Source organism: Macaca fascicularis, chromosome 6 (genome assembly GCF_037993035.2).
Source record: "Macaca fascicularis isolate 582-1 chromosome 6, T2T-MFA8v1.1".
NCBI classification, from domain to species: domain Eukaryota; kingdom Metazoa; phylum Chordata; class Mammalia; order Primates; family Cercopithecidae; genus Macaca; species Macaca fascicularis.
Window position 1 is genome coordinate 26,908,484 of NC_088380.1, and position 72,089 is coordinate 26,980,572.

The 72,089-nt window shown below is 37.0% G+C and overlaps 2 long non-coding RNA genes across 9 annotated transcripts; one reads left to right on the top strand and one right to left on the bottom strand.

The window, feature by feature from the left end:
* Window positions 1–17,510: 17,510 nt before the first annotated feature.
* On the bottom strand, window positions 17,511–28,831 carry LOC123573934 (uncharacterized). 8 transcript variants are annotated; one of them, XR_010587311.1, is made up of 5 exons: window positions 28,610–28,831; window positions 26,076–26,135; window positions 25,933–25,971; window positions 25,299–25,398; window positions 17,511–17,753 (listed from the first exon to the last, which is right to left on the bottom strand). It is a non-coding gene; the product is annotated as an uncharacterized lncRNA (long non-coding RNA). The 8 variants fall into 8 exon arrangements; XR_010587310.1 differs by having other exon boundaries at window positions 25,299–25,401; XR_010587312.1 differs by lacking the exon at window positions 26,076–26,135.
* LOC135971246 (uncharacterized) lies at window positions 22,909–49,294 on the top strand. The gene is made up of 2 exons (XR_010587314.2): window positions 22,909–24,564; window positions 49,091–49,294. It is a non-coding gene; the product is annotated as an uncharacterized lncRNA (long non-coding RNA).
* The last annotated feature ends 22,795 nt before the right edge of the window (window positions 49,295–72,089 follow it).

The following is a 72,089-nucleotide window of genomic DNA, read 5'->3' on the forward strand; positions in this document are numbered from 1 at the left end:
GTCTGTTTTTTTACCATTACCGTGCTGTGTTGGTTACTGTTGCCTTGTAATATAGTTTGAAGTCAGGTAGTGTGACACCTCCATCTTCGTTCTTTCTGCTTAGGATTGTCCGGCTATACTGGCTCTTTTTTGGTTTCGTATGAATTTTAAAGTAGTTTTTTTTTCTAATTCTGTGAAGAATGCCAATGCAGTTTAATGGGAATAGCATTGAATCTATAAATAACTTTGGGCAGTATGACCATTTTCATGATATTGATTCTTCCTATCCACAAGTATGGAATAGTTTTTTTTGTTTTTTTTTTGTTGTTGTTGTTGTTGTTGTTGTCTGTGTCCTTTCTTATTTCCTTGAGCAGTGATTTGTAATTCTCTTTGAAGAGGTCCTGTCCTGCACATCCCTTGTTAGCTGTTTTCTGAGTATTTTATTCTCTCTGTAGCAATAGTGAATGGGAGTTCATTCATAATTTACCTCTCTGCTTGTCTATTGTTGGTTTATAGAAATGCATGTAATGTTTGAACATTGATTTTGTATCCTAATACTTGGTTGAAGTAACTTATCAGCTTAAGGAGCTTTTGGGCTGAAAATATGGGGTGTTCCGGATATAGGATCATATTCTCTGCAAACAGAGACAGTTTGACTTCCTCTCTTTCTATTTAAATATGCTTTATTTCTTTTTCTTGCTTGATCGCCCTGGACAGAACTTCCAATACTATGTTGAATAGAATTGTCTTGTGCCAGTTTTCGAGCAGAATGTTCCCAGCTTTTCCCATTCACTATGATATTGACTGTGGGTTTGTCATGACAGGCTCTTATTATTTTGAGATATGTTCCATCAATATCTAGTTTATTGAGAGTTTTTAACATGAAGGGATATTGAATTTTGTTGAAGACCATTTCTGTATCCACTGAGATAAACATATGGTTTTTGCCTTTAGTTATGTTTATGTGCTGAACTATATTTATTGATTGTGTATGTTAAACCAGCCTTGCGTTCTAGGAATGAAGCCAACTTGATGGTGGTGGATAAGTTTTCTGATATGCTGCTGGATAAGCTTTCTGATATGCTGCTGGATATCATTTGCATATATTTTATTGAAGATTTTTACATTGATGTTCATTGGGTATATTGGTCTCGATAATCTGTCTTATACTGACACTGGCGTGTTAAAGTCTCCCACTATTATTTTGTGAGGTTATAAGTTTCTTTGTAGGTCTCTAAGAGCTTGTTTTATGAATCTCAGTGCTCCTGTATTGGGTGTATATATATTTAGGATTGTTAACTCTTCTTGTTGAATTTATCCCTTTACCATTTTATAATGCCCTTCTTTTTCTTTTCTAATCTTTGTTGGTTTACAGTCTGTTTTATCAAAAACTGGGATTGCAATCCCTGCTTTTGTCTGCTTTCTATTTTCTTGGTAAATTTTCCTCAATCCCTTTATTTCGAGCCTGTGTGTCTTTGCATGTCATATGGGTCTCCTGAATACAGCACACCAATGGGTCTTGACTCCATCAAATTTACCAGTCTGTGTATTTTAATTGGGACATTTAGCTCATTTACATTTAAGGTTGATATTATTATGTGTGAATTAGATCCTGTCATCATGATGCTAGCTGGTTATTTTGCAGACTAGTTGATGCAGTTTCTCCATAGTGTCATTGGTCTTTATACTTCAGTGTGTTTTTGCTGTGACCGTTACATCTTTTTTCATATTTAGTACTTCCTTCAGGAGCTTTTGCAAGGGCTCTTGCAAGGCAGGCCTGTTGGTGATAAGTTCCCTTAACATTTGGTGGTTGAAAAGGGTTTTATTTCTCCTTTGCTTATAAAGCTTAGTTTGGTTGTACATAAAATTGTGGGTTGGAAATTCTTTTCTTTTCTTTTTTTTTTTTTTTTTTTTTTTGAAACGGAGTCTCACTCTGTTTCCCAGGCTGGAGTGCAGTGGCGCAATCTTGGCTCACTGCAAGCTCTGCCTCCCAAGGTCATGCCGTTTTCCTGCCTCAGCCTCCAGAGTTGTGAGACTATAGGCGTCTGCCACCACTCCCGCCTTTTTTTTTTTTTTTTTTTTTTTTTTAGCAGAGATGGGGTTTCACCATGTTAGCCAGGATGATCTCTATCTCTTAACCTCGTGATCTGCCTGCCTCGTCCTCCCAAAGTGCTGGGATTAGAGATGTGAGCCTCCACTCCCGGCCAGAAATTCTTTAAGAATGTTGAATATTGGCCCTCACTTTCTTTTGGCTTCTAGGGTTTCTGCTGAGAATTTGCTGTCAGTCTGATGGGCTTCCCTGTGTAGGTAACCTGGCCTTTCTTTCTGGTTGCCCCTAACGTTTTTTCTCTCATTTCAATTTTGGAGAATTTGATCATTATGTGTCTTGGGATTGATCTTCTCATAGAGTATCTTATTTGGGTTGTCTAGATTTCCTGAAATTGAATGTTGGCCTGTCTTTCTAGGTTGGGGAAGTTCTCCTGGATCATATCCTGAAGTGTGTTTTCCAACTTGGTTCCATTCTCCCTGTCTCTTTCAGGTATTACAGTTAGTCATAGGTTCAGTCTTTTTACATAGTCCCATAGTTCTTGGAGGTTTTGTTTGTTCCTTTTCATTCTTTTTTCCCTAATCTTGTCTATCTGCCTTACTTCAGCAAGGTAGTCTTCAAACTCTTATATTCTTTCTTCCACTTGATTGATTCAGCTATTGATACTTGTGTTTGCATCAAAAAGTTCTTGTGCTGTGTTTTTCAGTTCCATCAGGTCATTTGTTTTCCTCTCTAAACAGATTATTCTAGTTAACAGCTTCTGTAACCTTTTATTATTGTCCTATGCTTCTTTGCATTGGGTTAGAACATGCCTCTTTAACTCAGTGAAGTTTGTTTTTAACCACCTTCTGAAGTCTACTTCTGTCAATACATCAATCTCAGCCTCCCCTCAGTTCTGTGCCCTTGCTGGAGAGGTGTTGTGATCATCTGGAGAAGAAAAGGGATTGGTCTGCTTTTTGTTTGTTTGTTTTGTTTTGTTTGTTTGTTTGTTTTTTGAGACAGAGTCTCAGTCTGTCGCCAGGCTGTAGTGCAGTGGCGTGATCTCAGCTCACTGCAACCTCTGCCTCCTGGACTCAAATGATTCTCCTGCCTCAGCCTCCCGAGTAGCTGGGACTACAGGCACACACTAGTGTTGTTCTACTTTTTATCTTTGAGGATGCTGACCTTTAGATGAGGTTTTTGTGGGAACTCTTGTTGATGCTGTTTTAGTTGCTTTCTGTTTTTTGTTTATTTGTTTGTTTGTTTTTCTTTTAACAGTCAGGTGCCTCTTCTGTAGGGTTGCTGCAGTATTCTGGGGGTTCACTTCAGGCCCTATTTACCTGGGTCCCTTATGCACCTGGAAATGTCACCTGAGGAGGCTGGAGAACAGTAAAGATGTGTGCCTGCTCCTTCCTTTGTGATCTCTGTCCTTGGGAAGTACCAACCTGATGCCAGCAGAAACACTCCTGTATAAGGTGTCTGTTGATTCTTGTTAGGGAGGTCTCACCCAGTCGGAGGCACAAGACTTACGACCCAGTTTACAAAGCACTCTGGTTGCCCCTTGGTGAAGGGGGTGTGCTGTGTTGGTGTGAAACTCACTTGTTTAGACTGCCTGGATTTCTCAGACCCAGCAAGGGGAAAGAACAAGTCTGCTGGTCCCCGATAACCCATGACCACCCCTACCCCTAGGAGCTCAGTCCCAAGGATATCAGAGTTTTGTCTCTAAATCCATGGTTGGAGTTGCTTCAGGGAGGCTCTGCCAAGTGAGGAGGGATAGGTCAGGGTTCAGCCTAAAGAGGCAGTCAGCCAGTGGACTGGTGTGGGGAATATCTCTTGGGTCCAAACTATTCAGTCTCCCCAGAACCATCAGGGGAAAAACTGTGGACTGAAGCTGCAGTGATGGCTGCCACCCTTTCCCTCTGGGAGCTCAGTCATCTTAGGCAGGAGGCAGCTTCAGTGATAATGGCTGCCGGTCCCCTGGGCAGCTCAGTCATCTTAGGCTGCAGGCAGCCACAGTGATGATGACCGCCCTCCACCCCCTTGGAACTCGGTAGTCTTTGGCAGTCTTCAGCTTAGTGACTGTTGAGAATCTGTTCAGATCTCTGGTTGAGACTCTAGGCCCTGTTGGCATGGGCTCATGAGTGGGATCTCCTGATCCGTGGGTTGCACAGATCCATGGAAAAACCATGGTTTCCCAAGCTGGGTAGCACAGTCACTCATCACCTCCTTTGGCTGGGTGGTCATACCTTTAGAGGCTCCCCATGCCCCGTGTGACTCTCAGGTGGGCCAATGCCCCCATGTTGCTTTTCCTTGTGCTCTGTTGGTGACACCAACTGCCTGGTCAGTCTTGATGATTGATAGAAACTTGATACCTCAGTTGCCAGTGCAGGACTCACGCAGTGTTTTGGTTCTTCTTGGTGGGAGTCTCCGCCTGTAGCCGTTTCTAGTCGGCCATCTTGGCCCCACCTAATTGGGTCATTTTTAGAACACATTTAACCAGTCTATATATTTGTAGTGAATAAATTGATCTCTTCACATGCAACGTTATTATTGATACATGATATGATTAGGTTCTGTGTCCCCATCCAACTCTCATCTCAGATTATAATCCTCACAAGTTGAGGGAAGAACATGGCAAGAGGTAACTCGATCATGGGGAAGGTTCCCCCATGCTGTTCTCATGATAGTGAGAGAGTTCTCACAATATCTGATGGTTTTTACAGTAGCAGATTTCCCTGAGCTCCATCTCTCTCTCTCCTGCCAACTTGTGAAGAAGGTCCTTGTTTCCCCTTTACCTTCTGCTATAATTATAAGTTTCTTGAGGCCTCCCCAGCCATGCAGAACTATGAATCAATTAAACCTCTTTTTTAAAAATAAATTAACAAGTCTTATGTGGTATCTATAACATTGTGATAACAGACTATTACAGAAGATTGATACCACAGAGAGTGGGGCACTGCTATAATGATAACCTGTGGAAGCAACTTTGGAACTGTGTAACAGGCACAGGTTGGAATAGTTTGGAAGACTCAGAAGATGGCAGGAAGATGTGGAAAAGTTTGAAACTTCCTAGAAACCTGGTCAACGGTTGTGACCAACATGCTGATAGTGATAAGGGTAATGAAGTTCAGTTTGAGGTTGCCTTAAATGGAGATGAGGAACTCATTGGGAACTGGAGCAAATGTCACTTTGTGCTTTAACAAAGAGACTGGCAGCATTTTGCCCCTGCTCTAGAAATCTGTGGAACTTTGAACTTCAGAGAGATGATTTGGTTTATCTGGCAGAAAAAAATTTCTAAGCAGCAAAGCATTCAAGAGATGACCTGGTTTTATCTGAAATAGTACAGTTACATGTGTTCAAAGTTAGTCTTAAACTGGATCTTATGTATAAAAGGGGAGCAGAGCATAAATGTTTGGAAAATTTGCAGATGACCATATGGTAGAAAAGAAAACTCATTTTCTGGGAAAAAAATTCAAGCCTGCTGCAGAAATTTGCAAAAGTAACAATTAGCGAAATGTTAGTAACCCAGACAATGGGGAAATTATCACCAGGGCTTGTCAAAGATGTTTATGGCAGACCCTGCCATCATAGATTTGGGGGCCTATAAGAAAAAAGTACCTTCATGGATTGAGCCCAGAGATCCACCATTCTGAGGGTCGAGGTATAGCTTGGGCTGTTGCTTCAGAGCATGCAAGCCCCAAGCCTGGGTGGTTTTGCATAGTGTTGGGTTTGCTGGTGCAAAAAGAGACAGGAGTTGAGGTTTGCGAACCTCCACCTAGATTTCAGAGGATGTATGGAAATGCCTGGATGTCCAATCAGAAGTCAGCTGCAGGGGAGGAGCCCTCATAATTAACCTCTACTAGTTCAATGGAGAAGGGGAAATGTGGCCACTTTGCATCAGCATAACCTGGATATGAAACATGTGGTCAAAGGAGATCATTTTGGAGTTTTAAGATTTAATGACTACTCCACTCAATTTTGGGCTTACATGGGCCTGTAGTCCCTAATTTTTGTTGTTGTTGTTGTTGTTTGTTTGTTTATTATTTTTTCTTTTGAGACAGAGCCTCGGTGTGTCACCAGGCTGGAGTCCAATGGTGCAATCGCAGCTGACTGCAAACTCTGCCTCCTGGGTTCAAGTGATTCTTCTGCCTCAGCCACCCAAGTAGCTGGGACTACAGGCATGTGCCACCATGCCCAGTTAATTTTTGTATTTTTAATAGAGATAGGGTTTCACCATGTTGGCCAGGATTGTTTTGATCTCTTGACCTCATGATATGCCCACTTCTGCCTCCCACAGTGCAGGGATTACAGGCGTGAGCCACTGTGCCCAGCATATAGTCCCTTTATTTAGGCCAATTTGTCCCATTTGGAATTGGAATATTTACCCAGTGCCTGTACCCCCAGTGTATTAATTTGTTGATTTTACAGGCTTGTAGGTGGAAGGGACTTACCCTGTCTCAGATGATATTTTGGGCTTGGACTTTTGTGTTAATACTTGAGTGAGTTAAGACTTTGGGGAACTCTTGAGAAGGCATAATAGTGTTTTGAAATGTGAGAGTGACATGAGATTTGAGAGGTGTCTGGGGTAGAATAATATAGTTTGGTCCTGTGTTCCCACCCAAGTGTCATCTACAATTGTAATCTCCATGTGTTAAAGGATCCGTCTGGTGGGTAGTGATTGGATCATGGTGGCTGTTCCCCAATGTATTCGTGAAGGAGTTCCCATGAGATTTAATGGTTTTAATAGTGGCAGTGAGCATTCTCTACACACTCTCTCTCTCCTACCACCTTTGGAAGAAAATCATGCTTCCTCTTTGCCTTTGGCTATGATTGTAAGTTTCCTGAGGCTTCCCCTTCATGCAGAACTGAGTCAATTAAATCTCTTTTCTTTACAAATTCCCCAGTCTCAGGTAGTATATTTATAGCAGTGTGAAAATGAACTAATAAAATATGTGAGGATTTATTTGGGCAATTTTATTAATTAATTTCTGGTTATTTTGTATGTCCTTTATTCTTTTCTTTCTCTCCAATTATTTATCATTGTGATTTGGTAGTTTCCTGTAATGGCAACATTTGAGCTCTTTATCTTCCTTATTTGTTTGTTTGCTATACCAGTGGGTTTTATAATTTCATGTGTTTTCATGATGGTACATATCATCCTTTTACTTCCATATTTAGGACTTGTTTAAATACTTTTTATGTCTGATCTAATGGTGATTAATTTCCTCATATTTTGCTTGTTGGAAAAGTTTTTTTGTCTTTATTTATAGAAGGTAACTGCTACATGTAGTATCCTTGGTGGGTATTCTTTTATTTTTTTCTTCAACACTTTGATATATCATCCCGTTCTCTCCTGACCTGTAAGATTTCTGTTGAGAGATCTGCTCTTAAGTCTGATTAGGGTATCCTTTTATATAACTAGACAATATTCTCTTGTTTTTCTTAGAATTCTATCTTTGTTTTTGACTTTTTGACAATTTAACTATAATGTGTTATGGATAAGCCATATTTTTGAATTTTATCTATTTGAGTATATCTGAGCTTCCTATATCTGGATATCTATGTCTCATTGTAGACTTGTAAAGTTTTCCTTTTATTTCATTAAATTGTTTTTGTAATTCCTTTTGTATTATTTTCAACTTTTGGGACATCAGACATTCAAACATTTGGTCACTTTCTGGTGTCCTATATCTCAAATATGCTTTATTCTTTCTTATTTCTTTTTAAATTTATGTCTTATTAGCTTATTTTTAAATACCTGTCTTTTAGTTCTCAAGTATTTTCTTCTGTGTAATCTAGTCTATTGGTGAAGGTTTTCCATATATTTTGTATTTCATTCAGTGAATTATTTAGTTTGAGAATTTAAGATCTGTTAATTTTACATCTGTCTCTTTCATATTTTATTCATATCCTGTTTTTTTCTGATTTATTTGTCTTTTTATATGTAGTGCATATCTCAATTAACTTCTTTAATATCTGTTTTGAGATTCCTAAAAATTATTTTCTTGGGATTTTATAAATTTATTTTCATCAGAATATATTCCTTTAGATTTATTATATTTCTCTTGCTTTTGCATGTTTCTGCATCTCTACATTGATATCTAACCATCTGGTGTAACATTGGCTTCTTGTAGTTTGTTGGATTTGCCCTCATAGGGCAGGAATTTTCCCCAAAGTTGTATCTACAGTGTTGATTGGATAGGTCACTTTGGCTTCCATGTTGCCTGCATACAGAAGTTTATTCACCACATGATTTCTTTAGCTGTAAACACATCCCATGGTGTCTGCAATTTCCCCAGTGGTTTAGGCTGTGATGATTAGTGGAGTCTGTGGTAAAGTTATGTTGAGAACTATGACACCAGACGACCCAGACCTTGGGCCTTCATGTCGGCAGCAGTAAGGTAAGTATGGACGATTGGGCAGTAGTCATGGACTGGGCATGACAATTCCTAAGTCCTTGGATGGTGTGCTCATGGACTGGGGCAGAGCAGAGCTGGGATTCAGGAATTATCCTCAGGCCCTCTGGTATTATATGTAGGCACTAATTGTAGTGGGAAGAGGAGGAATGATCTCTAGGCCCCACAGGGAAATGATCAGGTGGAGGCATCTGTGGTGGTGATGGATGGGAATAGCCTGTCCTCAGGGTATGTGCCGTGCACTGTGATCCTGCCACTAGGCCACTAGGGGTATAGGGTTACTGTTAGTGGAAGAAGCTGCAGATAGGTGATTCTCAAGCTCCACAAAATATGCAATTTGTACCCCAGCAGTGGTCACAAAGGCAGCAGCACTGTCTGCACCCTGCAAATCAATCTTTAGGACATGTGAATGTACATGGCCACCCTGCCTCGGAAGGAAGTGGGGGTCACTGAAAATGGGTCATGCTTTGGCTTCTGGTGTCAACAACAGCAATAGCTCTAGTAGGCAGCATTAGTGTCTGTCCTTAAGGTCTGTGACGTAGCACTGCTGCTTAGAGAGCAGGGTTGATGCCTGTAGATGACATCCAAGACAGACACTTCTCAGGCTCTAAGTTGTGTACAGGTGCAACTTTGCCTCTTTTTATTTCGGGAAAAGCCTCTCTTGTACACTGTACTACCTATTCCCCAGAGTACTAGACACCATGTGTGCTAGAGCCCGGAAGACCTTGCCATTCCACTGGATACAGCAGGTTCACACTGCTGCAGCCTGCTCCATCTGCCACTGTTGTTTCGACCAGGGGTCAAAGTGTGAGACACTGTCAGTGTCCCCACCCCATTCAATGGCAGGGTGGCCAGGTATTTGCACACTCCCTGGGAAGTGGCTTTACTGGGTAAAGCCACTGTTGTCCTTTTGCCATCATGGCCAAGGACCAAAGTATACACACCTTGAAGCTGGAGAAGTGCCTACCTGCAACTGCTGCCACTCACAGCAACCCCATACCCCTAGCTGCAGGGCCATAGGACATAGTGGGAAATGTCAGTGGAGCTCTAAGGATGACGATATGCAGGGGCAGTTGGGCCCTAAGACAGGTTGCAGTTTGGTGGGGCATGGACTCTAAAGATACTGCTGTCCTGCAGCTTTTAGGACTCAGACTGCATCATGAGCTCCCTCTCTGGAGCAGGGCTACTGCATAGTCTCTAGGCAGCTACCTATGCTAGTCTCAGGTACTGTGAGGGTCAAAGAGTTCTCTCATGAGTAGGGGTGCATGAGTCAGCTGTGGGAATGTGGATCACTGGAGGTGTATCACTTATGCTTTCCCCACACTGGGGAACTTCCCCAGGTTTCCAGCTCGTCTTAGCAGAGCAGGTGATATGGTTTGTCTGTGTCTCCACTCAAATCTCATCTTGAATTTTTCTCACGTGTCACGGGGAGGGAGCAGGTGAGAAACAATCATGGGTCTTTCCTGTGCTGTTCTCATAATAGTGAATAAGGCTCACAAGATGTGTTGGCTTTATGAAGGGGAGTTTACCTGCACAACTCTTAAACAATTTGAGATTTCTTGACTCTTTACCAATATCTGACTGTGATAGATCTTCTCTTTCTTTTTCCTCTTTGATCTTTCCTGCTTGGTTTGCTTCTATTACAGTTCTCCTTGAGGTGGGAGAGGTTTCTAGTCCATCTACTGCTCCTTCTGTGACCTCTGACACACGTTCTTGAGGCTGCTCATGGCTTATTTCCATCCAGCCATAATTTTAGATTGATGAGGACCTCTTATCCCAGAAGATTGCAGATATTTTCTATGGAATTGTTAGTGTTACCCTGGTTCTTTGTTATATTTTCATTGGTCATTTTATATCATCTGAAACTACACCAAAGCTGCCATTTTCTCAGAATGCATTATGGTATTTATGTATTCAACATGTATTTTTTGAGTGCCCTTTAATTGCCACGTACTAAGAATAGGTCATAGAAAGAACAATCAAATATTTTGTGGTTTTTTTTTTTGCAACTTATATTTAAGAGAAGAGAGAAAAAATATATAAAATATAATAAATATTGTTTATTAGAGATTAATAAGTACAAAAAAAGAGAAAAAGAGGCTAGGATAAAAAGATCATGAGTGAGCAATGAGACTTGGCTTGAAATTTTAATAAACATGATCAGGATTTAGTTCATTCTATCTCAGTCTGAGAAAACAATCATCTCTATGTATTTACATAGTAGATAATGCACAGAATTCACTTGAAGATATTGTAGGATAGCAACTTGCTTGCACATGTGTTTGTTTTCTCCATAGATTTGTGTATATATATATATATATGAATGGTGTTATTAATTTTATGAGTTTTATTATATTATTTATTTTTATATATTAGTACAGATAATTACATTGCATAAAGATTAATGTAATGACAATAACTTAAATATTAAGACTTGATTCTTCGTTTGACTTCTGCAGAAAATTACAGCTATATATTTTTTTTTAATAAAGAGTCATTTAGTTTACTTTTGTGGAGGCTTTCAATTATACATGCAGAATAATATTTTAAAATTTAGAACATAATTCACAAAAAGAACATGTTTAATGACCAAACTATGCTACTTGGAAATTCATTAACAGAGAAAATCAGAAACAATCAGAAAACTATAGGTTTTCTTTGTGAACGGTAATTTTTTTTCAATTTTATATTGTTACTCCGGAATAAGATACAAGTATACAATGAAAATTTGCTGCACTTTATGTTGAAACATTGCTGATTTTTAATAGTGAAAATAGTTTCAGTCAATTAATTAGAAAATCTACACATATAAGTGATAAATATGCTTTATAAAATAAAAAATTTGACCGGCACAGTGGCTCACACCTATAATCCTAGCACTTTGGGAGGCCGAGGCAGGATGACTGCTTGAGCCCAGGAGTTCAAGACCAGCCTGAGCAACATGGCCAAACCGTGTCTTTTAAAAACAAACAAACAAACAAACAAAAAGCAGTTACCCAAATTAGGCAGGCATGATGGCATGATGGCCTGCACCTGTGGTCTCCGTTACTCAGGAGACTGAGGCAGGAGGATCACTTAAGCCCAGGAGGTTGAGGATACAGTGAGATGTGATCTCACTAAGCCTGGGCAACAGAGTGAGAACCTGTCTCAAAAATACATTAACAAATAAAATGAAAATAAAGAGTACAAATTTTAAAAAATCATATATTGATGAGATTAAATATATTACAGTTATGCAAATGCTGATAATTGTTAAACAGAAGAATCACCACCTTTTATTCCTAGTAACAAAATTTCTTTTTCATGAAAAGTCTGAAAACACTGGTTACCCATTTTCCAGCTTTGCTTGAACAATTCTAGTCAATGAGACATAGAAACAGAACTCTTGACATCAAGTTTTGGAGAATATTTTTCTCTTTGATTAATAGAGAGAGATGTGAGGTGAATTAATGAACAGTCAGACACTTCCCTCAGTTGACCAAAGATGAAACGTGTGGGGAATGCACAGGTACCATGTGACAAGGTTGAAACCAACATGAGGAAGAAAACAGATAGTCTCTGGAGGGCCAAGTGTAGAGATGGAAAGTGGTCCCAGATGGTACCACAGAGTCATGTATTGGAGTCCTGCAACAGACTACTTCAGACTTCTCATTACCTGAATCAAAAAGTGTATTTATTCCATAAACCATTGATAGTAAGATATTCAGTTTTTGTACCAAAAACGTCTTAACTAATACAGAAAAATCATTGGTTTTAAAATATATATTTTTGAATTTTAAAACTTATGATTGAACTATTCCATAATGTAAAATAAGATAAGCAACAAGTGGTATGTGGATATATCACAATTAAATGTCTCTTTGACCATTACTTTACCCAGACATAGGAGAATAATTTAGTTCTATGAAATTATTTAGTAAGTATGAAATATGTCACAAAATATTTTTAAGAGCACAGACATATTTTTTATGTAAAATTTTCATTTTTAATTTTACCCCTATTTCAGAAGAATTTGACTTCCAAGTCAACTTCAAAGAATTAAATGTATGTAAATGAGAGAAAACAAGTCACTTTACTTTGGTTTGTGTAGTGCTTCTAAGTATATTTTACTATGGACAATATTCATTAAATATTTGACCATAAAGGAAAGCATGATCCTGCACAGTAATTTAAATAATTGTCTGTGGCGTTGCCTAAAATTCTGCTCCAACTCTTACAAGTTGCTGACAGTATGCTTTTAGCCTCTGAATCAAATCATTTCTTATAAAATAAATGTATCTGCTTACCCTATGTCCTTCTCTTTTGCATATTTTCCAAATTTCTGCCATCATGTTTATTTGTAAATAATATTTTATTTGCTTTTTCTCACGAACTCCTTAAAATATCTGCTTTACTGACATCACACCTTTCTGCATTAAGTATATTATGTATTTCTTAACACGCGTACATACTGTGAATTGGATTTTGAGGTTAAAGGGAAGTATATTCCCACCAGTCAAACTTATTGAATAGATATATCTGTAAAAAGTTTTCTGTGGCTTTTGGAAATGATGACAAATTTCAAGATGTGAGAATGATAAAATTGACTCTAGATCCATAGATATTATTGATAAATATTTTATAGTAGTGAATAGTAGCTTACTATCATCGGTGTGTTTTGTTTTATATTTGAATTCTTTTAACCAAATCATAATTATCTATCTTAGTGGACATCTTTCTATTCTCTCTATGACATTTGGACAGATGGAGTTATGTATTCAGTTGTATTATGTTGTTATATTTGTGCTCCTAAAGGTCATATATTTCCACTATGCAAAATTGTGCATAGGTAAAATAAGGCAAGGGAAAATTTTTGGTGGCACACACAAAATAGACAGTTATCTAATAATAATGAGAGCACATATTTACACATTGCTATGATTTGGATGTGTTCCCCAGAATCTATGCACTGGGAACTTAATCCTCAAAGCAACAGTTTTAGAAGGTGGGACCTAATGAGAGGCATTTAAAATTGGATTAATACCTTTAAAAAGGGACTTTGGGTAGAAAATTTACTCTCCTGTGCCCTTGCCCTCGCGTCTTTCCCCATCTAATGACACAGGAAGGAGGGCCTCGCAAGATGCCGGCACTCTGATCATGAACTTCCCAGGCACCAGAACCGTAAGTCAATAAACTTCTGTTTAATATAAATTATTCAGTCTCAGGCATTCTGTTACAGCAGCATAAAGTGTATTAAGACAGAAGTTAATACCAGAGAAGTGCGGCATTGCTATATCGAATATCTGAAAATGTGAAAGTGTCTTTGGAACCAGATTATGGGTAGAAGCTGGAAGAATTTGAAGGAGCAGAGCAGGAAAAACCTTTATTGCTGAGAATGGAGAATTAAGAGTAATTTTGTTGAGGGCTCAGAAGGGGAAAGCTGTAAAGAAAGTCTGAAAAGTTTTAGAAATAGCTCAGTTGGTCATGAACAAACTATTGGTAGAAATATGGACATTAAAGGCTATTCTGATGAGGGCTCAGATGGAAAGGAAGATTGAGGTTTTGAATACTGAAGTAAAGACCACCCTAGTTATAAAGCAGCAAAGAGAAGACCACTTTCGTTATAAAGCAGCAAAGAACGTGGCTGAATTGTGTCCATGCCCTAGGGCTTTATGGATGGCTTTAAGAGTGATGAACTAAGTATGTGGCAGAAGATATTTGTAAACAGCAAAACATTGAGAGGCTGTGTGGCGGCTTCTTCTTCTTCTTCTTCTTCTTCTTCATTTATTTATTTTATTTTTATTTTTATTTTTGATGGAGTTTCACTCTTTTTGCCCAGGCTGGAGGGCAATGGTGCAATCTCAGTCCACTGCAACTTCTGCCTTCCGGGTTCAAGTGATTCTCCTCGTGGAACCTCAGCCTCCGTGGTAGCTGGGATTACAGGTGTGCACCACCATGCCTTGCTTATTTTCTGTATTTTTAGTAGAGAAGGCATTTTACCATGTTGGTCAGGCTGGCCTCAAACTCCTGAGGTCAAATGATCCCCCCGCCTCAGCCTCCCAAAGTGCTGGGATGACAGGTATGGGCCACCTGTGTGGCTTAACTGCATATAGTAAAATCCAAAAAGAGAGAAGTGATTTAAAGACAGAATTTATAATGAAAAGGAAGCAGATGTAGAGATTTGGGAAATTCCCAGCCTGGGGATGTAAAGAATGAAAAAGCACACTTAGCAGAGAAAACCAAAGGTGCGTCCAAGTTACCCTTAGATAAACAGGTTAGCGTGGATAGATGGAAACCAGATACTATTCATCAACATAATGAGATAAAGACCCCAGTGGTATTTCAGAAATCCATTTGAGGTTTCCACTCCCATCACAGGCCCAGAATGCTAGAACACTGGGGGCATACAGGTTTTGAGGAAGAGACCCAGGGCACCTACAGAACTTTTGGACTTTCTGTCCAGGGCTGTCTCAGGCCTCTGCTCTGTGCATTGTGGTGCTGCACTGCTTGGCCTTTCTGGCTGTGGTTCAAGTGTGCCCAGGCGCGTATGTACCTGCCACACAGAAGGTACAAGCTTATACATAAATAAAACTCTATTGTGTCCATATGGTGCTAATTCTCAGGTTTGCAGAATATATGAGCTGTGGAGGCATGGCTGGCTGCACTTAGATTTAAAAGGATGCTGCAGAGACCTACTACAGGGATTGAGCTACCACATAAAATTCCTACTAGATCAATGTCAGGTGGAGCTATGTCGTCAGGGCTGCTCCAAAGATACCAGGACTCTAGAACCACCAGCATGGGATACCACTCTGAGAAAGCTGCAAGCACAAGACTCCAGTGTGAAAGCTGACACATGGACTGAACTGAGCAAAGTCATAGAGACAGGGCTGCCTGAGGTTTTGAGGCCTAATTCCCACCCCAGTGTGTCTGGAAGGTGAGTCATGGAGTCAATGAAGATTATTCTCAAAGCAGGTTTGACTGTTGTTTGCCTTGCTGTGTTTTGGGCTTCCTTGGTAACTATTACTTCTTTTTTTTTTTTAATTTTTTTTGACAATTACTTCTTTTTGAAATGGTAATGTCTGTCCTTTGCTTGCCCCACAATTGCATTTTGGAAGCAAATAACTTGTTTTGACAGTTTAGGCTCACAGTTGGAGAGAACTTTGCCTGAGAATGAATTGCACCTTGAGTCTCACTCATATGATGTTTTGATGAGATTTTGAAATTAGACTTTAAAATTGGTGCCGGAATGAGTTGAGAATTATGGGGCTTGGAGCATAGAGGAAGTGTATTTTGTGAGAAGGATATAAATTTTGAAAGTTTGCATGATACGGTTTCATTGTGTTCCCCAGAATTTATGTGTTGCAAACTTAATCCTCAATGCAACAGTGTTGGGCAGTGGCACCTAAATGGGAAGTGTTTAGGTCATGAGTAGATTAATGCCATCATTAAAAGGGCTCACTGGAGTGAATTTGCTTTCTTGAACTTTTGCGCTTCTGCCCTCCACCATGTGACAAAGGAGAAAGAAACCCCCTCCACGTACAAGCACCTTTATTTTGGATTTTTCAGCCTCCAGAACTGTGAGCCAAAACATTTATGTTCACTACAAATTAACCATTCTTGGGTATTCTGTTATAGCAGCGCAAAAGGGACTAAGACACATAGTAAATGGTTTAGAAATGCATAAATAGTACAGTATATATGGCACTCCACCTTGAAAAGGACCTGAAATTTGTTTGTAAGTGGATGTCAGAAGAGATGCCGCTGGTTAGCTTTTATGAAGCGCTGTTGTAAGCATTATCTGAAATAACAGGAAAAGTTATAGCATCAAATAGGAAAGAACATGGCTTATAGTATTGAGAAAACTGGTAGATCTCTGAGTGTCTCTGTGTGTGTGTGTGTGTACATGTTTGTGTATTTTTAGAAGACTTAATTCTGCTGAGTGCAATTTTCTCTGTTCAGCTTGTGATTCTTAAAGATGAAATTACACACAAGCAAAAGTGAAATTTACCTTATGCTCAAAATGTTAACTAATATATCAATTGTGTTGAGGCAAATTCCTACGTTCAATAAAATGTACAACAGAAGAAAAGACTGTATATAGAAAATCCTTCATTTTTCAACATTAAATAATCTAATAAAATGTGTGTGTGCGTGTGTGTGTGTTTTATAGAAAGTCTCCATGAAAACAAGATGCTAAGCAAAAGGTATCTATTTAGGTTAGGGGTTCGAAAATATGAAATAAAAGGAAACAACTCATCTAAACATGCCTGTGTACTCTAATTATTTCATATGTATCGTTGATTTTTTGTTTCAGTTTAAAGATATCGAATTTTAAGTTTCCGTTTTGCATTATGGATATAATTGATGCAAAAAAGAAAAAAATTCTGATTTAAAGATTAGTTTTCCAAGAAAAGAATTTGCACCCACAACTTAAAATAAAGAGATATGTATAAGTTTTGGTTAATGTAAAATGCTTTAAATATAGTTCTTTTATGATTTTTCTCTTTAAATATTTTGGGAAATACTGATCAATACTAGTTCTCATATTGGTTTAGACAGATCGATATTGTTTAGTGTATATAACAATTCTTTTTTTAAAAAAACTTTTACTTTGAGTTCTGGGATACATGTGCAGAACATGGAGGTTTGTGACATAGGTATACATTTGCCATGGTAGTTGGCTGCACCTATGAACCCATTATCTAGGTTTTAAGCCCAGCATGCATTAGGTAATTGTCCTAATGTTCTCCATCCGCTTGTCCCCCAACCCCTGACAGGCCCCGGTGTGTGATGTTCCCCGCCCTGTGTCCATGTATTCTCATTGTTCAACTCCCACTTATGAGTGAGAATATGTGATGTTTGGTTTTCTGTTCCTGTGTTAGTTTGCTGAGAATGATGACTTCCAGCTTCATCCTTGTCCCTGCAATAGATGTGAATTCATTCTTTTTTATGACTGCATGGTATTACATGGTGAATATGTGCCACATTTTCATTATCCAGTTTATTACTGTTGGACATTTGGGTTGGTTCCAAGTTTTCGCTATTGTAAATAGTGCTGCAATATATATATATTTTTTGATAGCAAATACCACACAATCTCCATAACATTATCTCAACAAAATTTTATTTCTCATTGACACACCTTTCCAGGTTAAGTTGGAACACTGTCTTTGGAGACTCTCTCCAAGTCAGAATGCCTATATTTTCCAAAATCAGTCTGTATGGAGACGTCTTTCCTTTTGTGATGCCTTGCCTCCATAGTCACTGCAGAATCCGGGAAGAGTGTGAAATGTGAAAATATTTTCATGGCATGAAAGTGCTCTACAGCTCTTCCACTCCAATCCCATTAACTAGAATTCAATCAGAAAATTATTCTTACTGGCCTCACAAAAATTTTTAAAAGGCAGATTTACATCATTTTTGACTCAGAAATTTATAAATTCTAAAGAAACAAATACATAATTTGAAACTTAAAATATAGATATCATATGTTGGGTAACTATGATGATAATAAATATAATAAGAATGATAATATTAGCATATTATGCTTATCACTATTATATAATAATATAACAACTTATTAATAATGATAATGCTAGCATATATTATGCTAATCATTATTATACAGTAATGATAATATTAGTATATATGTATTACCACTTGAAATATTACTGTTTCACATAATAATTAAGTATTGGGAAAATCATATGAAGTTGATTACATAATTACTACTTTTTAGATAAAAATACTATCAGTAAGAATAAATAATATGTTTGAGCTTCTGAAGCTTAAAATCATTTACTCAACATAAATTATAGCCTTGACTTTTTTATTCTCAATTATCAACACTGAAATTTTAACTAGAAATTATAATTTCTTCTGGGATGTCTAATTGTTGTCATAGACTTACTTAACAATTATTCACAAATTTTTTTCTTTTTTCTTAATGTAAAATACACAAGAGATACAACAAAATTGATCCTAGTCATACTAAAAGTAGATTTAAACATCTCTAAATGCAAGAAAAGTGAGATGTCAGAAATACATGGATATAAACAATCTAAATGCTAATGTAAAAATATATCTAACATATAATATAGATTATATATGTATTTTGTATATACTTTTATACATTTGTATATATACTTTAATTCTTTAATTTATTTTTTCTGTTTTAAGGCAGAGTCCTGCTCTGTTGCCCAGGGTGGAGTGCAGTGGCATGATCTCAGCTCCTTGCAACCTTCACCTCCCAGGTCCAAGTGTTTCCCCTGCCTCAGCTTCCAGAGTAGCTGAGATCACAGGTGTGTGCCACCATACCTGGCTAATTTTTGTATTTTTACTAGAGACAGGGTTTCGCTATGATGGCCCGACTGGTCTCGAATGCCTGAGCTCAACCGATACACCTGCCTCGGCCTCCCAAAGTGCTGAGATTACAGGCGTGAGCCACCACACCCGACTGCCTTAATTCTTATAAAATAATATATATACCTTATTTGCATGCAGCCATGGTATAGATTTTACTGTATTTCATTTTCCCTTTTATAAATTCATACTCACATTGTACATTCTTACTATAAAATCTTTTTTATACCCAAACATAAGGAGTTAGTTACCTGGATTTCTCATAAAAAGCTTTCTATCAACTTTTGATGCTAATTTTATGACTAATAATCTCTTTAACCATTTTGAAGAATATGACAAGACCAAATTACTAAATTCAAAGCATACAAAGATTTTGTCAAGATAATTGTCTTTTTCCCAAGATATTTCTATTTAAGAAGTTATAAAGCTTGGGGAATATAAATCCTTTTTGACACTGACTACAAATGAATGATTAATTTGGGAATTCATGTTGATGTTTTGTGAAATTATAGCTCACTTAAATATCCAAAAGTATGTACGTACTCAGTGAAGCATTGTTATTCAGGAATATTGAAAATTAATGGGTTCTTCAGTTTATCATTTGAAAAAATAATATCTAATATAGTGGTAAGTGATTTTTCTTTACTTTGTGCAAATGTGTGTTTTGTGCAACTAATATAAAGAGTAAAAAGTTGCTTTAATTACTTAGTGGATGACAATGAGAATTGTTCTGTTTACTCAAAAAAATATTTTGTGTTTCATATACAAACCACCTCATTAACAATCTGTTTTCCTGTACCTTTGTGAATTTAGATTTCCTTTTCCAGTGTTAAATTGCATTGCTTCATGAATATAAAATGACAATGAACATTCCTTTCAAAAGGACAGCCAAAGGAAACTTTGTGAGTTGGCTTATTCAGATTTAAATTTCAATCTGGGTAAACATGTTTCAACAAGTTTCTGTTCAGTTTTTTTTCTCCCAAGCTGAAAATAGATGACCATTCCAGGAAAAAAAGTAAAAATAATTAAACTTATTTTTTGGACAATTATATGATATAAATAGTTTAAATATTCACAATATTAACACAGTCTTCATCTTTTGCAAGCATCACTCAAATATCACTTCTTTGTGACTGAATACAAACACCTTTGTTAGTAATAACAGTAAGCAGTACAGAAATATGCTACACTTAGGGAAAATAATGGCTTAACAATTTCTTAATGTCAAACATCACCCCCTTATTTGCACATAAATTGAATATATTTAAGAGAAATAACATATATTTAATACAACACTCAGAACAAAATGTTGTAAATATGTTACTACTTAATATTTGTACAATGGTCCTGCAGGTTATACATTATTAGCACTGTTTTGAAAATGATAAAATTAAGATAAAGAAACTACCCTGGAAATACATGTAACAAATGAACAAGATAATTTGAGTTTAAATCTGTAATATTTCAGCATTCATTTCTCTATCCAGCATGGTGGTATACCCCAATTTGTACACCACACAAAAGATTTCCTTAGAATAATTTATTTAAATCTGAATGACTCTGACAAGACAAATACTCAAAATGACTTTTAAAACCTTTATCTATTAGTTTTTATTCTATCTATATTTTATTAATTTTTACACAATAGTCTACAAAACTATTCCTGTTACAGCTATATTTATTCGAAGTAATTCTGGATCAAATGACACAATCTGGCACAATAAATATTTTACAATACTGTTTATTCTACCAAGTTAATATAGGAAAAACCAATTAAGAAAATTTATAAAGTGTATGGTCATATATGTGTTGTGATTATTTCATTCTGTGATTGCCTTTTCTCATCATAAAACTCACATATTTAGTGAGAAAAATTGTAATTTCGACTTAAAATATTGTATGTATAAACAAATTAAAACTTTTAGTAGACATTTGTAGTGTTAAGTGAAGCACATTTACTTTTATTTTATTTTATTTTGAGACGGAGTCTTGCTCTGTTGCCCAGGTTGGAGTGCATTGGCGCCATCTTGACTCACTGCAAGCCCCACCTCCCGGGTTCACGCCATTCTCCTGCCTCAGCCTGCTGAGTAGCTGGGATTACAGGCGCCCACAACCACGCCCCGCTAACTTTTTGTATTTTTAGTAGAGACGGGGTTTCACCGTGTTAGCCAGGATGGTCTGCATCTCCTGACCTCGTGATCCACCCGCCTCAGCTTCCCAAAGTGCTGGGATTACAGGCGTGAGCCACCGTGCCTGGCCGTGAAGCCGCATTTTTAAAGTCAAATAAACATGGCAGATTACACATATCATTTCCTTAGCTTTTGCTTTTTATTTACCATATTAATTCCAAAATGATTTTTTTATAAACATGCACATAATTAGTTTTAATACTTTGCTTTATTGATAAATGTTTATTGCTAGAAACATTAGTCTGCTTTATTAAGCAAGAAATAAATATCAATTTTAAATATAAGTTTAATTATAATTATGCTTTATAAATCCTAAATCAGTTTCGCAATCCTAATTGCATTTTCTTTTTTTTCCAGAACTTCTGTGATTTCTTACGCTTCCCATGAAATAGGTCACTATTAATAAAACTTTTCCTTCATGTTGTTTTTAATTTCACTTATTTATATGTGTGTATTTGTGTGTCCAAACACACGGACACATAGATACCTATGTCTTTGCATCTAGATGCTTATATGTGATTAATAAAATTTTACATCTTTTTTCTCTTTTTAGTTTATCTTTTTCCTACACATTCACTTCATTCCCAAAAAGTTATTATTTTAACAATGTGAAAATTTCATCCTAATATAAAGTAGACCTTCAAGGGAAAAAAATTGAGGGGTGCAAAAAAATGAAGAAGGTGAGTAAATATCAGGGGAATTTGGCATTCACAGGCAGTAGTCGGTTAATTCTATATCGAATATTAAAGGAAGGAGAGATAGTCAATATTATATATTGAAGAAAGAAATGTATAAAGCCCATATGGAAATAAAACACTACCAATATAATAAAAAGGAACAAAAGTCTCTAGGAATAAAGCAATTTTGTCTAACAAGAGGTACATAAAGCATTCTCAAGGCCTCTTATCTTAAAAGCGAGTAGCATATACCTCAGTGCCTCTCAAAACTATTTTTACCAACCAATAGTTTAAAGAAAAAAGATAAGTCAGTCTCTACTGCGGCAATGTTTTTAAAGGGTAGAAAGAAAATGTGTGTTTCTTTACAATGTTCACTCTCTTCTCTTCCTGTAATAACACTATTTTAATTTAGCAATATTAATCACCCTTAACTTTTCCTTGAAATGCTTTTGTACGTCTGTCTTAACAAGCTGGGAGGAAGAATAAAACAGGCTAAAAACTTCTTGTTTCAATATTTATTTATTTTAATATATTTTTTCTTTCTTTCTTTTTTTTTTTCTTTTTGAGATGGAGTCTTGCTCTGTCATCCAGGCAGGAGTGCAGAGACACGAACTTATCTCACTGCAAACTCCACCTGCTGGGTTCAAGCGATTCTCCTGTCTCAGCCTCCTGAGTAGCCAAGATTACAGTCATGCACCACCATGCCTAGCTAACTTTTGTATTTTCAATAGAGACATGGTTTCACCATGATGGCCAGGCTGGTCTTGAACTCCTGGCCTCAAGTGATCTGCCCGCCTTGGCCTCCCAAAGCACTGGGATTACAGGCTTGAGCCACTGCGCAGGCCTTGTTTAGATATTTAAATACTACCTGCTTAAATCCTGCTCTTTACATATCTCTCAATTGTATAACAGTAATACTTAATATAAAAATATTAGTGAGTGTGAACATTTTCAAGATTAAAATGGAATCGCTTTTGTTGAAACACTGAAAAATTGAGCTAAGAAAAGCGCTTTTAGGGAGCCTGTTCATGTAGGACATCTGATAACAAGAACTATCACAAAAGACTGCAGAAAAAACTTGCCCAAGGGCCATTGCAACTTTACATACCCACACACACACAAATACTTCTAAGAGGACATCTGCCAAGCAACTGCCAGTTCAGTCTTGATCTGGTGTCACCCTTGTTCTTGATTCTTATAGCCAAGAATAAGTATCTAAAACCTATTAGGCAATCCTCTAAAAAAGTAATGTTTTTCCTTTAAAAACCTTCGTCTTCCTTTATCTCCCATAATAGGCACATAGTTTACTGCAGTATGCAAATTCTCATTACAATGCCTATTATTAATAAACATCATTTTTTTAAAGAGAGTTTTCCTTTCTGTTTATTATTTAGGTTAACCTGAACAAGCACAGATTTTTCTTGAAGTGATACCAACCCATAAAAATGATAAACACCTGAGGCGACAAATACCCCAAATTACCCTGACTTGTTCATTACATATTCTATTCATGTCACAAACACTCACAGACATACTGTATATACATAAATTATTATATCAATAAATAATAAAGGAAGCCATGTGCTAGTTAATACAATGGAACCACAACCTTATAGGAATCTGGAGATCTTCAAGGCTGCCATGTCCATCACAGGTCCAGAGTGCTAGAGCCTTGAGCGGAGAACACTACCAAGGGAGGGCCCACAGTATCCATGGGACCTTGGGGCTTGCTGTCCAGGGAAGTCGCAAGTCTCTGCTTCCCACATCTGGTGCAATACTCCTGGGTTGCCCCAATTATGGCTAAAGCGGGTCGAGGTGTGGGATGGGGCCATGGCTCCAAAGTATGCAGGCATTGAGGTTTGCTTTCATCCACACTCTGTAGGCATGCAGATTGCAAGAGAGCTGTGGAGGCATGACTACCTCCACCTAGATTTTAAAGGATTCCCTGTAGAACATCAGGGCCCAGGCACAGAACTGCTGCCAGTATGGGGCCACCTCAGAGAGCCTTTGCTAAGGCAATGTTTAGTAGTGCTGTGGGTGCAAGGACACTTGCAAAAACCCAAACCTACAGAGTCACCAATGTTCAAGGCCAGCCTGGGAGAGCCACAGGCATCTGACTCCTACTTCCAGGAGCTGCAACTTGGGCTGTGCCAAGCAAAATCATGAGGGCATGATCCCCTGGAGACCTGAGTGTTCAACCCCTACTCCAGTGTGTCTGGAGGGTGAGACATAGAATAAAGAAGATTATTCTCAAAGTTTAAGATATAATGCTGTTTGCCCTGTTGGATTTTTGGACTTACTGGAAGCCTGTTACTTCTATCTTCTTGCCTATTTCTTCTACAATAGAAATGTCTACCCTATGGCTGTCCCACCATTGTATTCTGGAAGCACATAACTTGTTTGATTTCACAGGCTAACACCCGGAAGGGAATTTGCCTCAGGACGAACTGTGCCTTGAATTTCACCCATGTCTGATTCAGATAATACTTAAATAAGACATTTGACTTAGACTTTCAAGTTAAGCCCAGAATAAATTGAGACTTTTGGTGGCTATTGGATTGGAATGAATGTGTTTTCTGTGTAAGAAAGATGTAATTTTTGGAGGAGGGAGAGGGCCAGAAGGCTTTGGTTTGAATGATGTTGTTTCCTGCAAAATTCACATTGAAAGCTAATCACCAAGGCAGCGGTATCAAGAGGTTTGGTCTTTAGGAGGACCTTGAGACGTGAAGGTTATGTTCTTATTAATGGGATTAGATTATAAAAGGATTTGACTGAGGAAGTTTGCCCCTTTTTACCCCTTCCTCCCTTATGCCACGTGAGGACACAGCATTCTTCTCCTCTAGAGTTTGTAGAAACAAGGCACCATCTTGGAAGCAGAGAGACCGGGCTTTCACTGGCAAGATCTTAATCTTGGACTTCCCAACTTCATAAATGTAAGAAAAAAAAATCTGTACTTTATAAATTACCCGGTCTCAGATTTTTTTTTTTTTTTAATAATAACTAAGATAATGGGCAATGGGAATAAGGTGTGATTTAAACAAAGTTCATCATCACTTTTAAGAGCTCTGTATTAGTCTCTTAAGATTTAAGACAGGTCTTAATTATTTGAGCAAGGAACTTAATTTTAGCACTTATTTACTTACGAGTATTAAACATACTAAAATTTTATACATAAATGGCATTCTTCATGAAAATTTACTTAGGTTTTAAGAAAAATGCATAAAGAAAATTGTTAACAAATATTTTTCTCATTCAAGCTATAAGATTATTTTAAATATTTTGCCCCTATGTATTAGCTGTAAAGCACAGTCCAGGTATATTTTGGACATGGTATAAATTCTGGCTTCTTCACATATAAACCGGAAAAGTTTGACTGGAATTGTCTAGCTTTCGCAGGTGCAAGTGTGTTTAATAGTTAGATCTTACAATGAATCTATTGAGCCCTAGAGCTATGACTTCAAATTAAAGAACAGCTGCTTGGCAACATTTTCTTCCATGAACAGGAATCAAAATATAGGCACTATAGAGAATTATGAATAATGAAAAATGTCTTTTAAAAGTAAAAGTTTACCTTAACAATATTGTACCATCCTGGATGTTAGTTAAATTCTGTACTATTTAATAATATTTTGTGTTTTATTGTGTGGTTTATCCACAACGGAGTTACCTTTATTCCCTTATTTCTTCATGACTCCTCTTCATAACCATCCTTATTCTTCTGTCTTCGCTTTTCAATCTCTAGCGTCGTCTAAAACTAATGTGATCTTCTGCTAAAAACAAATGCATGTTAATTCACACTTCTTCATTTTAGTTAATTAACACTATCATGTTAGTAGCAATATTAATTTACACTTGTCAGATAGTCTTAAATCTCCTTTTATAAATATATATTATATATCAATCTTAATACAATGAATAAATATATTTTAATACTATATATAGTATTTTATATATATTCTGTACATACAATAGTATGTAGATACATATATCTTTAGTGTTATATATAGTATTATATGATATACAATTTTATATAATAAAATACTATGTAGATGCATAGTATTGTATATAGTTATATACTATAATTATATTTATAAAAATTATATATAATATAATTACATAGAATATATTTATATATCATATAATATGTAATTATACACTATAATAGTTATATGTATAATAATTATATATAATAATATATATCAAAGTAGTATATATAATTATATAATTATGTAATACAACATATCTATATAATACTATATATCTACTATATATAGTAATTATATCTCTAAACATTAGAATACCTGTAGTTTAGCAGAGAATCCTTTATCTTAATTATCCTCCTTACAGAAAAATTGGACCAAAAAATGTAAGGTAAATGCAAACTATAATTTCATAACAAATTATCAATATTCAAATACATTTAAGTTGAATGAAAATAACAAACCCTCATGTGATGAGATGACTTTGTATATTTTCATCCTTTCTTACTGATCTGTCTCTATGCCTAAGAATTAGAAAGAATGAATTCAGCCAAATAGTAGCCAACATAAGGGAGCTATGTTATATACATTTTACGGACCTGTCTTTTAACTGGCTTTATACCCTATTATATTAATTTATCTTCCCTCTTGATTACCTCAATTAAATGCCATTTATTTTTTGGTATTGCATTTACTTTGTGGGGTTTTTTGGGTCAACTATAATTCTTTGGGAAATATACAATGCTTAAATATATCCATTCATAATAACTCACTTCGATTAATATGAATTGTGATTATCAACCAACATTTTTTATTCCTCTTTTATTCCTCACTTTACCACACTAAATTTTATATATCTAAACATGGAAAGTAATCTGAGTTTTAATAATTGTCATGTACAGCACAATAGAACAGATACAATTTTCAAAAAGCATACACCCCAAAACAGAATTTCAAATTTGGTTAATGACATAAAGAAGAAAACAGGTGCTTAAGATCTCTTAAAGTCTCTATAAAGAGGCAGAGATGTGTGGCTTTCAAAAGTTCAGGGAGTTTCTAAATGAAGGAAAGCAAAAATAACTGTCTATAATGGTGGTTCCTAAACTGCTATCACCAGATCAGTGGCACCAACAGTTTTAGAAATGCAGTTCCTGGGCCCCACCCCAGAACAAATGGATCAGAAAGTTTGGGGCGAGGTTCAGTAATTTTGTTATTAGGAAGCCATATTGGTGATTCCAATGCTGGCCAAAGTGAGATTAGGATTGCCTCAGGCCCACGAATGAAGGGCAGACAAGTGAAGAGAGGAATCTAAAATGAGTACATTCCTTGTAATTCCTGTAATCATGGCTCAGGTTTTCCAGGTGGAATAAAGTAAATATGGCCAAAGGAGAAAGGTTTCATTTGTTCCTACAAAGTTATTCAAAATGTTTAGGAGAAGTGGTCAGGAACTATTAGTCAGAGATCTTTCGCTCTAGTATCCTGATAGATCATAAATGAGAGAGAGAGAGAAAGAGAAAGAGAGAGAGAGATGAAAAAAAAAAAAAGTAGTTTATCGACTCAGAGTAAAAGACCCAAGAGCTAGCTAGCTAGATTCCAGGACAATTCCAAACAATGTTGCTTTCTCTTGTTTCTCTTTTCTTTTGTGTCTTGGTTTCAATCGTTAGTAGGCTTCTTCCAATGTGAGAAAATCAGTCACTGCTTCTCTGTGCTTTAAGTCGTTAAAATTTATCAGAACTATATCAGTTCTCCAAATGTTTCTGATTTGTGCCACTCGTGACATGTACTTCACCTTGTCGAATCCCCTGCTCTGGAGACTAGAATTTGAGAAGATGTATCTGAGTTGTAGAGCCGTTTCTGAATTGGGTATGGGTGACTATGTGACTATCTTTCCATAATGACATGTTCTGGGAGAAAGAATAGCCATGTGTATTAGTCCATTCCTGCACTGCTATAAAGAAATACCTGGAACTGGGTAATATATGAAGTAAAAAGGTTTAATTGGCTCATGCTTCCACAGACTATACAGAAAACAGGGCTAGTGAGGCCTCAGGAAACTTACAATCATGGCGGAAGGTGAAGGGGAAGCAGGCATGTCTTACACAGCCAGAGCAGGAGGAAGAGAGTGAAGCGAGAGGTGCTACACACTTTTAAACAACCAGGTCTCGTGAGAGTTCACTGTCATGAGAACAGCAAGGGGGAAATCCAAACCCCTTATCTAATCACCTTCCAACAGGCCCCTCTTCCAACACTGAGGTTACAATTTGACATGAGATTTGGGCGTCCACACAAACCCAAACCATAACATCATGAAAAAGATAATGAGCACAAAATAATGTTACAGATGGTTATTTCATAAGAATTGAGCACATATACTTGCACCTTTGGTGAAGTTTTGGGGTAAACTAGCTAGTGAGGCAAAATAGACTGAGTCTTAATTCTTTCTTGGCACACGGAGTTGACTGGGTTTAGTCCCAAAGGCTTAAGCAATGAGTTGGAAGCAGTCTGACTCAGCAGCTTTTATTAACTTCCCGAAGTGATAGGGCAGGATTCTGAAGTACGGCAGATAATTTAAGTAAGATAGACTGAATAGTGTCCATTCGAATTAGTGACAAAGAAAAAAATATCATTTGTGGCCATGACAACAGAAGCTACAAGGGATTGACAGGAAAGGAGCCAGATGGCAGTGCATTGAGATGTGTGAATGAGAAATGAAGGAGCAATGGTTGGGGAAGAAAACACTTTTAAAAAAAGCTGCATGGTAAAGCAAAGTTAATGAAAATAGCAGTTTTCCCAACTTAGAAGAAATATGATAACAGTCATTATCACTATGTTGTAGAATTACAAGTAACTATAATTTGTTCATATTTTTCATACATTCTAAATTATCCCCATTGAATCTGTATCACTTTATAGTCAGAAAAAATAAACATACTTTTAAAAATAAGTGTTTGAACTAAAATCCCAAAATGCTATAAGGTCAATGATGCATCAAACTCACAATACGATTCCTGGTACACATCCAAATAAGGTGAACATCTGGATCTCCTGAAGCAAATGGCGAGTTGTGTGCTTGGCCCTGTGGCTGCAAAATAGATCCAGTAAATTCACAGAGGAATTCAGGTTTATACCCTGGAGCTGTTATGGCAAACTGTACATCTAATTGACAGCTTTTCTGCTGAAAACATCAATAATCTTTCATTGTGAGCTCCAGATCCTGAGCAAGACTCTGAGGGCTCATTTCAGTAAGTTATAGCTTTGTAGGTCACCTTTGCAGCAGATTTATATAAGACTCTTACAGTGGAGAGGAGAAAGTGGAAGGGTATTTGAGGATGTGCTCTTACTCTCTGAAAACCTGGGTTAAAGCTCTGCTGAAAAAAAAAAAAATTAAAACATCACAGCTTTAAAAACATAAAACTTTTTAAAAGGCATTTTCCCTTTGTTCCCATTAAAATTTACTGGTATAGAGCCTATCGAGCTATTGATTGTTCATTTTCACATCACATGAAATTACGATGCAATGACAAATAAAAATGTATACAAAAAATTATTTACATAAAATATCTGGATGGATATTAAAATTGCTTTCTTTGTTCCGGTGAAAGTGGTTTGAAGATACTTACCTTTATTTCTAGAGGTTGAGTCATGTTTGAGGAACTTAAGTTCTCTACTAAGTCAAGACACACACAATTCAGTATGGTAGCCACCATTTCCATGTGACTATTTATATAAATTTAATTAAACTAAAATGAAATAAAATAGAAAATTAAGTTACTTAATCATGATAACCGCATTCTAAGTGCCCAAAAGCTAGATACGGTAGTGGCTGCCATCTTGGAATGTATGAAAGTACATTTCCACCATCACAGACAGTTCTTTTGCAAACCAAAGGCATGACTCTAGACCTTCTTGGAAGTTAAAATGTGCTACTATTCCAGAAGCTGTGTAGAATTGATCACTTTTTGTATTAAAGAATGTTATAGCAGATACTGCCAGTATTTTCCTTAAATCAATATCCATTTATTAACTGATTTCCACTTAACAACCCTCCATTTGTCATCCTCCCTTAATGGTAAAAATAACAAGGGACTAAGTCTCAGCAAACTGAAAGCGTACAAGAGTCCTATTCAGTGGCTTGCAGGAAAATTTCCAAAAGAGAAACCTGACACTTTGTCTCTGCTATTGAATTGAGGAAATGAGCTCCATTTTGGATTACTAAGATAAAGGTCATGGCAAGGAATGATGAAATAGATAGAAAATAAGCCAGATAATTAAAATTCTTGGGGAGCCATGCTGCCATATCAATCCAGAATAAAGCAACCATAACAGAAATATGTAAATATCATGTTTAAGTCACTGTGTTTTAGGTATTAATAACTCAGAGCCCAATGATATAATGAAGAATTCGTATTGTGAACATGGTTGCTATGATGATAATCATCTCTGAAACACTGAAGTCCCTGAGCCTCCCATGGACAAATGCTTGTAAGGGATGAACAATAGGTAACAGCTCTTCACACTGAGAGGGTTGTAGAGATACTGCAGGTTATTGACTCAAATTTATTCTTCTGTTGGTTTGATTAAGTGAAAAAGATTTGATTGATAAGGAAATGAGTGACACTACTTTTATAAACCCCTATTTCCTTACTGCTTCATCTAATATGTATGTACTTGTGCTTAATGATATGCAAGAAAAAATATACTACATTTTTTTAAAACCTTTCATTTCTCCTTATATAAAGGGGAAGATTTAGCTTTTGCATGTCTTTAATCCTTTTCTCCCCTCTCTTTTTCTGGATAGCACTTGGAAATGGTACACAGAGGACGAGTAATTCCCTTAACATTAGATAGATGAAAATCGTGTGTTAAGAACCAAAGAGAAAGATAAGTTTTGTTCTTTGAACAACTGTATGTCTTCAGTCAATAAATACAGTGATAAAAATCCATTTTTATTTACTTAACCACTATAGTGGTATCTGTTATATGCAAAAGAAATGAAATTCTAATTATAAAAGAACATTTATAGAAAAGGTCCTAGAGATGTACAGGGATTTGTGCCTGTAACACAAAGCCATTTAACTCTGGATTTTCAGGATCATATATGAACAAGGCAAAAGACTCATGTAGAAGTAGGAGTGGAATATGACAAGGCCATCACCACATCTCTGGTTTCAATTCACTCACTAGAAGCTGCAATTTTACTACTACCCCTCCATATGGTTGCAGTCAAAACTCATGCAATATACCCAATGTTTTCTACCTGAATCTGAGTTCACTGATTTCTGTGCTTCAAAGACTTCCATTAATCTCCTTGGTCAGTTCATTCGTTTTTAGCCCTCTTGGATGATTTCACCAGAGACTGAATGAATCAGAATTTCCTTTTGTTTCAAATAATATCTCCTTTACCAACACATTTCTTTAAGGGACATAGCTGGAACAGGCTTGCAATCATTTATTTGTTAGCTGAAGTTAAATTTCTTCTGCTAAAGGAAAACAGGGACTTGCTATTGGGCATACTAGATGAGGTAGGAAAGAATGGAAGTGTGAAAACACCTAATTTTCTTTTAATGTTATTAAAAGAAAACTAAAGGCATATATGAAATACATGCATAATTGTGTTTAAAATAATTTATAAAACTATTCTACAAATTTACTTGACTTTTGTCATTTAAAAGGTCTTATATTCTACTACTACTGAATATATTATTTAAATTTGGTCTCATTTCCATAGGTTTAAACAGTTACTCAAATATTATATCCCAATTTTAAAAAACTTACTTACAGATGCCAAAATTACCAAAACAAATTAATTCTAATCTCACTTCCCAAAGGCTACCAGGTATACAAGATTTTTTTTTTTTTCTATTATCAGGCTACCAGCTATTTCAACAAGGTTTATCAAAGATGTAATAATTCTGACAAGTTCATGAAAATTTAACTGAGAAGAATAATACCAAGTCATGAAAAACATAGCCATAACCTATTGCATTTCAAATTATTTAATGTATAGGCAACAACATTCATTATTCAAGATATTGCCATAGCTGCTCCCTTTAACATAATTGGTTCTGGGATATTGCTGCAGACTATGAAGTAACTGATATCAAACTAATCTTTGCTGAGAGCACTTCTGTTAGTCTGTTTGCATTGTTATAAAGAGATACCTGAGGCCAGGTTATTTATTTTTAAAAAGAGATTTATTTTGGCTTACAGTAAGCTGTATAAGAAGCATAGAGCCAGCATCTGCTTCTAGTGAGGGCGTCAGCAAGCTTCTAACCATGTCAGAAGGTAAAGGGGGAGGAGGCATGTCACATGGTGAGAGAGGGAACAAGAGGGAGGGAGCAAGAGAGCAAGGCAGGAGAGGAGAGGATCTTCTAAACAACCAGCTCTCCTGTGAACTCAGAGAGTGAGAACTCACTCATTACCAAGAACACAGCACCATGCCGTTCATGAAGGATCCGCTGCCATTACACACACTCCTCCCGCCAGGCCCTGCCCCCAACATTGGAGATTACCTTTCAACATGAGATTTGGAGGGGATGAACATCGAAACCATATTTACTTATAAAAGATAAATAAAATAAAACAGCAGTTATTTGCAGACATCAGAGAACAGTTAGGTAGCCAGAACAACAGACAAAATTTTAGAAAAAAAAAAAAACAGGCTTACTTGAACCCTGTATTTAAAACAATATATTAGCTCCAGGGAATTTGCTGATTTACATTGCAAGGCTAAACTAAGTCAGTTTGGAACTTACTGCAACCTCCTTTGACTAGGCAAACAAAATTGAAAGTACAGGGATATCAAAGAACTGGAACATGAAGGCAACGAGAAAACTACAGTGTGGTAAGACTAATACTCTGCTTGCAATTTTTCCTTGATAAAATAGTTTACACCTGAACTGCACAGGCACATGGAGATGGAAAAAGCAAGATAATAGATACTGCCTAAAGGATACAATTATGAGCCGGGTATTTAAAAGTTTTATGTGCCTTGAAGGATAAAAATGTGAGTTCAGTTATTTCTAAGAAGAGGCTTGAAAGAAATAACATAGACATTGAAATACTTTTGAAAACTTTTAAGGCTTTGACTACATCACTCTCCACTCATTTTTATTAGCTCGCTGTAAATTGTTTGTGAGTCAGATAAAAAACAAATTATTATGGGTAGAAGATAACATCATCTGGAGGTCCTGCACTTAATCATTCACAATTTGTGCATTCGATCAAAATTTATTACACATCATATGAAACAGTATCAATTACCATATATCTCAGGATAAAACAGATGTCAGAATCTCATTTACAGATTATCTGTATAGTTATGTTATTACTAAAATAATGAGTAATGTTTAAAGTGAGTACAAATTATGTTTTCAAAAACATAAATACAAAAATGGATAACTAAACCAGAGGAATGAAATCTATTTTTTTAAGTCAATAGGAGGTAATGGAACTAAAATATATTAATGCGATATAGAATTTCAAGTATGGGTTTAACTGCAAGTAAGACCTTAAGGAAAAAAAAATCCATAAATCAGAAACTATACAATTAGAAAATAGAAAGATGAAAACAAACAGAGTAGAGGAAGAAGAGGGATGAAGAACAGAGATGAAGAGATATAGCCAACATAGTGAACTGGTATAATGTGTGATAACTGAATTCCCAGGAGAGGAGTGAGAAGGAGCATAAACACCTTTTGAAAAGACAATTAAAAAATAAAAACACTTTTTATATACATTCCCCTACATTTTCCAGATTTTCTGCAAAATCCAAGGAGAATAAATATAAAGAAACCACAGCTTAACATATTTAAGTTTCCTAGGTCTGCTGTAAAAAATTACCACAAATGCAGTGGCTTGAAATAACAGAAACTTATTGCCTCACATTTCTGGATACCAAAAGTCTGAAATCAATGCACCAGCAGGGCCTCCCTCCAGAGACTGTAGGGAAGAATTCCTTCCTTGCCTCATGGAATTTCTGGTGGTTGCCCAGCATTCGGTGGCAGTGCTTGGCTTGTGGCTGCATCATTCCAATCTCTGCCTCGGTCTTCACGTTGCCTTCTCCTCTATGTGTCTCTATCAAAACAAGTTTCGCCTCTCATAAGAGTACACGTGGTTGCATTTAGGTCCCACCTGGATCATGCAGGACAAATGCTTCCTCTCAAGATCCTTAAATTATTGCCTCACTTGTCATGTAAGATAATATTTACAGGTTCTGAAGACTAGCAAGTGAATATATATTTTCGGAGATGGAGGTATTTTTAGCCTACCACACACACCGTAATACTACTACTGAAAGACTTAAGCAAAGAGAGCATCTTCATATTAACCAGAGGAAGCAAGATGCATTACCATCACAGGAGCAGTAATTAGACCAATGCTAAACGTTTCAGCAGAACTGGTGTATGATAATAAAATGAAGTTTTTAATATGCTTGAAAAATAAATAATAAACCAGAATTTTATAATAAAAATATTATCTCAATGAACAGTACAGATATATTTGAACAACTAAATCTAAGATAATCAACCATAGAAATAGCTCTAAAAGAAATATTACAGAACATTTCTTTAGACAAAAGAAAAAATGAAGCACATGAAATCACTGAACGATAGGAGGAAATGAAGAGCAAGGAGAGAAAATAAAATATGTGTATGCATTTAACTAACAACTATGTAAGATAAAAATAATGTGTTGATGATTTTAAACTATATTAAAATACATGACAACAATAGTGTTACTTATGGGATGTTGATAATTAGGTTCAGGGGCTTATGGTGCTTGGATTTCTGGGATGGAAGGTCCAAATATTGTATGAGAAGTGGTAGAATAACCAATTTAAGACACAGTACAATAAATCAAGGATTTGTGTTGTAATCTTTGAGAATTATCCAAAGAATAACAAAGAAATATATAATAACAAGATAATAGAGGAGAAAGTGTAATAAACCTTGTCAGTTGATCAGAGATCATTATGAAAGGAAAATCATTGAATATATCTCAAAAAGGACAAAATGGAATGAACTTTTAAGGAAAAAAAAAGTGCCACTTGTCTCAGTTAAAAGAAAACAGGTTTCTATGAAACAAATGCAAAGAGATGTTTACCCTTCCGTCTTTCTATTTCTCGGCAGGAAATAGCCTGAGAAAACATCTCAAATGCCAAATAATCAATATATTTTAAAGCTCTTTTAAAAATGACCAAACAGAATGGTTAAAATGGATAGGTAGCTCAAAAACTGGATCCAAGTGTGATGTAGAAAAATGAATCATAGCGCAACTCCCCAGAAGCAGCACTGACATCTGATCAATAATAATCTTTTCCTACCCCTAGTTTGGAGAGACCTGGCCACACTTGACCGGTGGACATAAGTATCTGCTTAAGCCACTATATATATTGATTACTATGTGTTTTACAGTCTCCATTTTTAGATAAAAGTGCTGCTTTCAGTTCACCTTTTCCCACTTCACCATTGTATGTTGGATGTGTAGGGCAGATAAATTTTCTTTTTAGGGCACAGTTTCCTGAAACAAAAATAATCAAAATCATATCTGAGATAATAAGATTCTTAGCATTCAGTCAGGTATCATTACTGGATGAGAATTTTGTTGTTTGTGGAAGGGGAGGAGTATAATTTGCAAGTGGAGGTATGCAAATTATTGTGATCAACAGAATGGGCTACAATAGCTCACTGAAACAAATTCCAAATAAAAGATAAAGAAGATTAAAAATATAGTAGGGGAAGTTACTTCTCTGCATTTTTGGAAAACTATTTTTCATGTAAAGTAGAGAATAAGGCATTAAAATTACTGTAAAACATTTTATTTTTTTTACCTAAACTACTACATACAAAGTAATTCTTGATGCAAGAAGCATCACTAAAAATTAAATGAGATATTTCAAAATGATAAAAGGGCAATTTTCACAGGCAAATATCATAATATTAGTGTTCTCTACCAGCGCAGCCTCAAAATATATAAAGCAAAAATAATGGTACTAGATAAAGAAGCAGGCATTGGTAATTATAAGAGAAAATGCTAACGAATTGTTATGTCATTGACAAAATAGAAGAAAATTCAGCAAGCATATACACTCTTTAAGAAACACAATTAACTTAATTGACCTATAGACCAATATCCAATAAATTGCAAGTGCCTATCATTTTTCATGTACACCAGATTCATTGACCAGTAAAGACTGTATCCTGGATCCTGAAACAAACCCAAATACATTTTCAAACATCAAATATGTAATAATTATAGAATAATAATATATATATTATTCTATTTATATATTGTATATAATTTATATATTATTCTATGTATATATTATATGTATTATATATAATATATAATACATATAATTATATATCTATATGTTTCCCTATATAGATATATATATAAAGGGAAGTTTATTAAAGGGTATTAACTCACACAATCACAAGGTTCCACAGTAGGCCTGCAAGTTGAGGAGCAAGGAAACCAGTCCGAGTTCCAAAGCTGAAGAACTTGGAGTCTGCTGTTTGAGGTCAGAGAGCATGAAGCACAGGAGAAAGATGTAGGCTGGGAGGCTGAACCAGTGTAGTCTTTTCACATTTTTCTGCCTGCTTTATATCCTGGCCATGCTGGTAGCTGTTTAGATAGTGCCCACTCAGATTAAGGGTGGGTCTGCTATTCCTAGCCCACTGACTCAAATGTTAATTTTCTTTGGCAACACCCTCACAGACATACCCAGGATCAATACTTGGCATCCTTTAATCCAATCAACTGGAAACTAGCTATTAACCATCACAAGTCCACCCCTTGTCAACTTCAACCCATACACATCTTGTGAGATTATACAAAATCTTCAAATAAAGACAATAATAAGGTCATCAATTATGCCTAGCATAAGACAACTAACCTTCCTACAACCAAAAATGCACCAATCCCCAACCCAAATGCTATTACATAAAGTTAGCAATACTTTAAATATTGATATTAACTCAGTAACTCCTATGTCAAATGATAAAGAAAACAGGAAATAAAATGAAGACATTTTCTTAGTGCAGGTGTATTCATGCACAAACATGTTTCTAACAAAAGAAGGAGGAAATACTCATGACAATTACAGTCCCCATTTCTGCAACTGGTCACGTGATTGCAGCTGGTATTGGTTACTACCTTCTTCTACTACCCATTCTGTATTCTCGTTGCCTTCAGCAAGCACCTATATGTTTATATACATATAAACAGTATATATACATATATATGTATCTTTATTTTTATTTATTTATTTATTTATTTATTTATTTATTTATTTATTTATTTTTTTGTCAGGTGGAGTGCCCCAACTCTTCATTCCTGACAGGTCTGGACCATTTGCAGTCCTGCCTGAATTGGGCTGTTGTACTTTCCCATTGACCTTAATCACAGGACTTGGTAATATTAAGAGAGACCCTAATGAATCCTCTGTATTCCATGCATATTCTTCCTTACCTCAGTTGTGGAGTAGCAGACTGATTTCATCTTGATAGTCCTGGTCAATCACCCCAGCCAACACTGCAACTCCCTTCTTAGCCTATTGACTTAAAGATAGGAGGAGCCCCAGGTGTCCAGGTGGCAACCTTAACCTACAGTTTAATGGATTCATTTTTATATCTCCTGGTGGCAGTTTTCTGCCTCTGGAACTAAGACCTCTAGGCCAGCAGAAAATAATGTCATGGGAACAAGAAACAAAAATTTTGCTAGTGGATCACAATGCCTTCACTTTAAGGGGTGATAGTGAGTGGTGCCACTTCCACTTCCACCCTTTGATTCCTGGGCCCATGAATCCTGGTTATGGGAGAAACAATACCATGTATTGGAAGCTGATTCAGAGCATACACAGACTTCTGGAGAAATTTGCCTCAGCCCTGAAAAGTATTGTCACTTGGTAGGCATTGTAATTGTCACTTCAGAAGGCCATTCCACCGTTCTATCAATCCAGCTGCTTCACGATGATGGGGAATATGGTAAGACCAATGAATTCCATGAGTATGAGCTCACTACAACAATTCTGTAGCCGTAAATTGAGTGCCTTGGTCATAGGCAAGGTTGTGTGCACGATCATGATGGTGGATAAGGCATTCCATGAGTCCACAGATGGTAGTCTGGCAGAAGCACTGCATGCAGGATAGGCAAACCTGTATCTGGAGTAAGTGTGTATTCCAACAAGGACAAACCTCTGCTCTTTCCCTAATGGAATAGGTCCAATATAGTCAACCTGCCACCAGGTGGCTGGCTGATCACCCTGAGGAATGGTGCCATATCGAGGGCTCAGTGTTGGTCTGTGCTGCTGGCAAATTGGGCAGTCAGCAGTGGTGTATCCAGGTCAGAATTGGTGAGTGGAAGTCTGTGTTGCTGAGCTTATGTGTAACATCCATCCCTGCCACCATGACCACTTTGTTCATGGGCATATTGGGCAACAACAGGGATGGTTGGGGAAAGAGCCTGAATGGTGTTCACAGAATGGGTCATCCTATCAACTTGATTATTAAACTCCTCCTCTGCGGAGGTCACCTGTTGGTGAGCACTCACATGGGATACAAATATCTTCACAGTTTTTTTTATCACTCAGGGAGGTCCACACACATACCTCTTCCCCAAATTTCTTCGTCCTCAATTTTCCAATCATACTTCTTCCAAGTCCCTAACCATCCAGTCAAACCATTGGCTACAGCCCATGGGTCAGTATGAAATCTCACATCTGGCCTTTTCTCCTTCCATGCAAAGTGCACAACCAGGTGCACTGCTTGAAGTTCTACTGACTGGGAAGATTTCCCTTCGCCGCTGTCCTTCAGGGATTTCCTATAAAGGGGCTGTAGTGCTGCAGCTGTCCACTTATGGGTGGTGCCTGCATATCATGCAGAACCATTTGTGAACCAGGCCCTAGTCTGGTCTTCCTCTGTCAACTGATTATAGGGAACTCCCCAAGAGGCCATCAGTGCAGGCTGGGGAAGAGAAGGCAGGGTGGCAGGAATGGAGACCATGGGCATACTCTCTCATGTAACTTACTTGTGCTTTCAGGACCTGTCCAAGCCGAATCATATATATACCACTTCCATTTGATGATGGAATGTTCCTGTGCAGAGCCCACTTTATGGCTAGATAGGTCAGGAAGCATCCAGTCCATGAGAGGCAGTTCAGGTCACATGGTGACTTAATGATCCATTGTCATTCAGTTTCCAACAAAGCCCAGTAACAGGCCAAGAGCTGTCACTCAGAAGGAGAGTAGTTATCTGCAGAAGATGGCAAGGCTTTGCTCCAAAATCCTAGAGCCCTCTGGTGTGAGGCCTCTAGGCCCCACCTATGGGGACTTGCCAAAGACTCCAAACAGCATCCCTATCTGCCACTGACACCTCAAGCACCACTGTAACTGTTGGTTCATATGGCCCAAGTGGCAGAGTAGCTTGGACAGAAGCTTGTACCTGTTGCAGAGCCTTCTCCTGTTCTGGACTTCACTCAAAACTGGCAGCTTTTTGGGTCACTCAATAAATGGGCTAGAGTAACACACCCAAATGAGGAATGTGCTTCCTTCAAAATCCAAATAGGCCCACTAGGTTTGTGCCTCTTTCTTAGTTGTAGGAAGGGCTAAATGCAGCAACTTATCCTTCACCTTAGACGGAATATTACAATAGGCCCCACACCACTGGACCCCTAGAAATTTTACTGAGCTGAAAGGTCCCTGAATGTTTCCCATCCTCTAGCACACAAATGTCTCACCAATAAGTGCAGTGTGTTTGCTACTTCTTGCTCACTGGATCCAATCAGCATAATATCATCAATAAAATGGACAAGGGTGATATCTTGTGGAAGCGAAAAGTGATCAAGTTCTCTCTGAATAAGATTATGACACAAATCTGGAGAGTTAATATTCCCCCTGAGGTAGGACAGTAAAGGTATATTGCTGGTCTTTCCAGCTAAGGCAAATTCCTTTTGGTGAGCCTTATGGACAGAAATGGAGAAAAAGGCATTTTTCAAGTCAATGGCTGCAAACCAGATACCAGGAGATGTGTTAATTTGCTCAAGCAATAAAATCACATCTAGTACAGCTGCTGCAATTGGAGTCACCACTTGGTTAAGCTTACAATAATCCACTGTCATTTTCCAAGATCCATCTGTCTTCTGCACAGTCCAAATGGGAGACATGAATGGGGATATTGTGGTGAGAATCACCACCCCTGTGTTTTTCAAGTCCTTGATGGTGGCAGAAATCTCTGCAATCCCTCCAGGGATGTGATATTGTTTTGTATTTACTGTTTTTCTAGGTAGCAGCAGCTCCAATGGCTTCTATGGGGGTTCTGAAAGGTGCAAAATGTGTCTATGCCAATTATGCGTTGTGGCACTGGGGGAATGACCACAAGATGAGTCTGGGGATCCGCTGGACTCACCGTAAGTCGAATCTGAGCTAAAACTTCATTAATCACCTGACCTCCATAAGAGCCTACTTTAACTGGAGGACCACAGTGGCATTTTGGATGCCCTGGAATCAACATCAGCTCAGAGCCAGTGTTCAGTATTCCCCAAAATGTCTGATCATTTCCCTTTCCCCAGTGCACAGTTACCCTGGTAATAGGTCAGAGGTCTCCACGGGGAAGGATGGGAGAAAGATTCACTGCATAAATTGTTGGCAGTGTAGTGGGGTCCTTTCTCAAGGGAACCTGGCCTCCCCTTCATTTAAGGGCTTCTGGGTCTGTAAACTGGCTCAAGTCTGGAAATTGCTTGAGGGAACACCATTCTCTATTTTTACAATTGGAAGTATTCTTTCATCCATTTGACCTGGAAGTTTTCTGCTTACATAAATTAAGTAGCAATGCAGGAGGCTTCTCATGAATTTCACTTCCAGGAACACCGTGATTAATTAGCCAATGCCAGAGCTCAACATGAGTCAGACTATTCTGATTGCTGCTTTGCCTCTGCTGTACCTTACAGTAGCTACGCACACCTTATCTTTGACAGTTGAGTGCCACCACTTGGCCTCTGCCACCTTATGATCCAATTATTCTCATTGTATTTAAATTTTGTAGTTCGGTGACTCTGGTTCTTACTGTTACATCTGACATAGAAGAGCAATTACAGGGCTCTTCAAAGATGTGAGTGCTGCCCTCACAAACCTATTTCACAAAGCACTGGTCAAGGGTATATCTTCTGGACGCTTCCAGCTGGGAAGAGTAAGAATAAAGTGACCTAATCCACTCCACCACCCCAATCTCCCTAAGCCTTTGGATCCCTTCCTCTACATTAAACCAAGGGAAATCAGGCATTTCCAGCTTATTCACAGTGGTACATCTTTTAATCAATATTTCAGGTAACCAAGCAAATAGACTATTATAACCTTTTTCAGCTTCATGAACTACAAGATTAAATGCGGAATTCCTACATAGTGGGACCAAATTAATAAATTTAGCTGATCCAACTCTATGATTCTTCCACCATTACCCCACACCCTTAACATTCATTCCCATGCCTGTTCTCCAGATTTCTGCTTATATAAATTAGAAAACTCAAGCAGTTCTTTTTGAGGGTAGCACACCTTCTCATGGGTCACGCTCTGAACCTCACTTCTAGGGGCCCATGGTGGGACTTTGACCTACTTTAGGTCTAGAAGCAAACAGGGTGTCTCCTTAGGAGAATCAACATTATCTTGCCTGGCAACTGCCTCAGGGGAGGCCATCACAGTTGCCTCAGCAGCGCAGGGTTTATCTCCTCAGACAAAGGTGGAAATGCTGATGACAACATGGATCTGGAGGGGATGCTTCTACTACTGGGGATGGAGAAGCTGTTTCTTCTGGCAAAATAGGTTCATTGTAGTTTACAAGCTCAGTGTACCCAGCTTCATCAGGGTCCTCCCACACATCCCCTTCCCAAGTTGCAGAGTCCCATACTTTTTCAATCAATGTCCTTACTTTAACAAAAGACACCTGGCAAGGCTGTGCATGCACCTTTTATTGCAGGTCAGCTGTTCCCATAATAAGAGCTAGTGTCTGTTTTTCCACAATTGCAGCTCTTTCTCTACAGGAGATAAGACCCTCATTCAGGGCAGTCTTAGCAGATTTGAGGCTCAGTATCTACTTCTGAAGCTGGGAATTAGAATCCCTGAGTTCATTATTTTCTTTCATCACTTTGTCCAGTGAACTTAGGAGCAACCAACTGACTTTATTATGGGCCTTGGTTCTCCACATATAGTCAAAGGTATTATGTATTGAGTCACTAAACTACTTGCCTCTCATAAGCAGTGAAACAGGAGTGTCAAATGCATTTATTTTGCATAACTCTCTAAACAGTTTATGCCAAGGACTATCAGTGTTCTCCATACTATTACAAGTAGTGTCCTTAGCATTTTGAGGTCTAATCATATTAAACAGCCAACTGTAGAAACCCCAAAACTAACGAAAAAAAACTCCATCCTTAATATTGTTTCCTCTAGAACCACTCCTGGTACCAAAATCTGTATTAGTCAGTGTTCTCTAGAGGTACAGAGCTAATTGTATAGATACACACACAAAGGAGCATTTATTAAGTAGTAGTAACTCACATGATCACAAAGTCTCTCAGTAGTCTGTCTTCAAGCTGAAGAACAAGGAAGCCAGTCTGAGTTCCAAAACCAAAGAACGTGGAGTCCAATGTTTGAGGGCAGGAAGCATCCAGCCAGGGAGAAAGATGTAGGCTGGGAGGCTAAGCCAGTCTAAGCTTTCATGTTTTCCTGCCTGCTTTATATCCTGGCCACACTGGGAGTTGATTACATGGTGCCCACCCAGAATAAGGTTAGGTCTGTCTTTCCCAGCCCACTTACTCAAATGTTGAACTACTTTGGCAACACCCTCACAGACACACCCAGGGATAATACTTTGCATCCTTCAATACAATCAAGTTGATAGTATTAAACATCACAACCTCAAACTGTTCATTAGTGAAATAGCATACTACTGTGAAACCCATGTTTCACAAGGAGACAAATGAATTGGATATTAAGAAACAAATTAAATTGAGATTAAAATTCAATAACATTGTATTAAAATACAGTATGTCAGTAGTTATAACTAAGACATTCTTAAAAGAAACATCATAGCCTTAAATATATACATATATTACAAAAATTATATACGTTTTCCAAAATTAATTACCAATACCCAATGAGAGATCCAGAAAGCGCAGTGAACACCATGCAGAAGAAGTCAATAAATTTATACAAACACATATTTTATTCAAATTACAGAGAAACAAATGCAAAGATACAATTTGAAAGAAGAGAGAAAACAATGACCAAAAACTTACTTACAAAGTAGCAAGAATGAGAATTACATTGAACTTCTTTTAACAAACTAGTCAAACAAGATGAGAATACAGTGTTTTGAGTAGAACAGCTGTGAAATATTTATGGTTACAGTTGCAGGAGAAGGATAGTCATATCTGTTTCTCTTTTTACACATTTCTTCTAGTTCATCTTTAAAGTTTACAGATTGTAGGTAAATTCTTATGGATCAGCCACTGACATCTTCTGAATTCTAAATTCCTATCTGAAGGCGTGCTAAATTCTTTTTTCCTAAAATTTTCTATGAAAGTAGATTTTTGGAAAATAGCATTAAGGGCAACAAAATGGAAAAAAAGATGATGATGGAAAAATATCTCAGTATGAAAACATCTTCCAATATAATTATAGGCAAATCCCATATTTTCACATCTAATACTAGCCTTCTACAGCTTCACATTCAAGAGAAATAACTGAGTGATAGTACATTTCATGGGCTCCTGTCTTTGATGCTATGAAAACAATTAAAAAAACAGATCCTCCAAATATATTAATAACAAATAACACCATTTCAAATATTCCAACTTATTTGGACTAATGCTTATGAAGCATGATTTTAGATGCCTGCTTAGTAATTCTTATACGCAGCCTATATATTTCTCTGGCACTTATCTAACCTGTCACTATGGAACATTGTGACATTTAGTCAGCTCTCTTGATACATGGCCTATTTGATCTGGATTCTCAAGTACCCTGCCCAAATAGAATTTAGATGGTGTTTTTAATCACCATCTAGTGCTGACATTTTATTATGCTATTCCAGTGAGCTCTTCCTTCTTCTTTTCCATGAGTGATATATGAGGTTTTCTTATGGCAGAGAATGAAAAGATTCTTTATAAATTTCATCTTCAGTAAGAGACGCCTCTCTTAATACATATTTCATAGGCCGTCGAAGGCAATCTACCTTTTTCTTGGAGTGCCTTGTCAGAATTGAAAATTACATTGGCAATCTCTTGTTTGATGATGTCATAATCCAAAAATTATATATACATACAAGGAATGGTAGACTGTCAAACATTTCATTTCTCCCCTCAAACTGTGCCTGCAGGTTGATGTGACATAGCTTTTAAGAAAGCTATTAATAACACAAAATAAAAGACAGACAAAGAAAACTTGCATCATAAAACAAACAATAAACCTTCAATTCTGGTGTCCTATGATACTTACATGGATAAATATTTATATTTTGCATGTTACATTTCTTTGGTATGAAGAATCACTAATTTTAACCCACATATAACTATTTGCTTAGTGTTATAATTAGCTGCTCCATTCTCCAAATTTTGCTTTAAAACATACTTCATAGTTATTTTTAGTAAGATATATGTTCTTGGATTAATGTTCTTTTCCTAAGAGAAAATGTATTTTTAGAGTGAAGCCTTTGTTTTTTGTATGTCTCTGAGTTAGACAGGTTTTTATCTGCTAGTGTTTAAATTAAAGTATCTTGAAATGTACCAAGATATGTTCAAAAGAATTCATGAAGGCCATCAACTATTGAATTGAATTTTAAAATTACAATAATATGTGGGTCTTCATTTGTATAATTACTGATAATCTTAAGTGAAAGGGAAAAAATCAAACATAAATGGTCTGGTTGAATCAGTTTAGTACCAACAACAGACTTAATATTTCACCTCAATTCAATAAATACTTGGGCTCCTTCTGACTTTAAATCTGCATGATAATAGTTGTATGTAAGAGGTAATACCTCCAATCAAAATGATTACACCCAGGGCTTGCTCTTCAAGATATTGGTGACAAAAAGATTCAACCCCAAACTCATCTTTCAATGAAAACTGATTTTTTTTTTAATTAAAACTCATGATTTTCTAACTTAACTTTTGTAAAGTATATATTCCATCTTTCTGCCATTTTTAATTCAATTGATTGTTTCTTAATTATTTATAGGAACTGGTTTCTATGTTATCATTACTAATCATTTTCCAACATAATCGTACATGTCTCTTTCATTATTGTAACTTGCCCTTTGATTCTTCTGATCATGAAATTTTGATGATTATTCTCAATGTTAGTGAAGTTCAGTTTATTAGTATTATCCTTTGAAATCATTCCTTTTGTATGTAATTTTAACTATACCAAGTTCAAAAAATATATTCTATCCATATGATCCATACTTAATTGATTAATTAGTAGGTTTTCATATAGTAATGTAAAACTCATGATTTCTTTTATTTATAATAAAGCTTTTTAATTCATTCATCACTATTTATTTTTGAAAAGCACACTTCTCCCCCATTGTAATTTACCAGAATGTTTTTATAACTTTGATGACCATACTTGTATTTATCTATATCTGGACTAACTTCCTAGGTCTTTGGTCAATATTTTTTATATTTACATCATTATCACCTTGTATAATTATTTATACTTAATGATACTTTTCAATATACATCATCCAGCATTACTTTACTTTTCCCAAGAATGTTTTTGCTAGACCTTAGTAGTTCTATAGTTACTTTAGGTCAATATGTTATTTTCCACCCATCTTTAAAATGAGCCTACTAAATTCTAGCAAAAAGCCTTTTGAAATATTTCTGGGAATTTAGTTGAACCCATACGTTCTTTCATGGGAATGAAACATGCATTCAGCTCATTTATTGGTGAAAACCATCTCTTCACATCTAATCCTAGCTTTATATAGCTTCATATTCTAACGAAATTACTGAGTGGTGGCATATCTGATTGGGAGTTTTCTTTCAGGCAAAAATGTCAAAAATTAAGTAAGTGTAAGTAAAGCCTACAAATACATTAATGATCAATTAATAATGAATAATAATAAAAATAAATTTAAAGTGTTTCCATTTATTTAAAATAATGCCTTTGTAGCATTGATGTTTTTACAATATTGACACTTTCAAACTATGACGATAGTATATTCTTATATTTTAAATTAATTTATACTATTTTTTGGATGATAGTCTATATTTAGTAAAATGTGTAACATGAAATAATATTATGTGTATATCTTAATAATTTGCTACCTACTAATCCTCATCAAAAAGTTTTTCCAGCATCCCATTAGGTTTCCTTGTACACATTATTAGTCTATAGCTCCTGCCCCAGTATAACCTCTCTTCTGACTTCCATAAATATCAATTTGTTATGACCCTTTGTGAAAATAACTAAATAGAATCATCAAACATGTGCTATTTTATTTGTGGCTTCCTTCACTCAAAATAACATTTTTGAATTTCATTCATGGTGTCGTGTGAACACATATACATATACATATGTGTATACATATAATGTATTTTTATTTAACATCTATTTGTGTAGCTTATCAACGTTTATTTATCCATTGGTATGTTAGTAGGCATTTTGGTTGTTTTCCATTATTGAATTATATGAACTAAGTTGAAGTGTGGGCAAAGTTGAAACACGGCTTCATTTAGATGGCTAAATTCTTTATTTAATCAATAATTTTTGAAAAGTTAATCTTCTCTAGGAACTCTTCCTTCTAGCATGATGGTGTATTTCTCCGCCTATTTTACTTTACTGTAGCCTTTTAACTCAGCTAAATTTAAATAAATATATACCATTCTCAGTTGTCTCCTTGCATTTCTGGTTTTCCCAAATGAAATATTGTGATTTTATAGCAAAGAAGTTATGTAATTTATTTGCAAATGTAGAAGTAGTGGAAATTATAATGATTAATGGATGTCTATCTATGAATTGATACATGGAGCTAATCCTGCTATACTATCTTCTACCTTGCAGGGTTGAGAGAAGAAACACTTATGAAAATATTGTACATAAAAATCTCTCTACAACAGTCTACCTATGTTCAGTATGGTTACATGTTCACATCTCTGACTGCAATCAATATATGGATAATTATCACTTTACCAAAGACCATATTCAAGCATTTGCTTGATTATTCTTTCTTCAATATGACTACTGTTCAATATGCTCTCAATTGAAACATCCCACACATAGTTAGTAAATATCTATACTATTATTAAACTATGAGGAATTAGGTGGTTGAAATATTATTACTGTACATTTTGTTAAATTTTGTGTCAATTTTTGATATGTTATTGACATGGCTTGTTTCTGTGGTCCCACCCAAATCTCATCCTGAGTTGTAGTTTCCATAATCTCCATATATCGTGGGAGGGACACACTGGGAAGTAATTGAATCATCGGTGCAGTTACCTTCATGCTGTTATCATGATAGTGAGTGAGTTCTCATGAGATCTGGTGGTTTTATAAGGTGCTTTTCCCCTTTTGCTTGGTACTTCTCTCTCCTGCCACAATGTGAATAAGGACATGTTTGCTTCCCCTTCTACCATAATTGTAAGTTTCCTGAGGCCTTTCCAACCATACAGAACTGTGACTGGTTAAACCTCTTTTCTTTATAAGCTACCCAGTCTTAAGTATTTCTTCATAGCAGTGTGAGAATGGAGTAATACAATAAATTGGTACAAAGATTGGGGTGTTGTGGTAAAGATACTCAAAAATGTGGAAGTGACTTTGGAACTGGGTAACAGGCAGAGGTTGGGACAGTTTGGAGGACTCAGAAGAAGACAGGAAAATGTGGGAAAGTTTGGAACTTCCTAGAGACTTGTTGAATGGCTTTGACTAAAATGCTGTTAGTGATATGGACAAGGAAGTCCAGGCACATGTGGTCTCAAATGGAGATGAGGAACTTATTGGGAACTGGAGTAAAGGTGGTTCTTGTTATGTTTTAGCAAACAGACTGCTGGCATTTTGCCCCTGCCCTGTAGATCTGTGGAACTTTGAAATTGAGAGAGATGGTTTAGAGAATCTGGTGGAAGAAATTTCTAAGCAGCAAAGTGTATGAGAGGAAGCAGAGCATAAGCATTTGGAAAATTTGCAGCTTGATGATGTGAGAGAAAATAAAAACCCATTTTCTGGAGAAAAACTGTAGCCAGTGACAGAAATTTGCATAAGTTATGATAAGTTGAATGTTAGTTGCCAAGTCAATGGGTAAAATTTCTTCAGGGCATGTCAGAGACCATCGTGACACCTCCTCCAACCAAAGACCTGGAGCCTAGGAGGAAAAAATGGTTTCCTGGGCTACGCCCAGGGCCTCCTGCTCTGTGTGTCCTTGGGACATGGTGCCCCATGTTCAACTACTTCAGCTCCAGTCATGTCTAAAATGAGCCAAGGTACAGTTTGATACACTGCTTTACAGGGTGTAAGCCCCAAGCTTTGGCTGCTTCCATGTGGTGTTGACCCTGTGGGTGTGCATAAGTCAAGAACTGGGGTTTGGGAACCTCCACCTGGATTTTAGGGGATGCATGGAAATGCCTGGATGTCCAGGCAGAATTTTGCTGCAGGGTGGAGCCCTGGTGGAGAATATTTGGTAGGGATTGTAGAAGGGAAATGTGGAGTTGGAACTCCTACACAGACTCTCTACCACGTACTGCCTATGGGAGCTGCAAGAAGAGGGCCACTGTCCTTCAGACCCCAGAATGCTAGATCCACTGATAGCTTGTACCATGCTCCTGGAAAAGCCACAGGCACTCAATGCCAGCTTGTTAAACAGCTAGGAAGGGGGCCGCACACTACAAAGCCACAGAATTGGAGGTGCCCAAGGCCAAGGACATCAGCATGTCCTGGATGTGAGACATGAAGTCAAAAGAGATTATTTTAAAACTTAAAGGTTTAATGACTGCCCTATTGTATTTTGGACTTGTGTGGACCCTCTAGTCCCATTGTTTTGGCAAATTTCTCCCATTTGGAACAAGTGTGTTTACCCAATGCCTATACCGCCATTGTATGTAGGAAGTAACTAACTTGCTTTTGATTTTGCAGGCTCACAGGTGGCTTGCCTTGTCTCAGATGAGACTTAGAACTTGGACTTTTGGGTTAATGCTGGAATGAGCTAAGACTTTGGGGGACTGTTGGAAAGGCATGATTATCTTTTGAAATGTGAGAAAGAAGAGATTTGGGAGGGCCCAGGATTGGAATGATATGCTTTGACTCTGTGTTCACACCCAAATCTCGTCGTGAATTGTAGTTCCCATAATCTCTACCTGTCACTGAGGGACCTGAAGGGAGGTAATTGAATCATGGGGGCTGTTACTCCCATGCTCTTCTCATGACAGTAAGTGAGTCATGAGATCTGATGGTTTTATATGGGTCTTTTCTCATTTTGCTTGGCAGGTCTCTCTCCTGCTGCCACATGAAGAAAGACATATTTGCTTCTCCTTCTGCCATGATTGTAAATTTCCTGAGGCCTGCCAAGCCATAAGGAACTGTGAACCAATTAAACATCTTTCCTTTATAAATTTCCCAGTCTTGGATATTTCTTCATCACAGCATGAAAACAGACTAATATAACTAAAGTAAATAAAGAAGTCAAATGTCCTTCTTTCCTTTTCATTTTCTCTAAGATATTTTACATTATTACAATTGTCTGTATGGATAATTAGTACATGTTTACCTTGAAAACATAGTGATTTTCTGAGATAACATTTAAATATATGCATACATATACACATAATTATAATTACAATATGATAAATTATATTTGTTTAAAATGTACACTGTGTAAAATTTGACATATGTATATAGCTGTAGAACGATCACAACAATAAGGATATCGAATATATCCATTACCATCACAAGTCCCTTTGTAGTAATCCCTTCCACCTTTTCCTTCCTAGCAAACTAATTTCTAAAACTGACGTTCTTTCTCTCACTATAGATTAGTTTGCATTGTCTCAAATTTATACAAATTGATTTACGTACTTTTTTTTTTGGTAGGAATATGTATTCTGAGAATTTACAATGTTTTTTATAGCTCATTACTGACTAGAAGTAAAATTCATGGATATAGAACAATATGCTTATTGGTGGACATTTGTTGTTGCTAATTTTTATTTTTATTCCCCTAAAATTAAAATGGTATACATAGTAATGTATGACATATGTTTGTGTAGACATCTGCTTTCATTACTTTTGAATGAACACCTAGGAGTGAGACATGTAGGTAATATCATAGGTGTAGGTTTACCGCTGAACCGTTTTTCCATTTGCATCTCATCAGTAGGATATGAGACTTCCAGTTGTTCTTCATCCTTATCAACACTAGTATAATCAGCCTTTTAAATTTTACACTTTCCAAATATACGTGGTGATATCACATTGTGTATTAAATTTGCATTTTTTTAAAGACTAATGCAGTGAAGCGTCTTTGCCTTTGCTTATTTACTATTTCTTTATCATGTTTGCTAAACTATCAGTTCAAACATTGTGCCCATATTTAATCTCATTTTCTTTTAATTTTAGTTTTAGATGTTTTTGCATTCTGGATCTTTTATTAGATATTTAATTTGCAAATATTTTTTCTAAGAATATATCTGTAATTTCATCCTCTTAAAACTGTCTTTCAATAAGCAAATGTTAATTTTGATGACATTCAAATTATCAAATATTTTTAGTTGTATACATCTGTGCTTTGATATTTATTATTTTCTTTCTCCTTCTGCTTAGAATTAAATTTGTTACATTTTCTATTTTCTTAAGTTTGTTATAATGATCATTGATTTGAGAACTTTTCTATTTTTCTTAATATAGGGGTGTATTAATGCAAATTTCCCCCTATGTATTGTTTTAGTGGCTCCCCACAAATGTTGATATATTGTGTTATTATTTTAATTTATTTAAAATAAATTCTAATTTCCTTTTCAGATATCTTCTTTGAATAGACTTATATGAATACTATTTGATATCACAATACTTGATATTTTTAATGTAACTTCCTGTTGTTTATTTCTATTTTAATTGTGTAGTGTACAGACAACATACATTTCAATAATTACATTATTTTATATATAATCAAACTTGTTTCAAGATCCCAAACATTGTGTATCTTGGTAATTTTCCTGAATGGACTCGAAAATAGTCTGAATTCTGTCTGTTTTCTATTAAATGTTCTAAATAATTAGATCAGGTTGAGCTGGTTGATAACGTTGATAAAGTCTTTTGTGCTCTAATTGATTTTCTGTTCATTTTTTCTATCAATTGCTGTAAAGCGGTACTGAAAGCTCCAACCACAATTTTTGATTTGTTTGTTTGTGCTCGCAAACATATCTTTTTATTTTAACTTCATGTATCTTGAAATTATATATTTATGTTTAAAGTGTCTAGAATTATTAAGTTTTCTTGATAATTTGGCTACTTTGTCCTTATGAAATGACTCTTTTACTGCTGTTAATATGCATTAACTGAAATATAGTTTTTATGACTCAATATAGCCATTGCAGATTTGTGTTAATTATTACTATTGTAGTAATATTTTCCTTTTTGTTACTTTTAACCTATTTGAATATCTAGAATTGAAATTGGTACCTTTAGCTGGCATATAGTTTGATCCCCTTTTAAAATATCAGACATCTCTGGTTTTAGTTGGGTATGTTAAAAAAAATTCCCATTTAAGGGAATTATTGATATAATATGATTAAAATATACAATCTTAATAATTATTTTCTATTTGTCTCATCTATTCTTTACCCCTTTTCTTCATCTTTCTTCTTTAGTACTTTTTTCTGATTCCACCTTTGCTTTTTTTTTTTTGGTAGTCTTTTTAGATTTAACTTTTTTTCATTATTGTATTGGTTGGTTAAAGAACCAATGTAAGCTAGGTGTGGAGGCTCATGCCTATAATCCCAGCACTTTGGGAGGCCAAGGCAGATGGATCACTTGAAGTCAGGAGTTCAAGACCAGCCTGGGCTACATGGCAAAACCCCGTTTCTACTAAAAATACTAAACTTAGCCAGGTATGGTGGCATGTACCTGGTACCCCAGCTACTCAGGAGACTGAGGTGTGGGAATCACTTGAACTCAGGAGGCGGGGCCTGCAGTGAGCCAAGATCATACCACTGCATTCCAGCCTGGGTGACAGAGACTATGTGGGGAAAAAAAAATCATGGTATATATTCCTTTTAGGGCTCTTAATTGTAGTGTTTTCTTTGCATTTTATTATGCACATACACATATCTATTTATAAATTTAACACGCTAAATTTAGGTGATGTTTGACACTTTCATGTATGAAGGAAAAATAAATTTTTATGTGAAGATTTCTTTTCTATGTATAAAATTTTAGATTGACTTCCTGTTTTAAAAACTTGTTTTATTTCATGAATATATTTTGGACCTATTTTCATGTTCTAATACATTATGCTTTACTTACAACTTGCTTATTCATTTTTAACTGCTATAAATTGTGCATTATACAGTCATGTGCCACACAATATATCAGTCAACGATTAACCATATCAAAATAGAAAGCTAAAAATTATATATTGCCTAGGAATACAATAGCTGTTGTGATGTCTTAGAGCCACACATTACCCATGTGTTTCTGGGGATGCCTATGTAAACAAATCTACTGCACTGCCACTTTTGTAAAAGTATAGCAGATACAATTATAGTTAGTATACGATACTTGGTAATGATGATAAATGACTGTGTTGTTGATTTATGTATTTATTATGCTGTACTTTTTATTGTTATTTAGAAATGAAAAGTTCACTGTAAAACAGTCTCAGTCAGGTCCTTTAAGAGCTATTCCAGAAGGCATTGTTATCATAGGAGATGACAGTGTCATGGAAGTTATTGCCCCTGACGACCTTCCAGTAGGACAAGTTGTAGATGTGGAAGATAGTGATATTACTGAGGATCCCCATCCTGTGTAGGGCTAGGCTGGTATGTGTGTATGTACTTGTATTAACAAAAAAACTGTTAACAAAAAAAGTTTTAAAAGTAAAACTAAAGTAGAAAAAAGCTTATAGAAAATGGAAACCAACAAAGAAAATAGCTGTACAATGTGTTTGTGTTTTAAGTTAAGTGTTATTACAAAAGATTCTAAACTGTTTTAAAATTTAAAAGTATATAAAGAAGCTACAGCCAGGTAAAGTTAATTTATTGTTGAAGAAAGAAAACTATGTCTTATAATTCAGTGTTGCCTAAGTGCTAAGTGTACAGTGTTTACAAGGTTACAGTAACATACAATACTGTTCTAGATCTTCACATTCACTCACCACTCACCCACTGACTCACTCGAAGCAGTTTCCAATCCTACATGCTCCTTTCATCATAAATGTCTACATAAGGTTATCATCTTTTGTTTTTAAAGCATATTTTTACTGTCCATTTTCTATGTTTTGATAGAAAAATATTTACCATTGTGTTACAATTGCCTGCATTATTCAGTACTGTAACATGTTATACAGATTTGTAGCCTAGGGCAGAAGGCGGTACCATATATCCTAGATGTGTAGTAGACTATACCATCTAGGTGTTTTTACAAACACTCTATGATGTCTGTGTCATGGGATCCGTGGGGTGTCACTTTACCAGTCTGAAACCTCTGTGGCCAGTGGTGCCTTCTTCCTGAAGGTGCTGCGCCTGCTGGTTTTGTTTTGCCTACTCAACCCAACAGGCTACACTTGTCTTGCTCTAAAGGATTGGATGCAACACGTGCCAAGGGCAAGCCAGGCATGGAGAGGCGAGGGGTGTGTGGGTGAGCGAGCACAGGGTCCAGCCACTGTGCACAGCCAGGAACGGTGGCTGCTGCGGCTGGGCAGGCAGCTCCAGGCTCCGACTCGGGAACCAGCTTTGTGCAAGGCTGCAACTGGATCACATGTAGTGCACAGGGCTTCTGCTGTTGTCATCCACATCTGCAGGAGGGGAATGCAGTGGTGCCTAGAAGCTTGGACATGCCAAGAACTGTAGAGCCCCAAGGAGGGTGTCACAGCCCTGACTTGGGGAGGATCCTACAGGTCTGGACTCCCCAAAAGCCCACAGCTCTTCTCTCCTCATTGCCAGCAACACGGCAAGTGGGTGTACGTGTTTCAACCCTATTTTTATTACAGCTCTTTCAGTCCTGCCACTCAGTGGGCCCAACTTTTGTTCCACGTCTAGGAAGAATGAAATAGGCAGACAATGGACAGTGTGCAAGGCAGAGAGGAGCTTCAGTGAGTGACAGAACAGCTCTCAGGAGACCTGAAGTAGTTTCTTTCTACAGGCGTGTTGTCACGAGTGTCCAGCTCTCTGCCAAGAGGAGACCTGCAGTGAGTAGCTCCTTTCCACAGCAGATTGTCCAACGAGTCAAGGATCCTCGAAGTGGGTAGCTCTTCCACAGCTGGTAGTCCTGACATTTGTTTGAGTCTGGATGATTCCAGGAGTTGTTATGGGCTCAGAAGGGAAGTGTAGGCCAAATGGTCCATGGGCAACTATGGGAGGGCCTGTAAAAAGCACCGTATGTTCTCACTTTGGGCCATGAACTTGACATGGAACCGGCAGCCCAGCCCCCAGACTTCAGGCTATCACCGGCTTGAAGGTAGGGTTTCACCAAGGACCTGGCCCTTTCCGTACAGGAACCTGTCTGCCACGGCACCCAGACTGTTTGTGCCAAGGTCTTCCTGAAGGACCGCCTTGAGTCACTCTCAGGCTCCCTTGGTCTCCCTAATGTGCTTGTCAACACCCAAAGTCCAGATAGGACTGAGACAGCAGGGGGCTGGCATGTCAGCATAGCCCTGATTGTGCACACAAGGCCGTGTTGCAACAGTGCCCAGGCTCAGCCACAACTTTGCCCTGTCCTGGAGCAGGTACCAGGAATGGGAGCAGGGACGTTCAAGAATGCAGGGGCATGGAGCTTCCTGGGCTCCTAGGAGCACAGAGATGCCTGTATCTGGAGCCATGGCTATGCAGTTATGGCTGCCTCCAGAAGCGAGGGACTTCCGTCCTGCCAACTCAGTGGAGGGCAGGACTCCTTCTTGTCCTCAGCTCCCAGTAGCACCAGGGAGTACGCAACGCTGACTGCACCTTCCCCACTGTGGTCAACACCTTCACAGGAGCCGCACCAGACAGGCCTCAGCTGCCATGATTTGCACAATGATGAAATCACCTAATAATGCATTTCTCAGAAAATACCCTTGTAGTTATAGAAGACATGATTGTATTAATAAACTATAGCCATCATTTCTTCTCTTACTTTGAGGTTTTAGGCTTCAAGCATTTTCACAATTAGCAAAATATATTTCTGCAATTTATAGTCTAATATATTATTTCTTTTGAATATACAGTAGAGCCTCTAGAGTATTTGGCCAGAAGTGAAAGTGCTACTCTTTCAGTATGCATAGCTTTACATTTACTACAAATTACTAAATTTATAGCTGACATTTTTTGTCCAGTTCATACTTCCAATGGGACTTTATAACACTTCCCGTTTTTTCACATATCTTGAAATCTTAGTATTGTCAGATTTACAGTGTATTCCTCTGGTAAATGTGAAATAGTATCACATAATATGTTTATTTGCATTTTCTGGGTTCCTATTGTATTTAATATTTTCTTTTTTTTTTAATTTGTTGTTGAAACTATAGGATCTCTTTATGGTAACTTTTTGTTTATAGAATTTGATCATAACTCTCTTGGTTGTTTTTCACTTTGTCTTAGGCTTGTATTTTATTTATACCTTATAAATATTAATTTTTTTCTCAAGCATGGAAAATTAAAATCTTATCTTTTATGGAATAATCCTGTCTTTAATTTTGTCATTTGTTTTGATATGTTTTAAAATTATGGCCGGGCGCGGTGGCTCAAGCCTGTAATCCCAGCACTTTGGGAGGCCGAGGCGGGTGGATCACGAGGTCAGGAGATCGAGACTATCCTGGCTAACATGGTGAAACCCCGTCTCTACTAAAAATACAGAAAACTAGCCGGGCGTGGTGGCGGGCACCTGTAGTCTCAGCTACTTGGGAGGCTGAGGGGGGAGAATGGCGTGAACCCGGGAGGCGGAGCTTGCAGTGAGCCGAGATCATGCCACTGCACTCCAGCCTGGGAGACACAGCGAGACTCCGTCTTAAAAAAAAAAAAAAAAAAAAAAAAAAAAAAAATTATTATTTAGGCCTGGTATGGTGGCTCACAACTATAATCCCAGAACTTTGGGAAGCTGAGGCAGAAGAATTACTTGAGGCCAGTAATCTGAACCACCTAGGCAACATAGGGTGAACCCCTCTCTACTAAAAGTAAAAAAAAAAAAAAATTAGCCAGGCATGATAGCATGGTGGTGTGCACCTGTGGCCCTAGCTACATGATCACTTGTGCCAGTGAGGTTGAAGCTTCAGTGAGCTGTGATTCCCCCCTCTCTGAGGCACCCCCAAATTCTAGCTTGGGTGACAGAGCAAGATGGTTGTTAAAAAATAATTTAAAAAGTAAAAGAAAAAAAACCAGAAAAGTTCATATATATATATATATGTATAATTTATAGTGAAATATCCATATCTTTTCAAATTTTGACTATGCATTTTATGCCTGTTCTAATTTTTAAATTCCAGGTATGTTTGGGGAAAATTGACATTTTAAATATAGGTCTTCCCATCTCTGTATTTATGAAACTATGCATTTTAATTGCCCCACATATCCTTGATTTTACAATAATCTCTCTGGTTTTTTTTTCATTTTGAAAATTATTCTTGGTATTTTTTTCAGCTTCTTACTTATGTAGATTTGTGATCCTAAGCCTTAGTTTTATCAAGCCATTATATAGATTGCTCTGCTTATGGTTTTATCTTCGGTATATTTTCATATTTTTCTGCAGGCATTTCATGTACACATGACTGTGTTTCTTTATTAAATAACTTTTTTAGGCATGCTATTTCTGCTGGAAATTCCAGAGTTTTCAATTATATGGAAATGAAGCTTTAAATGTATTCCTTAATTGGAAACTCCTACAAAATTAATGCCTGTAACGTTAACTTTTGACAGGATACTTTTCCTTCTAAGAGAGCCCCACACAAGCTTCTATGTCCCTTCCCTAGCTAACTCCTCATTTGTTTGTCCCAATTCTCTAATCAAAATATCTAGCATAGATATTTAATGTTTAGATATGATGGCAATATTAGGAGCAACTTATCCCTTAGTTTGTGTAACTTTATCTTATGAATTTTTTCATTAATTTTATTTGAGTCTGAAACTCAGAATTTCAATTTATTTATTTTGAGCTCAGCTACATGTTTAAAATTATTTGTAATATTTATTTAGCATTTAAATAACATTTAATTTTCATCCATACATCTGCATTTTTCAATCAGAGATATTGACAGATATTATATTTCCTTGAACCTAAGAATTATGTTTAACTTTCTAACATATCATATACATTTTGCTTTTTATTATTATTGATTACAAATTACATTATCCTCTATGTGTTATATATATTTAGAGATTTGAAAGTAATTCCTTTATGATCAAGTTATTAATATATATTCATAAATGTTATATGTGAGCTCAAAACAAACACTGGCTTTAATTTTTTATTTATTTTTTTGACATGAAGTCTCATTCTGTTGCCCCGGATGGGAGATCTCGGCTCACTGCAACTTCCACCTCCCAGGTTCAAGCAATTCTCCTGCCTCAGCTTCCCAAGTAGTTGGGACTACAGGCACATACCACCACACCAGCTAATTTTTGTATTTTTAGTAGAGATGGGGTTTTACCATGTTGGCCAGGCTGGTCTTGAACTCCTGACCTCAAGTGATCCACTTGCCTCGGCCTCCCAAAGTGCTGAGATTGCAGGCATGAGCCACCGCACCCAGCCAGGCTTTAATTTTTTAATTAAATACTTACTAATATCTTTTTGCCTGACATGTTTGTGTATGATAAACTTTTATGCAATTATCACCCCGATGGGTATTTTCCAATTTAATAACATTTATAATTCTTTTGTGAATATATCACTTTTTCTCTTTGTTTCCTGTATGTTAGAGGCTAGTTCACAGTGTTCATACAAAAATTTCTGTAATTTCTTATGTTATTGTTTTTAACTCATTAAATTTCTATTAATATTATTAATAGCTAATTGACAATTATGTCATTTAAATCCAATTAAACAAAAATAAATTATTGAAATAATTGTTAAATTTATATTATTAATTAATTCCTATATTTCTTAATCTGTACTAATTGTTTTATACCAAAATATATTCATCAAATATATGATGTTTCTATGTGGGACTTATATTTTGCTGGGTACCAGTCTTCATTGCTTTATTTTCAGCTTTTCTTTGTGACCATGATTTAGATGCATGTCCTAACACATTGCTAGACTTTTTGAAAAACAATTCTATCTGAAGCTAGTTGTCATTTAGTGGACGTGTTTAGCACATTTGTGTTAATGCTAATTATTGATATACTTAGATTTGAGTTTCATATAGCATTTTAAAAATCCTGATTTCCTTGTGGCAGACACTGTTGACTCACTAACTCAAAATCCATGCCTAACTCTTTTTCTTTTCACAGGAAATAGAGAGTTAGACATACTGTCATTTTCTACTCATTTTAGCTAATGGATCAATGTGAAAGGATGAGGCATTGAGTAGAGAAAGAAAAGTGGCCAGTATCACCATTCTGCTTTGCTCCTAATCCTATTAAAAGATGAGAGCCTGAAGCTACATCAATTCTCACATAGATATGCATCACATATGTTGATGTACAGCTTCATGCTGAGGGACACAGAGGGAAAAAGCAGAGGATTCAAGTCCTTGATGTACTCATCGAACAGCTGATCCCACGCCAGCACCTTCCTTTCCTCAAATTTCTGCTGTCTTTAACATTTTCATTGTCTTTAACATTGTGTTTTAAAGACTGTACACTATCAGCACATAAAATTAAACTTTTACCATTGGGATCTGACATAGTTAAGCATAGAAACACTTAAATGATACTTTTCTCTCAAATCCATTTCTTCACGGTGTTTCCTATCCTTCTAATTGATATCAATAGTGACTCACTCCACAAGCTGGAATCCTGAACATCATTCCTGGATACCCACTCTCACTTATCCCCCATACCAATTTGTTCCTAAGTTCAGTTATCCCACATTCTGTTCTTCCGTCCAGGCTAGTCTCTGCGTTCTGCTTTCCATTAATGTAACAGTTTTCTAATCTATCCTGCACTTTCCAGCTTAGCTCCTTCATATTCACCTGATAATAATATTATTAGCAAACTTGATAGAATGATACATTAATTATACTAGTCTTATTATTAAAATTATTATATGGCCCATCATAATTTTAATATGATTTTCATATCCCTGTGTGAAATACACAATTCATCAACCTTAGCTCTGCTTAAACTTACCTTTTTAAGCCTATCTTTTCCCCACATCCTGACCCTTATTCAGCCGTACAAAATTACTTATCTTCTCTGAATATGGGACTATTTAATATTTCTACTACTAAATACATAGTATTGTTTCAAATAAACTACCTCTTCTTGTATTCTCTTTTTAGGAAAAAAAAAAAAAAAAAACAAAAAACACTCTTAGTCTTTCTCTAAAACTAAGCATCAATGTAGATTTCTGCAAGCATTCCTGGAAACTTGCTTCATAGTTCTTAGGTACACATTTTCAATTCCTGAGCACATCTTAAGATCATTTGTTAATTGTTATAATTGGTTCATATTTGTGTCACTTGCTCTGACTATACATCCTTCATCGTTGTGTAGTCTTAGAACATTATTTTAAATTGTCCCCTTGTTCATTAGTAGAAACTGCTAGCTGCGCCCAATCTTCTGATCACTCACTCATGTTTTTCCAAGTCACTTTTTGGGGAATCATGTTAACATGTTGTTACACTTTGCAATTAAATACATTTCAAACTACATTATTACTCTACCAGTATAAGTTATTCTTTCAGTTCAAATTTACAGAAAGCAAATAAATTAATGACATGGAACTGTTAAATAATTTTATAAAACATAAGCTGTTAGTTCATATCTGATGCCCCTCCGAGTTCATAGCAGGTTCACAGGGTGACATTCACTGTGAGTGAATCTCAGAGCCTTCTTATATCTGAGAGTTAAAGTGACAGCTTGAAAAGGAAACGTTTATTGATTTATAATGGAAGTTATAAATTATTTGCACTACTTTTCTCTCTTAAACTGACAATAACCATTTATTTTCAAAGTTTTTGTATTTTACCCCCTTCACAACATCTGGACTTTTCTAAGAACAAACTGATATTTCCACTATTCATGTGACACAACATAATCTTTTGGTTGACCTTTGTCCAAGTATTTATGCTTATTAGTGTCTTTTGAATTTGCAGACATGAAATGTTTACACTTTTGAAATGTTGACATATCATCAAGTGAAAAACAATTTATAATTTTAAAATTTCCAGATACATTAATAAGATACATTAATACATGTATGGTGCCTGACATGTTGTAGAGAAATGTATCAGTTAGCATTGAGGAAGGAAAAAGGCCTAATTCAAACCAGCAAACTCTGAGAAGAGTTTAAAAGGAGACTATGATGTGAGAAAATGATCTATGGAAACCAAAAGGGAAAATGTAGGACCCCTGGGTGCCATAGTTACTCATAGCCCTTAAAGAGGGATGAGAGAGCAAGGTCACTGGAAATCAGGATAAGTAGCTTAGGTTACACGGCTTCGCAGAGTTACAAGTCTGCAGCAATCACTAAAGGAGTAAGACAAAAGAATAAATGCCAAAACCACACTCCTCTCGCTCTCTCTCTCTGATCTCCTAGTGTTCACAGTTTTAAACCATCAGAAGCAAGAGATCTCATGTAGTCTATACAGGTTAGCCACTCAGAACGTAGAACAGATAAAGAAAGTGGAAAAGGAGTCAAGAGACATAATGGAAGATCTCTAAAACAGTCTACTCCATTATTCCCACAGTATTCACTCTTACATCTATGCTGGCAAACACTTAATTTTTATAATATGGGAGAACTTGAATCCCAGCAACTACCATATTACTATTGGCGATGTCAGTTCATTTCAACTTTCACCTGAAATTGAATGGATTAGATATCACTAGTGTTCTGCATGTAAGGTACTGTGGTTCAGGTGGCAGAAAGAACCAAGCATTATAATATAGTACAGTCTTCACTTATTAAGCTGATCAGAAGAACTACATTTGTGATCATGTCTCCATTTTACCAGTACTCTTTCTGCTATGTCTCTTTCCTTGGGAAGCCAATCAGGGAGAGAGGCTTTTTAACCAACGGGGTAAACTTAACCTTCATCTTGGCGATATTTTCTGTTTGTGTAGTTTCAGTTTTCGTTAGCTAAGATTATAAAGCAAGATAGTACTAATAGATACCCCAGTGAATAGCTATGCTTTTCAACATTGGCCTCTTATTTTTCATAGTGAACTAGAAACCAGTTTTCTCCTGGTGATTGGGAACAATCTAGTTGGCTAGAACATATTCTCTTTCTTTTCATTTGTTCAACCACAAGAGAAACCCAGCTTGACCAGAGGACAGTCACAGATCTGTAATTACATAAAATTCTGACTATATTCTTTAGTTAAAGCATTTGATTTGGGGCTCAAAGATCACAAAACCAAAATTCATCTAAAATTGTGAAGTTAAAATATTTTACAAGCGACATATTTAGGGATAATTACATAACTGACCATATCACCTTCAACCCTTAGTTCCCAGCCCTATGCATTCTGATTATGAAACAGATAATTTATATCAGTTACTGGTTTATGGCAATTGCTACATTGAGTAGAATGACATCCCAACATTGCTGCCACTCTAACTCAGCATTCAGTGGGTTGTGCCACCCTCTCCAGGCTATTTTTTTTGGGGGAGGTTTGAACATAATAGACTAGTTAATTCTGTGAGTGTGAATCCATTGCCATCACACTCTCCTTCTTGTAAAATAATTCCAGTTGGCCCAGACAATCCTGTGTGTAAAATCAGAGAAGTAAGTAACACCATTGCTAAGAAAACAAATTCCCCCTCCGCGCTCCCTCAAAGATAAAATATGTATTTGTCTTTCCTCTATGTTGTCAACTATTTTGCCAGATATATGAGAAGACATTAGGGATTCAGCATCAGCTCTTGTTATAAGTGTGTTGTGTACTCAACATTGGTAATAGCCAAATTAGCCTTAATGAGAGGAAGTCTACATTGTTGAATTCCTGTGTATCCCCCATCCCTGCCACTATCACAAGTTTATACATGAGGTCTTTGAGTTAGCACTAGGGAATACGGAGAAAGAGTCTGATTTACAGGATTTATCTCATATATCTAATAATGGTGCTTTTTTCCAGCAATTGCATTTTTATTAGTATTTCTGTGCAACACTGCATGCCCATGCATCCATACACTTTTTCCTGAGACTTTCTGCACCTCTGTTTTCTTTTTAGTTAGCCACTCATCCCCTTGTCAAAGCATTTGCTATTGCCTATGAATTTTTATAGATCTCTATCTCAGGCTTTCTTGCCTTTCATGCAACTGAACAACAAGTGGTACCATGCAAGGATCTGTCCTTGTGGATGATTTCCCTTCTCCATTGTCTTTTAGAGCTATTTCTGTGTAGGGTTGTAGGGAAGAAGTCATTCACTTCTGACTAATATCAGCACAATATACAGATATATTTACAAAACAGGTTCCTGTTGTTTCCTGTTGCATTAATTTTAACAAGAGACCATAGATGTGAACTCAGGGAATGAATAAAAACAAAAGGGAGATCTGGTAAAGGAATTGGTAACACCTGCTTATGCATTTTTTATTTTTTACCTTTCAGGCCCTGCTTAGACCCAGTCTTCTGAATATCATTTCCATTATAAAATTTAATACTGTTGTGCATATATTTTTTTAACTTACAAAGGTATTTATGCATATATAAGTATATATATTTTGTTTGTAGGTAGTTATTTGTGTTTGTGAATCAGATAATAACAAGTGCACAATGAGCAGTAGAGCTTGAATTATGATTTTGTGTCTCATTGCATTAGTTTCCCATTGACAATGTGACAATTTGTCAAAAATTTAGTGACTTAAACAATACATATTTACTCCCTTATAGTTCTGGAGGTCAGAAGTTCAGAAATCAAGGTGTTGGTTAGCAGGGCTGTATTCCTTCTAGAAGTTTTAAAGAATAATCTGTTTTCTTGAACTTTCTAGCTTCCAGGAAGCATTTGTTATTTTGTTCATGCTGCCATTCTCCATTCACAATCAACAACATAGCAATCTTCAATCTTAATCTCTCTTTCTCTCTCTCTCTCTCTCTTTTTATTTATTTATTTATTTATTTATTTATTTATTTATTTATTTTTTGAGATGCAGTTTTGCTCTTGTTGCCCAGGCTGGAGTGCAATGGTGCGATCTCGGCTCACTGCATCCTCCGCCTCCCAGGTTCAAACAATTCTCCTGTCTCAGCCTCCCAAGTAGCTAAGATTACAGGCATGCACCACCACGTCCAGCTAATTTTTAGTATTTTTAGTAGAGATAGGGTTTCACCATTTTGGCTAGGCTGGTCTTGAACTCCTGACCTCAGATGATCCACCCCCCTCAGCCTCCCAATGTGCTGAGATTACAGGCATGAGTCACCATGCCTGGCCACTCTTTCTCTCTTAATCTTCTTCTGTCATCTCTTTTTTCTAACTTTGACCCTCCTGCTTTCCTCTTATTAGTACCCTTGTGATGATACTGGGTCCACACTGAGATAATCCAGGATAATTTCACCACCAGCTCAAGATCCTTAATTTGGCCTCATCTACATGGATCTTTTGCCATGTAAAGTAATATATCTATGGATTCTAGGAGTTAGGATGTAATCATCTTCGGGGTGAGAAGGAAATATTCTGTCTACCACACTCAAGTAAAGGGTTTCTGTCTCAACCAAGGCCCCAAAGGCTCTGTGAGAGTCAGAAACCATATTTCAAATGGAGAATACTTTTTCAACAGAAAAGGGCATAACCTTAGAAAAGGGCATAACCTTACACCCAAATTCTGTAATTTGAGACTCCTAATCTCTCACTGAGTTTGTCAAGGCTCCGTGAAGATTATCCCTCTTACCCAGGCACTATGGATAACTGTGGTTTCTGAATCATAAGTCCCAGTGACGGGGCAGTTTTCACAGCAATCTGGATCTACTATAGATCCTTTCTCACTGTGGGCCCAATTCAAAACTATGAGTCTTCCAAATTACCCAGGGAATTAATTAGAAAAGTAGGCACCGACAGGATATACATTGCCTTAAAAATTGAAGCAAGACCCACTAAGTGTTGTGCTTCTTTATCAATAGTGATTGCTGCAAGGTATAGTATGTTTTTCCTTTTATCTCATTAGCAAACAAGACATAGACCAATGAACTCCAAGATATTTCATCAGTGTTATGCAGCCCTGAATGTTAAGGCGTTTATTTGCCACCCTTTTGTACCCCTGTGTTTTTACTAAGGCTCTAGGATTCTGTCTGCTTCCTACTCTTATTCGTTGTGAAATAATCATATAATCAGAAGTACAATGTGTCAGTGTTGCATTCTGCATAATATCAAAGCAATGAATGTGCCTAGTCCAGAATATTTTATGACAGAGAGCTGTATGTTTGATAGTCCCCCGAAACATGACAGAAAAGGTATACTCTTATATTCATGATATGACAGCTAACTGCTTATGCTTTCCTTTGCTGGTACAGATAGGGGGGAAAGGTATTCCTATTTCAATAGCTTTATACCAGGTGTCAGGGCCTGTGTTAATTTTCTCCAAGGGAGATACCATATCTGGAAATGCAGCTGTGATTGGAATCACTACCTAATTATGTGGGTGATAATCAACTGTCATTCTCCTTGACACATGTGGCTTTACACTGTGCAAATAGGCATGTTAAATGGGGATGTAGTGGGAATTAGCACTCTCACATATTTCAAGTCATTGATGGTGGCACTAATCTCTGTAATTTCTCTAGGGATGTGATATTTTTGTTTGTTTTGTTTTCTGCAAGGCAGGGTTAGGCAGGTGCAATTCTAGTGGCTTGTGTTTTGGCCTTTCTTTCCATCATGTCCTTTCTCCCTGGATCGGAGAAACAATTTGGGGATACAGATAGTTACTACTTACATCTATACCCTCTGTGAATTTGAGAATGTAATAAATAACTATAGAATGAGTCTGAGGTTTCACAAAAGGTGAATGTGGCCAAGACTCCATTTATCACCTGATCATCATAAGTTCCCTCCCCTTCATTGTTACTTCCCAGAAATAGTTCGAAGCCAGCAGATAAAATCCCTGCAGATTTGGCATTTTCCTTCCTCCTGAAAAGGTGTGAAAGAAAATTCAAAATATATATCTATTACCACATTGCAAAGTTCTTTCTGAATGGATTCTGGCTTCCCTTCAATCAAGGTGTTCTAAGTCTATAAACTGGCTCCATTTTTGGAATGCGTTAAGAGGTCAAGAGTCTCCACAATGATGACTCAAGTAAGGTTTCTGCCTTCTAGATCTAAATTTTTTCTTCTTATAAATGTCAATAGGCACCATATTTGTTTTGTAACCTCATTTATTTCTAAAACCCTAGCAAAAAAATTACTTCTCATGCTATATCACTGAGGATACGAAAACACCTTCTCTATATGGTTTGTGACTAATTGTTTTCTTATGTGTCTGAGTGGTAAAAGCTACCACCTGACCTCTACCTATAAACATTCTCATTGTTCCCATTGAGATCAAAAACTCAGTTCCAATGTGGTATCTCCCATTTCCCACATCGTCTCCATTTTACAGAGGTCAGAAACTACGGAACTTTTCCAGAATACTGATGGCCCTATCATCAAAGCATTTCTTCAATGCCTTGGCAAAGGGTGGATATTTTTCAGGCTCCCTCTCTCAGGACATGTGAATAAAGAATGAATGGACAGGTTGTGTATAGCAGATTAATTCCAACATTCCTATCTCCTTGAGACCTTGGATCAATTGCATTACATTATAGAGGGAGATGTTGGAATTTCAATCTCATTAACCAGAGGCCACTCCTGAAATCAAGATTTACTTAGCGAATTTGGCAGATTCTTAAAGTGGGTTTCAGGTACTTGAGCCATTCATTAAACCATGAATTCCAAGTGTCAAACCTATCTACTAACTTTTACCAATCAATTTTTCTTTCTACCTGAACAACTTACATAGAATTCTCTGTCAAATATTATTTTTCCCCCAATGGATCAATAACATTTGTTGAAGTCGCAATTCTTTGTGTGTATGTGCTGTAACCTACCAGAATAGGTCTTAAAATTCCTTTTTCACTTGTCCTTCCAAGTCATGTTTGAACCTCTAAAATAGTATAGATATTTTAATGCTATCTTTTTTTAAATTATACTTTAAGTTCTAGGGTACATGTGCACAACGTGCAGGTTTGTTACATATGTATACAAGTGCCATGTCGGTGTGCTGCACCCATTAAATCGTCATTTACATTAGGTATATCTCCTAATGCTATCCCTCCCCCCCCCCCACAATAGGACCTGGTGTGTGATGATCCCTTCCTGTGTCCAAGTGATCTCATTGTTCAATTCCCACCTATAAGTGAGAACATGTGGTGTTTGGTTTTCTGTTCTTGCAAAAGTTTGCTGAGAATGATGGTTCCCAGCTGCATCCATGTCCCTACAAAGGACACAAACTCATCCTTGTTTATGGCTGCACAGTATTCCATGGTGTATATGTGCCACATTTTCTTAATCCAGTCTGTCACTGATGGACATTTGGGTTGATTCCAAGTCTTTGCTATTGTGAATAGTGCCACAATGAACATACGTGTGCATGTGTCTTTAGAGCAGCATGATTTATAATCCTTTGGGTATATACCCAGTAATGGGATGGCTGGGTCATATGGTACTTCTAGCTCTAGATCCTTAAGGAATCGCCATACTGTTTTCCATAATGGTTGAACTAGTTTACAGTCCCACCAACAGTGTAAAAGTGTTCCTATTTCTCCACATCCTCTCCAGCACCTGTTGTTTCCTGATTTTTTTAATGATTGCCATTCTAACTGGTGTGAGATGGCATCTCATTGTGGTTTTGATTTGCATTTCTCTGATGGCCAGTGATGATGAGCATTTTTTCATGTGTCTGTTGGCTGTATGAATGTCTTCTTTTGAGATGTGTCTGTTCATAGCCTTGGACCACTTTTTGATGGAGTTGTTTGTTTTTTTCTTGTAAATTTGATTGAGTTCTTTATAGGTTCTGGATATTAGCCCTTTGTCAGATGAATAGATTGCAAAAAAAATTCTCCCATTCTGTAGGTTGCCTGTTCACTCTGATGGTAGTTTCTTTTGCTGTGCAGAAGCTCTTTAGTTTAATTACATCCCATTTGTCAATTTTGGTTTTTGTTGCCGTTGCTTTTGGTGTTTTAGTCATGAAGTCCTTGCCCATACCTATGTCCTGAATGGTATTACCTAGGTTTTCTTCTAGGGTTTTTATGGTATTAGGTCTAACATTTAAGTCTCTAATCTATCTTGAATTAATTTTTGTATAAGGAGTAAGGAAAGGATCCAGTTTCAGCTTCTACTTATGGCTAGCCAATTTTCCCAGCACCATTTATTAAATAAGGAATCCTTTCCCTATTTCTTGTCTTTCTCAAGTTTGTCAAAGATCAGATGGCTGTAGATGTGTGGTGTTACTTCTGAGGGCTCTGTTCTGTTCCATCGGTCTATATCTCTGTTTTGGTACCAGTACCATGCTGTTTTGGTTACTGTAGCCTTGTAGTATAGTTTGAAGTCAGGTAGGGTGATGCCTCCAGCTTTGTTCTTTGACTTAGGATTGTCTTGGCAATGCAGGCTCTTATTTGGTTCCATATGAACTTTATTTTTTTTTTTTTTTTTTTTTTTTTTTTTTTTTTTTTGAGACGGAGTCTCGCTCTGCCGCCCAGGCTGGAGTGCAGTGGCCGGATCTCAGCTCACTGCAAGCTCCGCCTCCCGGGTTCACGCCATTCTCCTGCCTCAGCCTCCCGAGTAGTTGGGACTACAGGCGCCCGCCACCGCGCCCGGCTAGTTTTTTGTATTTTTTAGTAGAGACGGGGTTTCACCGTGTTAGCCAGGATGGTCTCGATCTCCTGACCTCGTGATCCGCCCGTCTCGGCCTCCCAAAGTGCTGGGATTACAGGCTTGAGCCACCGCGCCCGGCCTCATATGAACTTTAAAACAGTTTTTTTCCAATTCTGTGAAGAAAGTTATTGGTAGCTTAATGCGGATGGTATTGAATCTATAAATTACCTTGGGCAGTATGGCCATTTTCACGATATTGATTCTTCCTATCCATGAGCGTGGTATGTTCTTCCATTTGTTTGTGTCCTCTTTTATTTCACTGAGCAGTGGTTTGTAGTTCTCCTTGAAGAGGTCTTTTACATCCCTTGTAAGTTGGTTTCCTAGGTGTTTTATCCTCTTTGAAGCTATTCTGAATGGGAATTCATTCATGATTTGGTTCTCTGTTTGTCTGTTACTGCTGTATAAGAATGCTTGCAATTTTTGCACATTGATTTTGTGTCCTGAGACTTTGCTGAAGTTGCTTATCAGCTTAAGGAGATTTGGGGCTGAGACAATGGTATTTTCTAAATATGCAATCATGTTATCCGCAAACAGGGACAATTTGACTTCTTCTTTTTCCAACTGAATACCCTTTATTTCTTTCTCTTGCCTGATTGCCCTAGCCAGAGCTTCCAACACTATGTTGAATAGAAGTGGTGAGAGAGGGCATCCCTGTCTTGTGCCAGTTTTCAGAGGGAATGCTTCCAGTTTTTGCCCATTCAGTATGATATTGGCTATCGGTTTGTCATAAATAGCTCTATTATTTTGAGATATGTTCCATCAATACCGAATTTATTGAGAGTTTTTGCATGAAGCGCTGTTGAATTTTGTCAAAGGCCTTTTCTGCATCAATTGAGATAATCATGTGGTTTTTGTCTTTGGTTCTATTTATATGCTGGATTACGTTTATTGATTTCCATATGTTGAACCAGGCTTGCATCCCAGGGATGAAGGCCACTTGATCATGGTGGATAAGCTTTCTGATGTGCTGCTGGATCGATTTGCCAGTATTTTATTGAGGATTTTTGCATTGATGTTCATCAAGGATATTGATCTAAAATTCTCTTTTTTTGTTGTGTCTCTGCCAGGCTTTGGTATCAGGATGGTGTTGGTCTCATGAAATGAGTTAGGGAGGATTCCCTCTTTTTCTATTGATTGGAATAGTTTCAGAAGGAATGGCACCAACTCCTCCTTGTACCTCTGGTAGAATTAGACTGTGAATTTGTCTGGTCCTGGACTTTTTTTGGTTGGTAGGCTATTAATTATTGCCTCAATTTCAGAGCCTGTTATTGGTCTATTCAGGGATTCAACTTCTTCCTGGCTTAGTCTTGGGAGAGTGTAAGTGTCCAGGAAATTATCTTAATGGGGTGGAAGGAAATTTTGGAGGTGATGGATATGCTTATTATAGCCTTCACAGTAGTGATAGCTTTACAGGTGTATACTTATCTCCACACTCATCGATATGTGTCCCATTAAAGTTCTACAACTTTTTATATGTTAATCATACCTCAATAAAATAATTTTTAAAATATTCTCTTGAGCCAGGTTTGAGGCCCTGTCAGGAAAAACAAACAAACAAACAAACAAAAACCTGGCAGTTCTCTTTGACCAGCTCATTTAATCTGCACCTTAAACTACTCCTTTATTAGTTCTCATACTCCAGGCCACCATGTACTCACCTTAATCAACCCAGGGCCAGGTAATAGGCAACCAAAGATAAATAGTATGCCCAGAAGTGTACACAATTATTCAAATTAGCGAATCCACAAGGAGCCAGGGAAATGTAGCAAACTCTTCCCCAGTTGCCATACATAGATGGTGCTTGCCCAATCCTGTAAACCTCCAACTTCCAGTTCCCTTGTCACTAGGTGCAAAACCCTGTGCAGCCCTGCCTGGAAGACTTTTCTCACTTGGAGCTATAAATAACAAGAGTTCTGTCTTTCATCTACCCCAGAGCCAGTGTGTTTTGTCTTGCCACCAAAAGGTTCTTTAAAGACAACGCAACATTGCCTGGCACTGTGAGCTGTTTGGTGTGGTTGTGACCACTGACTCTTAGCTTCTCAGCAGGACTGATCTTGGGCACGCGGTTGGCTCTAAACTACTTCCAGAGACCATGGGCCTGTTCCCTCTTTATCACTTACTGTTGTGTCTACTGGTGGTACCACATTTCTCCTCACATAAATTTCTTCAGCATCTGAATATTCAAAAGCAACCATTACTTTTTAAAATCCAGTAGCTATATACTATCCCAGATAGGGGCTTACCATGAGGCAGTAGCAGTGATAGGTCATGTGAGTGGCACTTTCCTGGTCAGACTTTCTAATGGGTTTCTGGTCACTGCCTGTGTCTGCCAGAGGGCTATTCCAGGGATGTGCCATGTATTTGACATTGGCATTTCTTTACTATTGTTTGGGGTAGAACTCTTGTTTGTCTATGTGTTACTGGTGACTCATATAGAGGAAGATGTTGGTTGGGCTCCTTCATTGCAGAAATGGCACCTGTTGCTCAGGTAAAGGTAGTGGCTCACCTGTTCTCTTCATTGCTGCATAACTTGCTGCTATTTACTGCAAACAAAATACATAATTTTTAGACCCTCGGGGTATAATGAGTTATATTCTTGGATACCAGTAATCCAATGTTTAATCTAATGGAAAAGAGGGATCTGAGGCATAGGAACCAACGTCTCATCCCTTCATGCTCTCAACTCCACTCAAACACCTGCCAAATTATACAATTGCTTAACAATGCAAGTCCTAGGTAGAGGGCTTGAACCTTAGTGAGTGTTCCACATAACTGCATTCAAAAACGTGGTTTGGATATGTCTAACTTCACTGTACCAAGGAGAAGCTGCTATAGTCATCTAACTACAAATCTCAATGCCTGGAAGGTACACTGAGAAGCCTTCCGTGAGGTAGATGACAAGACTCCTTCTCCCTTTCCCTTTTCCCATAAACACTTAGAAGGCACATGTCAAGTTATCAGACAGATAGAAACTAACATCCATAGCTTTAGGAAGCTAAAGGCACAACACAGGAAAAAAATAATAATTTCAAAATAATAAATTTGCAATGACAGTGGTGTTCCAAGATGGGACCATGCCTGCAAGAGAGTGCTTCAAATTAAAGAACCAGGACTGGCATTGAGTAAAGACAACTTATTGGTCACCTGATACCAGAAAAGTTGAGTTAGCATAAAAAAGTTTGCAGCAGCTGTATGACCAGGCATAAGTCTTCACCTATCTGAAGTCTCATTTCTTCCTCTATAAAATGAATAATTCAACTCTTGGCTACTTCACAGAAATGATCATTATAAGCTATGTGTTCCTTGCCTCCAGGACAGCCATGCTGGCCATTTTTTCAATGACATGAATCACTTTCCTATTGCTGCCACTGTGCACTTGGTCCCAATCACCCACCTGGATCTTTTTTTTTTTCAGTCTCCTCACATTCAACACTTCCCTGTCCTGTGAATTCCCTCTGAAACACCCACTTGATATTTTAAATCCATGGAGAAAGGAACAATTTAATAACTATTGTGGAAATTGCTTATCTATTATAAACAAAATGAAATCTCTATCTCACATTATAAATTTTTAAATTGCACATGGATTAAAGAGCTAAGTGTTATATACACAAATACACACACTATTAAAGTACCACAAGAAAATTAGAAAGAATAGCGTAGATCTTGAAGAGGTCCACTTAAGTAAGACTGCAACCCGCAAGCCATAAAGAAAAAGAATGGCAGGCCAATTACATTTAAAATAAAGTCTTGTTTAGTAAACACTTTCTAAAACAAAATTAATAAAATGCTGGGAGAACATTGCCATGTATTTAACAGGAAAAGAGCTAATATACTCAGTGTCCAATGAGTATTCATCCTACAAGTTAATAAGATCAATAATTTCCTGAAAACAATAAGCAGAAGATCTAGTCCAATGTTTAATCTAATGGAAAAGAGGGATCTGAGGCATGGGAGCCAACATCTCGTCCCTTCATGCTGTCAACCCCACCCAAAAGAAAACATCTGCCAAATGATACAATTGCTTAACAATGCAAGTCCTAGCTAGAGTGCCGGGGCCTTAGTAAGTGATCCACATAACTGCATGCAAAAAAATCTATTTGGATAAGTCTAACTGCTCTGTACCAAAGAGAGGCTGCTATAGTCATGTAAGTACAAATCTCAATGCCTCTATCTAAAGAAACATACACAATTAATAAACATAGGAACAATTATTAACATCATTCTTGATAAAGGGAAATACAATTTTAAACAACAAGAGGCAAAATTTTCCACTAGCAAAAACTGAGACTGTCTAG